General features: G+C 35.2%; 11 protein-coding genes and 1 pseudogene across 16 annotated transcripts; 4 read left to right on the top strand and 8 right to left on the bottom strand.

Annotated features, from left to right (window-relative positions):
- Positions 1-4,824: 4,824 nt before the first annotated feature.
- On the top strand, positions 4,825-6,314 carry LOC132172148 (protein FD). Its single transcript, XM_059583599.1, has 3 exons — positions 4,825-5,496; positions 5,580-5,657; positions 6,080-6,314. The coding sequence occupies exons 1-3, from the start codon at positions 4,864-4,866 to the stop codon at positions 6,149-6,151; spliced, it is 783 nt and encodes a 260-aa protein (XP_059439582.1). The 5' UTR covers positions 4,825-4,863; the 3' UTR covers positions 6,152-6,314.
- Positions 6,315-8,463: 2,149 nt separating this feature from the next.
- LOC132172561 (uncharacterized) lies at positions 8,464-9,504 on the bottom strand. Its single transcript, XM_059584083.1, has one exon. The coding sequence runs from the start codon at positions 9,255-9,257 to the stop codon at positions 8,829-8,831; it is 429 nt and encodes a 142-aa protein (XP_059440066.1). The 5' UTR covers positions 9,258-9,504; the 3' UTR covers positions 8,464-8,828.
- Positions 9,505-9,966: 462 nt separating this feature from the next.
- On the bottom strand, positions 9,967-12,353 carry LOC132171357 (uncharacterized). Of its 2 annotated transcripts, XR_009439025.1 has the most exons (4): positions 12,156-12,353; positions 11,999-12,053; positions 11,272-11,441; positions 9,967-10,282 (listed from the first exon to the last, which is right to left on the bottom strand). XR_009439025.1 is itself a non-coding variant. In XM_059582653.1 (3 exons), exons 1-3 carry the CDS (start codon positions 12,254-12,256, stop codon positions 11,334-11,336), a joined length of 264 nt encoding a protein of 87 aa, XP_059438636.1. In that variant the 5' UTR covers positions 12,257-12,353; the 3' UTR covers positions 11,107-11,333. The 2 variants fall into 2 exon arrangements, 1 of the variants encoding a protein (XP_059438636.1); XM_059582653.1 differs by lacking the exon at positions 9,967-10,282 and having other exon boundaries at positions 11,107-11,441.
- A 787-nt stretch (positions 12,354-13,140) lies between these two features.
- Positions 13,141-15,841, top strand: LOC132168588 (pentatricopeptide repeat-containing protein At3g51320). Its single transcript, XM_059579583.1, has one exon. The coding sequence runs from the start codon at positions 13,416-13,418 to the stop codon at positions 15,204-15,206; it is 1,791 nt and encodes a 596-aa protein (XP_059435566.1). The 5' UTR covers positions 13,141-13,415; the 3' UTR covers positions 15,207-15,841.
- A 1,115-nt stretch (positions 15,842-16,956) lies between these two features.
- On the bottom strand, positions 16,957-17,902 carry LOC132168590 (SKP1-like protein 1A). The gene is made up of 2 exons (XM_059579584.1): positions 17,368-17,902; positions 16,957-17,243 (listed from the first exon to the last, which is right to left on the bottom strand). Exons 1-2 carry the CDS (start codon positions 17,656-17,658, stop codon positions 17,121-17,123), a joined length of 414 nt encoding a protein of 137 aa, XP_059435567.1. The 5' UTR covers positions 17,659-17,902; the 3' UTR covers positions 16,957-17,120.
- A 78-nt stretch (positions 17,903-17,980) lies between these two features.
- Positions 17,981-19,379, bottom strand: LOC132168591 (SKP1-like protein 1A; annotated as a pseudogene).
- A 1,486-nt stretch (positions 19,380-20,865) lies between these two features.
- LOC132168592 (SKP1-like protein 1B) lies at positions 20,866-22,615 on the bottom strand. The gene is made up of 2 exons (XM_059579585.1): positions 22,154-22,615; positions 20,866-21,257 (listed from the first exon to the last, which is right to left on the bottom strand). The coding sequence occupies exons 1-2, from the start codon at positions 22,445-22,447 to the stop codon at positions 21,084-21,086; spliced, it is 468 nt and encodes a 155-aa protein (XP_059435568.1). The 5' UTR covers positions 22,448-22,615; the 3' UTR covers positions 20,866-21,083.
- Positions 22,616-25,273: 2,658 nt separating this feature from the next.
- On the bottom strand, positions 25,274-32,485 carry LOC132170350 (protein MID1-COMPLEMENTING ACTIVITY 1). 3 transcript variants are annotated; one of them, XM_059581301.1, is made up of 10 exons: positions 32,201-32,484; positions 32,029-32,064; positions 31,545-31,757; positions 30,763-31,187; positions 29,343-29,758; positions 28,955-29,031; positions 28,028-28,099; positions 26,499-26,605; positions 26,023-26,116; positions 25,274-25,550 (listed from the first exon to the last, which is right to left on the bottom strand). In XM_059581301.1, the coding sequence occupies exons 4-10, from the start codon at positions 31,168-31,170 to the stop codon at positions 25,498-25,500; spliced, it is 1,227 nt and encodes a 408-aa protein (XP_059437284.1). In that variant the 5' UTR covers positions 31,171-31,187; positions 31,545-31,757; positions 32,029-32,064; positions 32,201-32,484; the 3' UTR covers positions 25,274-25,497. The 3 variants fall into 3 exon arrangements, with proteins under 3 accessions (XP_059437284.1, XP_059437283.1, XP_059437285.1); XM_059581300.1 differs by lacking the exon at positions 32,029-32,064; XM_059581302.1 differs by lacking the exons at positions 31,545-31,757; positions 32,029-32,064 and having other exon boundaries at positions 32,201-32,485.
- Positions 32,486-43,520: 11,035 nt separating this feature from the next.
- LOC132171525 (F-box protein At4g35930) lies at positions 43,521-46,565 on the top strand. The gene is made up of 6 exons (XM_059582859.1): positions 43,521-43,605; positions 43,769-43,817; positions 43,986-44,408; positions 45,495-45,569; positions 45,669-45,778; positions 45,896-46,565. Exons 3-6 carry the CDS (start codon positions 44,052-44,054, stop codon positions 46,155-46,157), a joined length of 804 nt encoding a protein of 267 aa, XP_059438842.1. The 5' UTR covers positions 43,521-43,605; positions 43,769-43,817; positions 43,986-44,051; the 3' UTR covers positions 46,158-46,565.
- Positions 46,566-47,365: 800 nt separating this feature from the next.
- LOC132172320 (GDSL esterase/lipase EXL3-like) lies at positions 47,366-49,257 on the bottom strand. Of its 2 annotated transcripts, none has more exons than XM_059583798.1 (5): positions 48,969-49,257; positions 48,747-48,877; positions 48,413-48,646; positions 47,745-48,000; positions 47,366-47,607 (listed from the first exon to the last, which is right to left on the bottom strand). In XM_059583798.1, exons 1-5 carry the CDS (start codon positions 49,249-49,251, stop codon positions 47,414-47,416), a joined length of 1,098 nt encoding a protein of 365 aa, XP_059439781.1. In that variant the 5' UTR covers positions 49,252-49,257; the 3' UTR covers positions 47,366-47,413. The 2 variants fall into 2 exon arrangements, with proteins under 2 accessions (XP_059439781.1, XP_059439780.1); XM_059583797.1 differs by having other exon boundaries at positions 48,413-48,673.
- Positions 49,258-60,035: 10,778 nt separating this feature from the next.
- Positions 60,036-63,812, top strand: LOC132172602 (uncharacterized). Its single transcript, XM_059584125.1, has 7 exons — positions 60,036-60,217; positions 61,047-61,121; positions 61,222-61,304; positions 61,579-61,735; positions 63,123-63,197; positions 63,301-63,407; positions 63,489-63,812. The coding sequence occupies exons 1-7, from the start codon at positions 60,134-60,136 to the stop codon at positions 63,580-63,582; spliced, it is 675 nt and encodes a 224-aa protein (XP_059440108.1). The 5' UTR covers positions 60,036-60,133; the 3' UTR covers positions 63,583-63,812.
- A 2,541-nt stretch (positions 63,813-66,353) lies between these two features.
- LOC132171515 (uncharacterized) lies at positions 66,354-67,951 on the bottom strand. 2 transcript variants are annotated; one of them, XM_059582845.1, is made up of 4 exons: positions 67,728-67,951; positions 67,543-67,634; positions 67,230-67,469; positions 66,354-66,857 (listed from the first exon to the last, which is right to left on the bottom strand). In XM_059582845.1, exons 1-4 carry the CDS (start codon positions 67,845-67,847, stop codon positions 66,626-66,628), a joined length of 684 nt encoding a protein of 227 aa, XP_059438828.1. In that variant the 5' UTR covers positions 67,848-67,951; the 3' UTR covers positions 66,354-66,625. The 2 variants fall into 2 exon arrangements, with proteins under 2 accessions (XP_059438828.1, XP_059438827.1); XM_059582844.1 differs by having other exon boundaries at positions 67,543-67,646.
- Between the last annotated feature and the right edge of the window lie 151 nt (positions 67,952-68,102).

Here is a 68,102-nt window from a genome sequence, read left to right on the forward strand (position 1 = left end):
GTCGGGCCTTATTGACTGCCGATCTATGACCCAACAAAATGAATAGTGTTTGGGAAGGGGAGTGTTGTGGGGGTGTTGTGGAACAAATATTACTCATTAAAAGTTTCATTTTTTTTTTCTTAATTTTTATCACACTATCCAAAATGGCATAACTATATGTCTTTCGACTAAAAGGATAGACATATTTATTTAATTTTGGCTAAATTAATAAATAATACTAATAAATATAAATTTAGAAAAAAGAAGAGCGGGCATAACTTTGTGTAGCCACTATAACGGTATAACCCACGTATGATCTACTATCAACAAGTTTAATACTAGGTTCTTTTTTTAAAAAAGAGTTAGAAATATGTTTGATAATAATTTTAAAAGTATATTTCTTATTGTGCACCAGGATCATGAGCAATTAATTGTCCATATTGTCGGCTTTTATTTTGAGAAGGGCAAGTCTTCAAACAATTCAAATAGGTATTGAGTAGAATAGGGCTAATTGGGTCTTTCATACATGTAATATAGAAAGTTCATTTAGGGTTAAATTTTTTTTAACATGACCCGTAAATGTGACACAAAATTTACATATTAGGGTTGAAGATTAAATGGGTCAGGTTAATTGCTACCTATCCAAATATGCCTAGTGCAACTTATAAAATGATGTTATCACAAATGCAGCAAGTCTCCAAAGGATTGCCAAAATAAGCACATGCATCTTGTTTAACCAAAAGAGAGTCATAAAAAGACATTCTTAGCAGCAACATCTCACGTTTGACTGTTTCAAAAAACATTCTCATATCTCACACTTTGTGTATGAGGAAGAGTGAGTTAACGTCAAAGGAACATTGCTGTCTGCGTCCACGTGTGCAGGCTAAAGTAGTAGTTGTTGCCAATGCCAATCACATCTCTCTAAATATTTCCTTCTCTCCCTACAAAGCTAACATATATATATATATATATTTCTCAAGCAGGCAAGATTGCTAGGCCCTCCAAAGAGGCTGCAAATCACCCCACATTGACACACATTCTTACCCAATTTGTTTGGTCTCGTTTTTGTGTCACTTTAAAGTCAACCAGGTTCCTGCAAAACCCAAGCATAAGATGAAACTGAAAGTGGCGTAGACGCCATGGTGAAAGAGCACATGGATTTGGCAAATAATAAAGAAGAGATAAAAAAAAAAAAGGAAAAAAGAAAAAGAAAAGACGTTTAGGGGGGGTTGCTCTATGCACTGTTGAGGGGATCCATGACCTCTACGCCCAATTGATTGCCTCAGAATTCGTGCTGTACTGCAGTTTGTTCTGTTAGGAATATCCAAAGGATATAAGGATACTTACACTCTTGTTACCAATGGATCATGTTACAAAAAACATAATAATTATGAAGAATCAGAATCCCAGTTCGCCTGGGAAGGCCGATGGGTCTCGATCAAATGACACCCACCGCCCAGAAGAGTGAGAATCTCGTCATTTATTTATGCAGTAGCCAGTAAGCCATCTTTGGCTCTGTTCATTCTTATTATTATTAAATTTTTAAAAGTTATTTATGTGGTACATGGGTACTGTATACACTATACAATAGCATTGAATTGATAGACAATTGTTTTGCAGATTATATTGAGGGTGTTTGTTTTGGGGAGGTTGAAGAATCAAAGGGGGCTAATAATAAGTGGCAGTAAACAGTGTGGTTCAGAGCTACTTTTTGGGAAGGTTTTTGGTAGAGACTAGAGAGGAGTTAAAGGTGGAAAGAGTGAGTGCATAAACAAAGAATAATAATAATAAGAACGAAGTGGAGGGGGGCCTGCAAAGAAGAAAGAAAGAAAGGGTGGTTTTTATTAATGGCTTTTAGGGGGGGTGTAGCAGAAGAGGGTACAGGAAATTGGAAAAGATGTGAAGAGAGTTTGGGGCAGAGCAATACAGAGCTGACAGCTGTCTATAAATTCAAGACTAGACTCTGTGATCTCTGATCACTCTCACTCAAATCTCAATCTTTCATCTCTTGACCAACTTTGCATTGCCAATGACTTGGTTGGATTTTGGTACTATTTGGTTAGATCTTCTACTTTCTACAAGAGTGCTTCCACAACCCCCTTTATTTTCTTTTTTTTTTAAAAAAAAAAATTCACTATTAGTACTATTTTCAGGGCACGTTTTATGATGATAGACTTGATAAAGATTCCAAAATTTTGCCACCGGATATCTCCAAGTCAATTTTGTTACTTAGATTTTTAGTAATTTAGGGAGTAAAAACGGGAACACAAAGCGGAAGGCTAGTCAACCGACCTTAAAGGAGAACAATAGACCTCTAATAACAAAAAAAGCCCTTAACAGTCACCGAAGGTCCCCAATGGCCTACTCAACTCAACTAATTGTTTGCCTACATCATACATCCTTTTCCAACAGACTCAGGAGAAAATTTCCATGCCATTTTACGGAAAATTTATTATAATCTCGTGTTAAATTATCATTTATTTCCATCTTCTCGTTATCAAATGCTGGCTTTCTTAACATAGTATTAAAAATTATTGTGATTGTTATTTATTATTTTATGTTTTCTCGTCAAAAGAGTAAAAAAAAAAAAACACACGAATTTTGACACGTCACACGTACCAGGTTTTAACTTTACTGACAGTTTTATTGTATGATGAATAACGTTAGGATGCCCATTGCCCCCACCCACCCACTTTGTTTTTTGGCTTTTTGTTCCGGTCGTTTCTTCCTTCTGTTGTTTTGTTGTGGTGTTCGTGTTCTATTTGCTCATGATAGAAAAGATAGGTGGAGAGCTTCATCCTTCATCCGCCGGCTCATCATTCATTTATGGTAGTGCAGTTGTAAACATTAATTTTTAATTTTTTATTTTTATTTTTGTTGAAATTGGCGTAAACTCCCATGCAAGTTGAAATCCTAACAGCAGCATTGAGCAGGGATAATTTTTTATTATTAATTTTTTTTTTATAAGAAAGATGAAGAAAAATTTGAATTAGTGACATGTGTTACATGAAACGTAATTTACAACCAATTGAATTATTCCTTAAAAATACGGATAATGTTTAGCTCCATTACAATTACAAATTTTATTTTTTCTTTTTTGTTGGGTTGAGTTAAAGTTATTATTAGTGTGTTTTATAAGAAAAACTATTTGTTAATATTTTAATTTTTTTGAATAGAAAGAAAAGAAAAAGAGTTACCAAACAAATCTATTCTTATACTGTTAATAACAAGGAATATAAGTTCAAGAAAATACTTGGGTACTCAAATTAAGTCTTTACCATAACTTTGTTAATTATAACGTGAACTGTCATATTAATTTATAAAAAAAAAATGAAAAATTATATTTTACTCCTAAAATAGTCCCACTTTGGCATTATTTTATATTTAGAGTTTAAAGAGTAACACTTGAACTCCACAAACTATATACTTAGAGCATTCTCAATGAAAGAGCCAAATGTTATTTTTATCTAAAATGGCTATTCAAATGTTTAAAAAACCTCCTACATTGGATTAGTTAAAAGAAAATGTAAAATAGATATTTGATTGGAAGAGCTAAAAAAAAAAACTAAATGTAGCAGCACTTTTCAAGGGAGCTATTTTATTTTTCATTGTTTCTCTCACATGTTTTCTCTTTTTCTCAAATCTTTTCCTACTTTTTCTCTGCATGTTTTTTTTTTTTTTTTCTCAAAATTTTTCCCATTTTTCCTCTCATATGTTCTCTTTTTCCCAAAACTTTTCTTACTTTTAATAATATTTTAATAGAATAGATAGAAATATAGTTAATTAGATGTAGAGACATTTAAAAATGGTTTAGCTAAACTAGAAAAAAGTGAGTTTTTAGAAGCTATTTTACATAAAAATATGACTCTTCCATTAAGAATGCTCTTAGAGCCTTTAATTAAGTTTTTCTATCTATTTGGACAAAAATTACATCATGTGCATCACACGAGATATCTTAGTCCCTAATTGCCCCAAAATGCCCTAGGCAGGGGCATAACTATAAACTTTAACTTGGGAGGCAGCAAAAAAAAGAATAGTGGACTATCCAATGGCTTGGGGGGTTTTAAGCCCCCCAAGCCATAGGGTGATTTCGCCCCCACCCTAAGAATTAGGTAAAGTGTATTTTTCTTAAAAACTTTGTGCATGGGGGGCGGGGGATGGTGCTAATTCAACTTAGTTTTTAGCCTAATAATAAATAAATAAAAATTTGGGAGTGGGGAAACGTCCCATACTAACACCTAGTTCCGTCCCAAAGTGTTATAAGTATAAAAAATTTCAATTAAATCTTGATTAGCCGCCTTAGATTGATAGTCTATATACTATATATATAACAAGTAATATAGTTGGTTGCCCCTCTTAGATTGATAGTCTATATAGAGCATTAAAACACCATAACTAGATACTTTACTAGGGCATTAAAGTAGTTTTCTTTATTTGTAGAGTACATAGAAGCACCCCTTTTGTTGTTTTTGTTCTAAAAAGAGACATCATCAGGCCTCAGGCACGGGTGGGACGCAACTGGAAACAGTAATATTTGATCTTAATAGATTGAAAATGTCTCGAATGCCCGAGAATAGTGAAGAAGTTGCCAAAGGGGAAGGGTAGGGTGGATCAAATCAAAAGGGTACGTACTGTTTTCCCTTACCCTAAAAAAAAACACAAAAAATCCTCCCCCAACTCATAAAAAACAAGCCTCACAGACACAGAGACAGACTACAGTCACAGTCGTAGGTACGTAGGACTCCCTCCCAAGCTTGATTGGCACGCGTGGCACAGACCACGCATATATGAGACATGACAATTCACACAAGCTGTGTCTCTCTCACTCCCTCCCTCCCCCCCAACTCTCTTGGACACCTCCAACCCATCTCATACACAGCATTCATGGTGCCATCAGCAGCGGCTGAAGAAGGCAGCAGCAGCTTAAACAAAACGGCCAGGTGCCTCAACCACAGAGGCTCACCATCTTCCTCCAAGTCAATCTCATCCACGTCATCATCCTCGTCAGCCTCCCCATTCTCAACCTCCTGCCTCGGCCACCGCACCTCAAGAACCACCAAAACCATGGAAGAGGTCTGGAAGGACATCAATCTTGCCTCCCTCCAAGACCAAGAAACCGCCTCCAACAACAACGTCATCCTTCAAGACTTTCTTGCTCGACCCTTCTCCAAAGACCCACCACCGGCCCGCATAGTTTCCACCACAGCCGCCGCAGCCGTCTACTGCCCGCCACCTGGCTCTTTGGCGCCGCCCCCAGCCACCGTCTTAAGCTTGAATTCCGGCTGCGAGTTCCATTTTCTTGATCAGTCTGACCCACTTCGGCCTAACTCGCATTTACAATCTAATGTCACTTCCTTCAGTAGCCCGTTTGAGGCTCTGGCTTCCTCCACCGGCTTGGCATCTTTTGGGAAGAAAAGGGTTCCAGAATCCGACGGTAGTTCCGGCGATCGGCGACATAAGCGTATGATCAAGAACAGAGAGTCCGCTGCACGATCGAGAGCTAGAAAGCAGGAATGTGTCTGTCTTTTTTGTTCTTCCAAGTTTAATAAAATATGGTTCCGTTAGATTTTGTTTCCTGAAAGCATTTTTCCTTCGTACAGGCATATACAAACGAATTGGAACTTGAAGTTGCTCACTTGATGGAAGAGAATGCAAGACTTCGAAAACAGCAAGAACAGGTTAGTGTTACTGTTACTCGAGATTTGTTTTGTTATTCCTCCCAAAGAAGCGCTACAAATTTCAAATTTTTTTTATCAAAAGTTGGTTTTCAAATTATACGTCACCGTCCTAAGATATATGGTCGAACTTTTGGAAAAAAACTTGATAGTTTTGACATTTCTTGTGACAACTTTTCGTTATTCAATTTTTTTCAAAATATATTATGTTATTCAAATAGAAGTTTATATTTACTATCACATTTAAAAACAACCTTTATAAAGATAGTATCAAAGTACAGTATTTTTAAGAAAACAAAAAAAGAAAAAAAAGTTGCTATATATTTCCATTTTGGCAATGACATCTGTAGGCTGTTTGGGATTCCTGGGGATGATGATATATAGTTTGATGTTGGTGTCCTTTTATTTATTTATTTTTTGGGCAGCTAAGATTGGCCGCAGCTGCTCAACTTCCCAAAAAGAACTCGCTCCACAGAACCTCAACGGCTCCATTTTGAGAATCATCATAGCCTTTTGAGGTTTCTATGTGTTTTTGTAGGTGGGTGTACCTCCATATTATAGTGGTTTCAGGAAAGAACAATGCATGTATGGGAACAAACAAAAAATGAGTTTAGTGTTTTTGCATTGCAGAAATTTAAGTTGATGGGTCTTTTTTGTATCCTTCCTTTGACTGCCTCTTTTCCTCTCTTTTGTTTTTCTCTTCCTTAAAAATGTTAAATGGAAAGAAGTTGGGGAGGAAAAGGAGCACTTCCCCACCACCAATGAGATTGCACAGTGAAATGGTCATCATTTCCCCTTATTGTTCCTTTCCTTTGCTGGCCATCGCTTTCAAGTTTTCAACATCTCTTTTTATCTCTTCTTTCATATTCCCCTTATCAGGCTCTCTCTTTTCTTTCCCCTTATTATTACTCTCATTGATGCCCTCTTTTGTTGCGTTTCTGGTGGCGTTTTTAAGTGCATTAAGAAATTTTTCTTTTCCTTTATTGCTGTTCAACGCATTTGGTAAAATCTTGATTGAACCTCAATCCAATGGGAGAAGTGCTTCTTGTTTGCCACGCGAGTTGTGGGTCAAAACCCTTCCTTCTCTCCCTCTTGATGATAGATATTTCTACTTTCTGGCTACGGCTATTTTTGGGGACAGTCTTGTTGGTTAATGGCTTTTCTTCTTTTTCAAAGAGTGACGTGAAGTGTGTGCTTCGTCCCATTGCTCGAGAAAAGACTCTTTTTCGTCGGCATGACCCAAATAATTCAGAAGAAAAAAAAAAAAAGCGTGTGATCGTGAAGTATACTTTCAATTTCACAGGCATTGTACTTCAACAATAAGGGAAAAGGACATTTATTAATATTACCCATCTAACCAATGAGTAATTTGTAAATGTCCTTCAACTTTTATTTTTTTGCGCTGTTCTTCTGTTCATACTAGCATTGTTGTCGCCATGTCCCTTCTTTTTTTTTTTGAAAAAAAAAAAGGAAAAATTATCATTTTTCTCATAAACTAATGACCATTTTTCTTATCAATTATCAGCTTTACATTACGATCCTATCAAATTATTATTTTGTTATCAAAATCTTCATTCCATTAGTTAAGGCTATTAAGTCGGACGGTCAACTTTATTGTTTACGATACTGATCATGGTATAAGTACTATTTACAATATTGTTCACAGGATAACCGTCTGACCTAACGACGTTGACTGACTGAAGGAGGTTTTAGTAATGAAATGGTAGTTGGATGAGGTTGTAATTTATAGTTTTTAAAATGGTCATCATCACATGATAGTTCTTGGGAAAAAGGATAATTTTCTCAAAAAATTAAAAAAAAAAAACTAAAAGGAAAAAAAACATGTCTCCGGAATATTTTGTCTTTTGTTTTCATATTTTTTAAATTTTTTTAGGGGCAATTTAGTTATTTTTGTGCAAAAGGGGACATTGCAATGGTGCCAATGAATAATTAGAGTGAGATAAAAGTACTTTCCCCTAACAAAAATGTGTTTTCGTTTTATATTTGGGTCAAAGCACTCCCTCTGTAGAACCGTTAGGATACTTTTCTTTCCAAACGAAAAAACCGTTTCAACGCTCCCCCGATGCGTCGTGATTTTTCTTTTTGTACAAAAGGAGACCCGATGGAACATAATCAAGAACAAAATCAGACCCACCACCACCCTTTCCCCTTCGCTTGCCCTAAAGATAACGTGCATTGCTTTCGGGTCGCCTTTTGCTTTAGTCGTTTTCTTTAAGGCCAAAAGAAATAATTAAAGATTAGCGGTTTTGCTCTTTTTCTCCCACAGCTTATGCACATCGAGTAATGTTACAAGTTTTTCTTGTATCTCTAAGGATGATGTGACTCTTAAAATCATCATTGGTTTTATGATTAATCACTATTAGATTTTGATCAAATGATAATTTTAGAAGTTAATATCATTTTTGTAGATACACAAGAAGAACTTGTAGAATTACTTAACAAGGACAGCGGTTTTACTCTTTTATTTTATCTATAAATTCACTTGACTTTATGAAAATGAGTGCTAGATGGGCACCTACTAAAGTTGCTTAATAAATAGAAAGAGATAAATGTACTCTTTCTAGAGTTTTAAATAGAGAGATAAATAAATGTACTCTTTCTAGAGTTTTAAATATAGAGAGATAAATGTACTGTTTCTAGAGTTTTATTTTTTTTTGGGTTGTTGTTATGAGTTGGTGGACAATTCAATATTCATATTGGTATAGGGGGAATATTTGATAATTGGGTCATTGTAAGGGCCATAAAAAAAAAATTGGCCTAACTTCCCATACCAAACTTTTCCAATACAATCCAATAAAAAGTAGGTGGGACGACCTCCGATTGTAAACTCTCTACAAGCATGTTGTGTAGATGCATATCACCCCTATCGAAAAATACAAAAAAGTTGCATATATTACATGATATAGGGATCAAAATCAGCTGCAATTCTAGCAAAGAATTGCATTTTGCCTAATCCCTGCATACCCCAGACACGCGAGAGAGTTTTAATAGAGTTCACTTGTCTAGATAAATGCTTTGGGTGTCCAGGCAAGAATGTTTCATCGGAAGCATATGATGATTGATTGGTGGAACATCTCGGTCTTATACATTATACTTTAAAAAGAAAAAGAAATTGTATATGTTTCTTTTGCAAGATTGATTAGAATTTAAAGGTTAGAAACCAGCTGCATGAAAAGAAGAAAACCAGATCACCATCTCATCAGTGAGCACTTCCTGTTTACGACAATTGTCGTCTCCTCCGATGGAAAACCGGCACACTGGGCAGGTTTTCCGGCATGCATTGAACCACCTGTCGACGCAGACCCTGTGAAACTCATGCAGGCAAGGAAGAACACGTATATCCTGCCCCTTCTTTAATCTGGACAAGCACACACAGCAAAGTTCAACTTGATCAAGAAACTCACCTAAGCTGCAGGACCCTTGTGGTTGTGGAGCCATGGATGGACCTTCCTCGTCCTCCTGCTGCATTCCATCCCATCTGATCACATGGCAAGAAGATGATGGAGCTTCCTTGGATCTCAGCAGCTGCGCTCTTGGACCAATAAGATTATAGACGAAGGACACCAACTTCCTGAAAACCATTTGGTTTGACGAGAGTCATAACGTTTGTATTAGATCTTTAATAAGAGGAAGGTTTTGTTGAAGAAAAAGAGTTTGAAAGCAACGGCTCGTTTTGTTGCTCAGTTTTTTTTTATTTGCGTCGTTTGGAAGGCTTGTTAATTTAAGATAGGCAGGGAGGATTCAAGTGACCATCATAAAGCGGTTACACCTAAACAGAGTGTTACTCTTGACCTTTTTTGCTTCATTAATGGAAGATCATGGATAGGTAATAGTTTACAAAGCTAACACCTCCTCTAGTCAATTCATTTATTTCATTTGGTAGATTGGGTATAGTTTTACCCATCATAATATTCATAAAACCAATATATATCTACTCAGTCATGGACTCCGACTCTACGAGGATTAGAATCCTATTCATTTAAGAGTATGTTTGGCACTACAATTTTGCAGATCAAAAGTACAATTTTAAATTAAATCGCAGAAAATGCATCGTTTGAGAGGACATTTTTATAATTTCGCAATTTGAAAATGCACCAAAAGGCTTAGGATGTGTTTTTCAAAATACATAATTTTAAATGCTAATCTGTGATTTTAAATGTCAAACTACAATTGTACCAAATGCTTAATTGTGTTCTCGAAAGTCGTATGTTTTGAAATGGAGATGAACTATTTCATAGGCAAGATTAGATTTCACACATCTACTGTTGTATATGTAGCTGCGTGGTAAATATGTTGAAATGACATTTAAAATTTTAAATGAAGCGGCACTAGTTATATCGTTCGATACAACAAAATAAAACGCAAACCAAGAAATGTTTCTGGACTGTGAATAGTCATAACATTGGATGCCCCTGGCGCGGAAAGAAATATGTTGATAGAACACGACCACTAAGCAAAATAATAATTATTTTTTTGGTCTCACAGTGAACAGTAAACAACAAAGGAAGGAACATAAATAATGGTTGTATTCTCCCTCTTAATCAGTCTTGGAATTGGAGGCCTCACTTCTTAGCTTCCTGTAAAAGAATCGGCAGCGCAACTCCATGCTAGCAAATACCACAGTAAGGTTAAATGAGAAGAGATATATTGGGTAGCTGTTAAAGTATTAATTAAATCATTAAATTTACTATTTTTTATTAAAGTGAGCTATTGAGATATCCGGTGATTTAAAATTAGTCTCCACAACAACTCATACATCCTATGCTAAGTGTTAACAAGGAAAGCAAGGCAACAGACAACCTAAAGTGTGAGGCATTACCATGTTGGTAGGGAGTGATTTTTATTTTAATGCATATTATCTACTAATTGTGATCATATCAAATCATCCCCATACCAACTACAAGAGACATATGAAACCAATAGAACCTATTTCAACTGCTAATTGTGGCACATACATAAAACACAACCCTGGCCACTTCAACGCCTCAATCTTTATGTAAGAGCCACAAGGTTCAATCCCAAAGCAATTTTGTAGAAAGCTCAACCCAAGAGAAAGACAGATTTGAGAACGATGGATTAAAGAATTTGTGAATCAATTCATCATACAATGGCTACTAACAGACACAATAGTTGTTTTAGATCTAATCCCTCAGAAAACAAAAAACAAAAGAACAGCATTTGGAGATTTAAAAGATCAGACTTCAGCTAAAAGCGCTTATTTTCTTATTCCCAGACAAATTGCCCAACAAACTTCAATAGCTAAATTTGTTGGAGAGTTTCAGTAGTTCTCTAGAACTAAGCAATTGCAATCATTGCTGAAACTTTATCTACATCAAACATGTAATCTGCCATTTATGAATAAATCCACTAACTTGGCAAAAAACAGAAAAAATTGGAAAGAATAATTCCATTCACAAACATAGTTGCAGCGTGAAAAAAAGTCTTTCCTTTGATTTGAGAGAATTTCAGATGCAGAAGTAACAAACAAGACAAATCAACTGCTCAACGGTTTATCTTAACAAAAGAAACAAGATCATTTTAAGAATTGCTTGCATAAATACAAAGCTGTAGCTTAGATCTATAAGAAGGCATTCACCTAAGCCTGACAAAGGCAGTTCTATTGGGGAGGGGAGGCCAACTCCCACTACCTCCTCATTATTAATCATGTTTCGAAGACGAATCAGCCGCATCATCGGTTTTCGGCATGTCATCAGCTTCAATTATCTTGCCATCCTTTGGGACCAAGCAAGGAATCCCATCCTTTATCTAAACACATGAACAATGAAAAGAAATCATACCCATTCGAGTGCAAACATAAATTGGGGAGCAGTTAGGAAAACATTTACATCATGTGCTACTGCAAAGAAATTTACAAGAGAAACAAAAGGGTTATTTTTGCAATTCACAAAATGAATCAACGCTACCCCATACATATGTTACATAATAAATAGAAATTGCAGCAAAACCCTTTATCCAGGAACATGGACTCTTACTAGATAAGCAAATCTCAGAAAATTATCAGCAATGAAAAGTCATCCTCAGTTATTATTAGGCAATTCGATTAACATTCTATCATATGGTACTGCATAGCAATTCACAAGAGAAACAAAAGGGTTGTTTTGCAACTAAAAAACAAATCTTACTAAATAACTAGAAAATTGCAGCAAAACCCTTTAATATCCAGGAACATGGGCTATTACTAGATAAGCAAATCCCTGAAAAAATTTCACCAATGAACCATTTTGAGCAGAATTACTCACTAAGAACAGGTATTCTTTACAAAGCTGTGAAATTGAAATACAGGATCTAGAAGTAGAACTCACAGGAAAAGAAACGCCAATGGCTTCACTGATTAGAGAATTCGTTTCCTCACAATATCTACAAGGAAACCCACAAGCAGTTAAACTTAACAAGCACGACCACCGTTCCAAGAACCCACAAACAAAAATGTGTAAATAAATAAAAGAAAACAAAGATCACCTCAAGGGTAGCTTGGAGAGTGGGCAGACCAGTATCTCCGAGAGAGTCTTGGAGACCCCATTCCCTGCATCTTTGAGAAGCCCTATGCTTGCCCTCACCATTTCCCTACAGTTTTGATCCTGTGGTGGCGGAGCGACGTTATGACCACTGAGCCACGTCGCTCACACCGATCTCCAACACTGTTTTATGTCCCTCGGTCAAAAGAGCTTAAAAATATGAACCATTAAAAAGAAAAAAGAAAAGATTTGAAATTTAATTTCACAAAAATTTATTGATAATGTTGAAGTTATCCATTGGCTTTGTCAAGTTAATTAATTTTATAATAACTGTTTTGTTTATATCTTTTATTGGAGTAATTTTAAAAGTTTCTCTTGTGAAATTCTTACGTTCTTACAATATATATATATATGAAGCTAACTGTTAAAATCTCTTGTCCATCTCCCTAAAAAAAAAAGGCAAATCCATAATTTAATCTATGAAATCCAATGTGAATTCTATATATTGAAGAGTAGATTCACTAATCCATTTGCTAAGATTTTTTATTAATTTAGACAACAAACACATCAAAATTCCATTATAAATTTATAACCCTTATGAAATGTGTGAAAATATAATTATGTTCTTAGATTAAAAAAACTATATATATTGGTTACCTAATTTTTTTTTTTTTTTTTGACATGTCTACACAAGAGGGGGGAGGGGAATTCGAACTAGTGACCTCCACTTCATTGAATGTGATCCCAGCCGATTGAGCTACCTCTTGGGGACGACTATCTAATTTTTAAAGTCACATAGAAGGAACTTTTAAAATTATGAATTTATTATTATTATTATTATTATTTTATCAAAAAGAGTTTTTTATTTTTATTTTTTATTTTTATCGCATCTCACTTTCCACTAATGAAAATCCATAATGGTACTCCTCTTTGATCAAACACAGTTAAAAAGAAAAGGAGGGAGAGAGAGAGAGAGAAACGAATAAAGGAGAGGGAAAAAAAAAATGATAAAAGACTTTTGTATTCATGGAGCGAATGCAGATGAATTTTAAGGATTTGATTAAGCATTTTTACTTTTAAATCCAAAATGCATAAACAATTGTGATGCTCTTACAAGTTACACCCTCTCTATCTAATATCTATTCGACTGTTTCCATCAAAATCTGAAGCCGAAATAGAGCGAGCGATCAAGACCGGAATATGCGTTAATGGCGAGAGCCCAGTCTGGCACCACGAGAGTGAATCAAAACCATATTCCCAATGAATGGCAAGAGTTTCCATGCGAGAACTTATTCGATTCAGAAACTCCGTTCTCGTACAACCCACTTCCAAAACCAACCTCTCCTCGTCCCCATTTTCCTCTTCTTGTGCTCCCGCAGAAAGAACTGCAACCTCGGTTTGTCAGCGAAGATTTGTACTTGAAACATGTAAGAATGCGAGGCAGTTGTTCCAGATCCAAGCCCATTTGATAACTTTTGGTCTCTTCCACAACCCCTTTTGGGCAGGAAGAGTTCTGCAGTACTCTTCAAATTTCAGCGATATAGATTACACTGTTTTGATATTCCGATACACAGCATGGCCAGATAGGTTATGTATTAATACTGTCATCAAGGCCTACTCTAATAGTCATGTTCCGTTCCAGGCTGTGGTGTTCTATTTTGAATGGCTGAGAAATGGGTTTTTGCCTAATAGCTATACTTTTGTACCGCTTGTTGGGTCTTGTGCGAAGATGGGTTGTGTCAAATCTGGGCAGAAGTGCCACGGGCAAGCTGTTAAGAATGGAGTTGATTGTGTGTTGCCAGTGCAGAACTCTTTGATCCATATGTACGGGTGTTGTGGGGAAGTTGACCTTGCTAGTAAGGTATTTGTCAAAATGTCTAAGCGGGATTTGGTTTCATGGAATTCAATCATCGATGGTTATGCTAGACTTGGTAATTTGGGTCTCGCTCATAATTTGTTTGACGTAATGCCTGAAAGAAATGTGGTTTCTTGGAATATTATGATCAATGGGTATTTGAAAGGCGGGAATCCTGGGTGTGGGTTGAAGTTATTCAGGGAAATGGTTAAATTGGGATTGAGAAGTAGTGATACGACTGTGGTTAGCATGCTCACCGCATGTGGTCGGTCAGCTAGATTGAAGGAAGGAAGGTCAGTTCATGGTTTTCTTATTAGGATGTTCTTGAGATCAAATATAGTCATTGATACCGCTCTGATAGATATGTATAGCAGGTGCAAGAGGGTGGACAAAGCATGCAGAGTGTTTGAAAGAATGGCAAATAGGAATTTAGTTTGCTGGAATGCAATGATCTTGGGGCATTGCCTTCATGGGAATCCAGAAGACGGGCTTACCCTATTTGGTGAAATGTTGGGTACGACAAAGTCAAAACATGGAGAAACCAACCTTGGTAAGAGTTTGAGGCCAGATGAGGGGCAAGAAAGAATCATCCCAGATGAAATAACCTTCGTTGGTGTTCTATGTGCCTGTGCTCGCTCTGGATTTTTAACAGAGGGCAGAAATTACTTCACCCAAATGATAAATGTATTTTGTCTAAAGCCCAATTTTGCACATTATTGGTGCATGGCTAATCTCTATGCAGCTGTGGGGTTCATCCAACAGGCAGAGGAAATCTTAAGGAATATGCCAGAAGATGATGACTATAAGACATCGCAATCCATGTTTTGGGCTAATTTGCTCGGTTCATGTCGTTTCCTGGGAGACGTGTCTTTAGGAGAACAAATTGCCAAATCTCTAATTGACATGGAACCTCAAAAGCCCTCATACTATCAACTATTGTTGAATGTCTATGCTGTGGGAGGTCGATGGGAGGATGTTGCTAGGGTAAAAGAGATGATGAAGGATCGAAAGGTGGGGAGAATTCCAGGATGTAATCTTATAGATTTGAAAGAAATAGTTCACAAGTTAAAAGTGGGAGATAATTTGCGAGAAGGTATGGAGGAGATCAGCACGCTGATGGGTGAACTCGCACAAAAGTTGAGCTTTTCAAGTAACCCTTCAAAACAGCCATCTCCAAACAACACAGAAACTAGGATTTAGCATCAAAATCAAGTGAAGACTACAGAAACTGGTTTTCTTACCTGACTGGAGAATTTCGTTTGTCCACATTTCATATGAGAGTTGGTTTCAAGTAGAAGGGATTAGGGCACCAGCATAGTCCTTCCCAAAATGTCAAGGATAATGCTTGCCTGATGAGAGTAGTTTGGTGTCATTGAATTGCGTGTAGACTTTTTATGACTTCAGCCAAGAATGCACGTATTCTTGTAAGAAGCTAGATACCAAATAACAGCTGACTTTACTCAGAGGGTCAGCATTTCAGTACTTGTCAGAGAGGTGATCTCCAACAGCCATTGCTACCAACAGATTATGACAGTTTCTTTGACACTAATCTCTCTGCAGTAGCTTTCTAGTCTGCAGGTCATGATCGTCCAGTTTTGCCTTTACCAGATCCAACATTTGATGAGATAGTATTATTTTTGCTGATTCCACTTCCATGTGAATCTGCAAGCTATGTTCTTGATTGTTTCAAGCATCACAAGCAATTGTCTTTTGTTCTAACCATATCAGAATAAGTTGCAATCATACATGGAAGTGCTATTTGCCATTCCAACTTCAGTGCTGACTGATTTCCCAGTATGGTATTGGAATTTGTAAGTTGATTGCAATGGTAATCACTTGCTGCTTCTTAATTGTTTTTTTAGCAAGTTATCACCCAACTTTTAGTTGATGTTTTGAAGTTAAAGATAACCAAAGCAAATCGTGCTCTTAGAGTACCAAGAATCGTTGCTTCAGCAGGATGATGCTGGCAACCAACACCGGCAAAAACCTAATCCCATTAACCCGAATTATTGACTGCCACTAATAGAAGGATCTTATCCCCATTACAAAAAGAAAAACCTTTTGTACCAATCAACAACGGAATATAATTGATAGGATGATTTATTTTACGATCAAGATTTTATTTTGTTACATCTAACGGTATATATGGTACTATATCATTTAAAATTTTAAATGATATGCAACATATACATCACTAGTTCTGTAAAATTTATTATAGATCACAAAATAGATCTTTTCTATTTCAAATGAAAAGGATGTATGATTATCAAGCGTGCAAAATTATATAGCACACCCGAGAATGTATGATTCAACAACTTCAATTAGTAGTAGCAAGAAAGTTTTAGAGGATGTAAGGCCATGAAATGACAGCAGATATGAAAATGAGGAACCTGAATCCTAACATAGAGTTCATATCCTCAAGTAAATGTCACCCTCAAGCTTTGAGTGTATTAGAATATATTCCATATTTAATAAATAGAGACTTTTGTAGTATAGAATGTAGATAAACAAGTCAATGAACACAATGTAGTTGTAAGAGTTATTTTGAGTAGTGGACATAAATGTTTAACACTAAAGCATATATAATTCGTTACATGTTAAGCGGGTTAGAATAGGGAAAAGTAAGCATATATATATATATATATATATATATATGGTTAAACAACTTGAATTAGTAGTAAAGTTTTAGAGGATATAAGGCAAATGAAGTCTTCAAGGATTTTTTCAATTATTATTATTATTATTTTCTATTCGAAAGTCCAAGGATTTGACTTTTTTGTTAATTATTTTTAAAGAGGAAAAAATGTTTTGTGTAGTTTGTTTATGTTTTTATTTTTTGAAAATAGAAAACAAATTAAGTCCTAGTTTTCACACACAACGACAACGTACGTATGAAAAGCAGAAGCTGATCAATGCTATCAATGGCGACAATCATATATGAATGCTGCAATCAGATGGTTACAAAGCTTTGAATCAAGCTAGCTCACAGGTGTATGACCCAAAACCAGGAAATCACAACAAAGAAGGGATTCAGGTGTATGACACAAATATCAAACTTTTTTGAGAAAGAGAACGCTTGAAACAGAGAAATTAAGATAAAATTAGAATAACTATCTACGCCTCATATAATAAACCCAAACAAACTATGCAACTTAAAACTTCACATTCTGCCGCCGGTGTCATCTCCTTGATCATGGTCATGTCTGCTACAGTTTGGCGTATCAGATCCACAAGGCTCTGCAACAATATTAATTACAACAATTATTCCTTTTCAAATCAAAGATCAAACACCAAAATACCAATTAAGATTCATAAATAACTCAACAATCAACGAACAACCCGTATGTGACGGGCACTATACCTGAATGAGACAGAATAGAGTGTCCGTGTCAAGCTGGACGAGCTCGGCGTCCCAGGCCTTGAGATCGTCATCGGAGGTGCGGTTGTCGGGGTTCGTCGCCTGAGCCTTGACGTGCTTCTTGCAGTACTCGATGACCTTGGCCAAGATCTTGCTTGTCACGTCCGGGAGGGGGATTACGTTTTCGGCGCAATCGTCCTTGATCGTCGGCGACTCGAGCGCCACCGCCTCGTCGACCTCGAAGGCTTCGCCGTCCGAGCTCTTCAGGGTGATCTTCTTCGACGACGACGACATGATGCTTTCGAAAAGACGGCGTTTGTGAGATGGATGGATGATTGTGCTTCTGCGTTAATTGGGCACACGAGAGGGAATAAAAATATATATATTGGACGGACGTAGGAACTAGGAACTATGAAAGTGTTTTAGGCTTCAATGCCTAAATACACGTGATCCTGTTTATTATATAGAGAATATATATGAAGTAGAATTAGAACTCTTCTATTCTACAAATTATAGATTGAAAGTAATGTAAATACAATGTAAACTTTATCTGAAAGCTGGCCATGGACAGTCCTTCGGATGATGAATCACTAAAAGCTTGTCACGAAGTCAGCAAAACCGGGCTGCCGTGAGAGGTTTGGTAAAAACATCGGCTAGTTGATCATGTGTGGAGATGAGCTTGACGATAAAATCCTTGTTCACCACTTTTTCACAAATAAAGTGATAGTCAACCTCGATATGTTTGCGAGCATGATAGACCGGAATTAGACGGAAGAGCAAGAGCGCCTAAAATTGTCACACCACAATGTAGGAGTTGTAAATAGGGAAATATGAAAACCTTTGAGCAACATTCGAAGCCAATAGATTTCTGCAGTGGTAAACGCCATCACAAATTAAAGATACCACATTCTTGTTTAAAACTTCCAACTCCACATCATTCAAATGCCCACGGGTTCTCCCGACGGACTTCCTCCTCTTCCTCCGGCGTGAAGTCCTTGATGTTCTTAAAGGTCCTGCGGATCTCCTCCGGTGTCTTCCCCTTGATCATGTCTGCTACAGTCTGACATGTCAGATCCAGAAGGCTCTTGATTTTCAAAAGCTATGTTTGGGGAGAGCAGGTCCGGCACTGTAGCTGGAACGGTACTGTTCCAGCTACAGTGCCAACTGACACGTGGCGCCAGAAAATAATTTTTTATCTTTTTTTTTAAATCAAAATATTAAAAAAAAATAATAATAAAATAAGCGAACGCCGGCAGAAACCTACCTGCACTGTTGTAATGGGGAAAGTCCCAATTATTCTCAATAAAAGGGTGGCTGACCACCTCTTATTAAGGCTACGCCGGCTCAACCCAATTCCCGGCCAAGTTTCCTCTTCAAACATAGCTAAAGAGTCTGCCGCCTACAACAATATTAATTACAACAACTATATATTCCTTTTCAAATTACAGTCAACTTCAAATATCAAATCACTAACAAATACTCTTAACAATATATATTGCTGACAAAATACCAATTGAGATCGATAATAATTCAATAATCAACGAACAACCCGTATTTGTCCAGCACCATACCCGAATGAGATCGAATAGAGTGTCCGTGTCAAGCTGGACCGCCTGGACGAACTCGGCGTCCCAGGCCTTGAGGTGGCATTTGGAGGTGCGGTCGTCGGGGTTCGTCGCCTGAGCCTCGACGTGCTTCTTGCAGTACTCGATGACCTTGGCCAAGATCTTGCTTGTCACGTCCGGGAGGGGGATTCCGTTTTCGGTGCAATCGTCCTCGATCATCTTCTTGATCGTCGGGACTCGAGCGCCACCGCCTCGTCGACCTCGAAGGCCTCGCCGTCCGAGCTCTTCAGGGTGATCTTCTTCTTCTTCTCCGACGACGACGACATGATGATGCTCTCGAAAAGACGGCGTTTGTGAGATGGATGGATGGATTGTGCTTAATTCTGCGTTTATTGGGCACACAAGAGGGAATAAAAATACTGGACGGATGTACGAACCAATGTTGCGTTGGAATCAAGCAAAGTTTTCTTCCCTGTTCAAATCGCACTGCATACTTTTTATCTTTTGAGATTCCTTTCTTCTTCTTCTTCTTCTTTATGATTTTTTTTTTTTTTTTCCTTATGTTTTGGTGACTGTAATTTGGTCATCCTTTTTTTTTTTTTTAAAGCTAAGTTTGGCTATTAGGCTTATTTTTTCTTATTATAGCAGTCCTCGTAAAATAGAACTTTCCTCAACAATTGCTACAATAAATTTTTATATTTAAAAATTTTCTTAACAATTTTTAAATAATATTTTATTATATATATATATATATATATATATTTTTTTTATTTTAATCTTTTCTCTCCTTTTGTTAGGGAAGAAGAGGAAATGATAAAAAATAATAAAATAATACTAAAAATAATATTTAATTAAAGTTAATAGTTAAAATAAATGTTTAGTAAAAAATTAATAGCTAAAATAAAATAAAATAAAAATTATATTTTAAATAATTAAAATAAGAACTGTTGCGGTAGATGTTATGAGAACAAGTGATTTCTAAAAAGAAACCCCCAAGCTTTAAACCTCTGTTTTTTTTTTACTGTGATGGAGCGTTGCTGCATGTAGTCCCAGTAGGAGATACGTACGTGGCCTCTTGTACCCTTTGTCATGTTGTACTTATCTGATCCGGTTTGAATAGCTTGGATTAGATAGCCTGAAATCTGATATCATCTTGGCATACCTTTGTCACATTTGCGTTATAATTTTTAAGAGAATAAATTAATTTAAAGTTTTCTTATAATGTTAAGTTTCAAATACTAGCATTCACATTGAACTCTTCAAAATTTTCCTAAATTTAACTTTAAAAATCTATTGTTGATTTAGTTAGTCACTTTTTAAAACAATTAAACATCAAACTCTTTAAATATTTATATATTTTAACTAAGCATTTTATTTTATTAGTTTAAACCAATCTTTTGACGCTGGGTGGCTGAACCACCCTTGGGGCCCAAGGAGGTGGTTCGGCCACCCCCAGGCCTGGGGGTGGTTGGCCTAAGGAGATGGCCAAACCACCCCTAGGCCACCCACCCCCTATGGGAAGGTTCGACCACCCCAGCGTTCTTTTTAAAAATTTTACTAAACCACCCTTAGGCCACCCACCCCCTATGGGAAGGTTCGACCACCCCAGTGTTCTTTTTAAAAATTTTAGTAAAATCTTGACGGAGATACAAGTGAATTTATTAACTTATCACAAGTATTATTTACGATATTTTAAAAATCTCAGGTAACTATTTGATTTTGGCGCAAACCACAAATACCAAAATAGTATTTAACCCTTATTTTTATATGGTTTTATTGTTTTGTATTTTAAGTTATTTGTTAATATTTGCATTTAAAACAGAAAATTAGAAGAAAGAAAAAATGTCATCACAAATCTCCACGCCGCAATCAGATTGCACAAACCGTTCAAGCCCACGTGTGTTGTGTGCATGACTAGAAAATCACAACAAAGAAGGAAAGAAAGAAAGGATTGAAGGCGTTGAAATGATAGAAGGAGCAACACCTGTGCCCCCATCAGAATCCAAATATTATTTACATTCAAAGAGCTCAAACTTTTTGAGAAAGAGAATGTGCTTGAAACAGAGAATGATAACATTAGAATAACTATGCCTAATATAAACCCACAAAATATACCACATAAACCACATTCAACCTCCATTATCGCCCAATACATCATTCAAATGCCCACTGGTTCTCCCGACGAACCTCTTCCTCTTCTTCAGGGGTGAAGTCATTCTTGATGTTAAAGGTCTTGCGGATCTCCTCCGGCGTCTTCCCCTTGATCATGTCTGCTACAGTCTGGCATGTCAGATCCAGAAGGCTCTTGATGTTCAAATAGTTCGCAGCCTGGAAAATGCAACAATATTAGAACAGCAATTGAACAACTATTCATTTTCAAATATCAGGCAACTTCAAAGATCAATGTAAACAATATAGTAATTATCCGAGTTACCACGATGATCACATATCTTTCCTCTTCTGGAAATAGCATACACATAAGAACATCATAACCAGCACATACCCAGAAGAAAGAGAGAAGAAAATTCACGAATCTTAACCATTGTGTTGATAAACAAACCATAAGCCTCTCGCATGCTTAAATAATGACTTCAATACTGGGTGTAAAATCAAAGTTATTCTCAACCTTCAGAGGACTCTAAACAAATCTTGCTAAAAAATTACTCACAGATTTAAAAATAATAATAAAAACAAAATACTCTTCTCATTCAAGAAAGTAAAACTCACACAAAGCCAGTACTTTGTCCACAAACAAAGCAATTCGCACATTACATTTCGGCATAAAAAAACATAGCAACAAATTCAGGAAAACAACAATAACCCACTAACCCGCCAACCATTCCAAAGACTATTAACATAAATACACAACAAAAGTAAAACGAAAGTTCGACCCAAATATCCAATTTCGAAACCCTAGATCACATATTCACAGATAATTTTGACTAGGAAAAGTAATCGAAACCCTAGTATCACATAGCAAAAGCGGATCGAAATCCTAATCCAGAAGCCCTAACCTACAAAATCATCAATAACAAGTACTAGCACCACCAAACACCATTCAGATCCAAGTTCCAGAACCCTAGCACCGACAAATTCAAAGCCCCAAAGAACAAGTATTAACACCACCAACAAACATTCAGATCCAGATCTCAGAACTCCTGCATGACAAATTCAAAACCCTAGGAAACAAAACAATCAATCAGAGACTTCGAAAGAGGACCTACCAGAATGAGATCGAATAGAGTTGCCTGGTCAACCTTGACAAACTCCGCATCCCAGGCCTTGAGATCTTCGTCTGATGTGCGTTCCTCGGGGTTCGCCGCCTCAACGTGCTTCTTGCAGTATTCGATGACCTTGGCCAAGATCTTGCTCGTCACGTTCGGGAGAGGGATTCCGTTGTCAGCGCAATCGTCCTCAATCATGTGCTTGATTGTCTGAGACTCGAGCGCCACGGCCTCGTCGACCTCGAAGGCCTCGCCGTCGGAGCTCTTCAGGGTGATCTTCTTCGACGACGACATGGTGATCTAGCAAAGACGGCGTTTCGTTCGGAGCGTTCCTGCAAAAGAAAGAACAAACAGAAGCGCAAATGGGGAAAAAATAACCCTAGAAGCCGAGCGCTTGCCTTTCTGGACTCTTCCTTTTGCTAAGCGAAAAATCGAAATTGAGACGTTTGGGGGCCTGGGCTCGAGGCCGCTATTTATAGAGTTCTGGCGAGGTGTGTTCCTATGGGCTAAGGTTTCTTAGGCAAGAAGAGTCGTTAAAAAAGTAGGGGTTTAAACCTGGCCAATTATAAGTGGCCACCAGCCCGTAACAGCCCTATCACTTTTAAAAGCTGTTGAAAATAATTGGTAACAGGCCGATTTTTATATTTTAAGACACCCAATTATAATCGGTAATCAGGTATATATATATTTTTGTAGAGTCCTGTTATGCGGCTGCCCCCCTAATGTATGACATATATTAAAAAAATAATAACAAAGAAAATTTGTCAATTTTTTTTTTGGTTAGTTAAATTTTTATGAGTTAATATTTAATTTTTAATGCCTCAAAACTTATTTTGGGATTCAAAACTAAAATTTATAAGTGAAAAATTAACCCTTTAGAGATTGTATCACTCAAAAGGGATTTGATCATCCTAAATTTGGTGATAATGCCTCAAATTTAGATTTCTCTTTAATATCTATCTTTTTCAATTAAAAAAAAAATTGGTCATATCAGACTTTGGCAAACGCTGGGATGACCCCAGGTTGCCGAAAATTTCTACTCATATTTGTAACTTGTATGGGGTATCCTTTTGGTGGTTGATTTGTTTAAATATTTGTTGTTATTGTTTTCTAAACTTTCTTTAGGTTTGTAGTTGTTGTAACTTGTAAGGAGGTATATCTTTTGTTGTTGTTTTATTTACATACTTGTTTTTATTGTTTTCTTTGGGTTTGTAGTAGTAAATATTTAGTGTTTAACCTCATAATAATAAGATTTGTAGTTGATATATATGTAGCTGTAGTTGTTTAATCTCATGTATTATGAAAGCTTTTAAAATAAATTTTTAGGACACTTTTAAAATGTATTATGAAAGCTTTTGAATAACTGCAACAAAACCTAGCTTATTGGGCCAAGAAAACCTAATTGTTTTTTTTTTTTTTTTTTTTTTTTAATGGCTAAATTAAGCCCAAAAAGTTGGCTCAATACTCAAAGTAAGCCCAACATGCCCAAATTTTTGAAAACCCGATTACCGGTCTAGAAAACTAGGTACCAACCGATAACTGATGAGGTCATTACATAACTGGGTAACCGGCCGGTTACCCAGTTTCGGTTTTCTAAATTCAATAACCTGGTACCCTGGTTCCGGTTAGCGATATTAGCCAATAATTAATAATTGAAACCGAGTTGACACCCTTATTAAAAATTATTATTTGATCTGATTATAATTTGTCTATTAGGATTCCCTATTCTCAAATTACTTAATTTAGATTGTTTTAAAACGCTACTTATTAAAAAAGTGGCATATTATCGATATAATCAAAAGAGTTTTTCTCTCAAAAGGCTTACTCTTCACTTTTGTAAATACATTTTTTCTTCATAAAATTAAAAGACAACATTTTGCTCAAAGTTATTTCACAACATAAAGAGGAATAACATGATGAAAAATACTAAATTTTTAACTGTAACATTCCACGTTTTTAATGTGGCATTTTTCAAATGTTTCAATACCTAAAAATAACCAATATTGCATAATTAGATAATTTAATATTTCTTTAAAATTGCAAGGAATCTTAATCCTTAAAATTTGTCCTTTTTTTTAAAAAAAAAAATTAAGTTTAAAAGTTGTCGATTTACTTCCCTAAAGATTCAAATAGTTTTTTTTTTTTTTTTTTGACATGTCCACACAAGAGGGGGAGGGGGATTCGAACTAGTGACCACCGCTTCATTAGACGTGGTCCTAGCCGATTGAACTACCTCTTGGAGACGATTCAAATAGTTATTAAATATATTATTTCGTCTATCTTTAGTTAACTTTCTAACTTCGTTGTCACATGTTATCCAATCAAAAGATGTAATGTGTTACATTTAATAAAAAATGCAAAAACATAAAAAAGGTAAATACATCAAATACAATTGGTCAAAAACATACCCCCAAAAGTTTGGGATAATTTAGTCACCTCTAGGTGGACCATTATGCTATTTTCTTGTAGTTTTTTTAGTTGAAAAAATATTTTGACATTGAAAAAAAAAAAAAAAAAGTGAAATATTTTTTGTATTTTTAGCAGTTTTTTGTGTTTTAAGTTAATTGTTAATGTATTTGTTGAGGGGAAAAAAAAAATACAAACAAAACACAATAGTTGGTGTTTCATAAAAGATTATTCTGATTAAACCCATTAGCCCTTACTCAACCTTGCAACTTTTTGATCAATTGACTTAACAATCTCATATTTAGAAGAAGATTAAATAATGATGAGTTGAAAATTTTCAATGTCAATAATTGATAGTGTATATGTATAAGAATTAATTTAAGTTAATCTCTTTTCTTTTTTCTTGACTTTTCTTCTTTCTTTACCGCCGCTTCCTTGCACCCATTTCCTCACGCCACCATTGAAGATGAGATAGATCATTAAAATAGTTTTATAAACCATTGGGGTAAAAAAGTGAAAATAAGTGTAGCATTACAATTTCCCCACCTCCGTTGCACCTCTCCATCCTGACAATGAAAAGAATCCCCATCATCCCCTAATTGTTTTTTATTCTCTTTTTCGTTTACCAAGCACTCTTACTTACCGAAACAAAAACACTTAAGGTAACACACAAAAAATTGATCACCTCAACCCTTGAGGCAATGGATGGAGACATAATCTTAAAAAACCAATTAAACATAAACAACACTAAAAATTTGTCTATGATATACCATGTGCTGAATTTAATAGACACAGACCGCTACATTACATATGGGTAAGGTAATTACACATATAGCCATACAAGTTCCTGTGACACTGCCAACTGACTTATACCCCTATATATGTCTGCCAAAGTATATAAATTTCAAAACCACTAAACAATGCTTCCATTCTGTCATTTAGGATTCCATGTACTGTGACGTTGGGGGGCTTGTTTTTGTCTTATCAGGACCTGCAAATTGGTTTTATATCAAATGTTTGCTGTGAGGATGAAGTTTTCCTTCAATCTTCCAGCCCAGTCTATTAAATTGGCATTTTTCCTTTGAGCTTGTAATTCTCACATGCATTTGAGAATCACATGTTCTAAGGACAAATATCAATTTAATATACTGAATTGGATGAAAACTTTGTTCAAGTTTTAATCAGCCAAAAGCCTGCTAATAGGAGTCCAAGAAAGCCCAACCAGAAAGAACATCATTATGACATAAAAACCCAATTTACCATAGTAAATTTTGTTTAAAGAAATTTTCTGAGGCATGCAACACAGTTGGGCATTCTCAAACTCTTTTAACAGGAGTCACCTAGGTCCTTGAAACTTTTTTTTTTTGTGTGTGTTCAGAGGTTCTAACACAGATATGTAAATTAGAGGACTAAGATGTTCCACAAGATTAAGCAAAGATAGCTCAATGCAGAGGAGGATGTACCATAAACCCCACGGATCTCCACTTCTCGCCATTCTTGGACAAGGGCACAGCAGCAACACATCAAATGTGAGAGGAAATCATCAATAAACCCTCCCTATCAAAGGAAGAGATAATAAGGAGCACAATTCAGAGAAACCATAATACAATTGAAGAAGAAGACTAGTTAACATTATGTATCCCGTATAGACCTCAACTATGCATGAAAATGTTATCTAACAAAGGAACCTGCACTTACCCCCTCAAACAACTACACAATTTGCAATGCACCCCACAAACCCCCTTTAGCACTAAAAAGGCACATGTTCATGAAAGTGATCTATCCTTAGCAATTTGCAACCAAGGTAATAGCATAAGAACCTTATTCTTATACAAGATGCAGGAGAATAGGAGGTGAGAGTTATCAAAGTGGGTTAATGCGTCTAATCATGGTGTAGCCACAAGAAAAGATACTGATCATGTAGTGGAAGAGAAAGTACCGTGATGTTCAACGTCTTGCGAAGCTTTCTTCTGACATTACAAGTATAGCAACAGCATGACAACACCAATGAATATGCCATCAATTCGTTACATGCCTCTGATGAAGCTGATGATCATAAAACCAAAAAATTTATGTATAAGCTTTCAAACAAAACAAAAACCACAATTATTTCTATTTTATTTTTTTTTATCTTTTTTTCTATCATTGTACCAAATATATTGGTATTTTCGAGCACAGAGTGATTTTACATTATAATATAATGTCCTTTACTTTATTACTATCATTTTGTTCACCTTAATTTGAACTCATTAAATTCGGTAGTAGCTTTATTCACATAATGTCTCGCATAGAATCTCAACAATGTAGCATTCTAGCCAAACATATATATGAGGAAATGAGGAAAATATTTGAAACATTGAGCAGTCATAGCCGAACATATATATTCAGCTACTGAAATGATAGAATCGTTTCTTGTGTCTGTAACTCCACAAGGCCCATTATGCGTGTGTGTGAGTGTGAGAGAGAGAGTGCATGGGTGTGTGCTTATGCCCGTATAAGCTTCCAATAAAGCATATCAAGACATAATAGCTCGAAACACTAGCCTAACTGCTGCTAGTTTCATTAAACTAGTGGTTAACATCATGATATAACACAGTAAAATACCGTAAGGCCTTGTTCATTGCTACTAAACAAGGCTCAGGCAACATCAAAATCCGAACTAAACAACCTGTTTTATAAACAATTAATATTAACTCACAGCTGGAAAAAGTGAAGAAATTCGTGGGCCTAACTCATCATAGAACCGGTTTTATAAGAGAAGGTTGTCCATTCCTTATAAATATGCCCAAGATCTTGTCCACATGTAATGTGAGACTATTTCTCAACACCCTCCCTCACGTGCAGGCATGTATTTTTGGTCCTTGTCACGGGGTAAGTAGTGTGGATCCCCATTCGTCCTGTAGGCTCTGATACCATGAAGAAATTTGTGGGCCTAACTCATCTCATAAAACCAGCTCTATAAGAGAGGGTTGCCCATTCCTTATAAATATACCCAAGATTTTGTCCACAGGCAATGTGAGACTATTCCTCAACAAAAAGTTCACCCAGTTGTTCCTTCCCAAATGATCTTGAGTTCTGAAAGAGAGGAAAACTATACCCTCTGCAGAGCGTTCAAAATATCAAATGTGATGCAAAGTTTCTTGCAGGGTCACAGTAATGGCAAAATTATGGTTTCATAACCCACCAACAGATCAACGCTAGAGAAAGAAAAAGGTTCTTTTTTAGTACCACAAGACTTAAAAGTATACCCAATAATATATGTAGCCAATCTGGCTACTTTTTAAAATGACACGAGTGAAAAATAAACCCTATATATTTCCACCTTGTTAAGACCTTGATAACTCGAATTAGCTTAAAATTTACACTATTGAAGTTTAAGAATTGACAGATACATGTACGCATGGATGCAGAAGCATTCCAAACTAGCCAATAATTCTAAGAAAATTTGATAAGTCAGAGTTAACTTACACATATGCCTGTCAGTTGCTACAGTTGCAATCTTTGAAAATGTCCCACAAGGAAATAAAAAGGTTTTTATACCTGCAAAGCAAATAAACCGCTTACAATACAAAGCAAAATTTTGGCAGGTACAGGTTAGTGCAGAGGCACATAAAAATTTAGTAGTATGAGAAAGCGTTATTAGATCAGATAATGTTGAACAACACCAAACCGAAACAGAAGACCACTTATGACACAACTCTATCTCACTCTAAGTATCAACCGAAGAAGAAGACTACTCTTGATAGAACTCTAGACTCTATCATGTATCAATCATGATACAACTCTACTTCTCATTTATCTTGTATTAGACAATTGTATACTAATAGGTTTCTATTAGGTGTTCTTGTAAACATAACTATCTTTATCATTATAAATACAACACACTGCCATACGGTTGGAGAAGGCAGAATTACATAGAAATCATTCTATCTTATAAGCGTTACCATTTCCGGAGTGAATGAGATAGTGTTATCATTCTACTAAAGGGTGTCTACGGATGCATTGGTTAGGTCAACCTCTCCATGACCATATTATTCTCTCTTATCATTTGAAGAATAAGGAAAAAGAAACTCAGGTATAATAACTGTCACCCTCTAATTCATTTTAAAACTTTGGAAAATATAACATTTTTTTAAAGTACTCAAATAGTTTCATCTAACAAGCTCATTTTATGAGCCATTATGGCAAAGGAAAAGTGGAAATCACTCTACTACAAAATATGCTAGAGCAAAGGAGAAAGGGGAATTTACCACAGATCATCCATATCATAAGTGCATGGATTGATAAACACAACTCGACTCAAGTAAGCCTTAATCCCAATTAAATTTGAGTCAGGTTAAGGACTTGGATTGATAAAACACAAATTTATAATTTTGACATTGTGAGAGAACTTACACAGACAAGGTTCTGAACAACAACCGAGTAGATCAGTATGCCATTCTTCATGCTGGTGTGAACCTCTAGTCGTTTTTCTGTGCAGGTAAATACAGCAGCATACATGATATAAGTATGTAAAAGGTCCTTTTGGAAAGTCTGTTCTAGATAGAAAACATAATATTATAAGATATTGAAAAAGCAGAATTGTTTGCATAGTGTTTGTCGCTCTGTGACAAAATCTGGTCGGGGGGAGTCTTTCAGTGTTCCTGGATCTGACAAGTGTGTAGCTTGAGATTTGCATAGGTATTGAAATCTTTAGTCAGACTTATACAGCATTGGAACTTATAATTTCAATGATGTCGACTGTATTCAACTTCATATACTTAAAAATCAGAAGAAAATTAACCTTGAAGTTGTACGAGTGTCAATCTTCTGATGATAGCCTTCATCAGCTGAATGCTCTTTGTCACTGTTGGCATCTGAATAACTCCGTTCCAATTTTTTGTGACCTTTTTCGGGCAAACTTTTCTCTGGAAGGACATTTGCAGCAGCTTCGGTTACATCTAACAAACGTTGAATTACTTCACATTGACTCACGTCCAAGTGAGCTTGTGAACGTTGTAGTTCAAATTGAAGCTTTTCATTTTCCTTGTGCAGTGCTTCACAAAAAGGCAAGTTCGGGTAGGAACAAGAAAGAGTTTTCTTCAACACCATAGCATCATTACTTGAGGGGTCTGGTTTCAGGATCACATCCTGCACCTGTCTGTCCTCTTCATCCAATGTGTATTCTCGTTGATCCATTTCAATAACTTCCAGTCTTTCCTATGGATTTCAGAAAACTATGTATAAATCTAAAGCAAGCTAAATTATTATATTAGCACAAGCACTAAGGATATTAACTGAATTTGTCAAACTCCACACAAAGATAGAACAGCATGCAGGTTCTGATCCAGTTGCAGGCAAAGTAAGAATAAACAGAGCTGCATGTAGTTACCAATTAAAATGCATGGGGCATTAGTCCGCCATATAGTCAGAGAATGTAACATGGCATAGGGGGACCAGAAAAAGTGGTCAGCTCAACCATATTGAACCGCATAACTCACTGAAGTTATCTATTACTCCAGTTATTTATCCACTGGCCACTGCTTCAGTTTCATTTCTATAGCTAGATTTTCATGGCAATACAAAACAACAAAGACTAAACCTTCAGAGACAGGATGCCAGGCCATTTACTATTTCACACATGGAGTTTGCTACCCATTCCTACTTGGTGTATCACCTAATACCCAGCCACATGATGCAGCTGCCTTCACCCAGCTCTTACAACTCATCAGCAATCTCGAGCAAGGAACCATTGACTAAGTTTTCTGTATGCCAGCCTTTTAAACTTCAATTAAAAGCACAAATGCAGGACTCCAATATTTCCACCACTAGCAATCAAGGTTTAGTGGCCAATCTGGAAAATTTATGCACATGATCAGCAAGCACAATATCACAAACTTCAGAGAATCTACCCCAACAACTAGTCCTTCCATTAGGAATGATTAAATGCAACGCATTCGCCCACGTTTAACCAGTCTTTGTTACTTCAAAAATTGACACTCTAACTAAAACACCAAGTATGAGACTTCTAAAAAAAGCATTTGAGAATAAACTTCTAATACAACAACCCTTTTTAGAAAGAGTTAAAGATTTCGACAAATTCCGAGCTCTCCTCTTTTGTTTTACTTCTTCTAGCAAATTTTACTCCTATCAACCATAACATTAATAGAAGAGGATAAAAAATTACAAAAAAAAAAAAAGAAACAAGCACAAGAGTAGATTACCCTGACTCTCGCATTGTCCACAAGAGTAATCAATGGGACAAGCCGCAAGTATCTGTCGATCTCATTCTGGGCCTTACGGAATTGGTACACAATGTTCCACCCCATTGCCAATAGATACAGGTAACTCCGGTCCTGGCAGCTATTGACTAGAATGTAGGACCTTCTCAGCGCGTCCTCAAGCTGCTCCAAAGGCTCCCGGGTCTCCGGATACTTCTTGAGCTCCGAGATCTTGAGCTGCTCCAGCAAGTTCCCGATCAGCTTCAAGTGCTGGGCAAATTGCCTGCAATTCCTCTTGTGCATTCGCGCAGTGTTTGCCGCCTTCGCAATCATCCCAATCAGCTTCACCGCATCGAGCCCCGTGAGCTGGGCCACCGTTGCAAGCTCCCCAATATTGTCCCACGAGGACATCTTCACCTCTCACCAACCTGTAAGCCATTTCTATATCTCACAACAGGCATTTTCCAGTAATTTCATAAAATACAAGCTAAAAGAATTCCAACAATGTCAAAATTTTGGTGAAATTCACAGATTTTTAGCTTTTATATAGTGAATTTTTTAAGCCAGTGGCTTAAACTTTAATATAACGTTTTCTAAGCCATCTTCACTCTCAAGTCTAAACCAACCTAAAAATCACTCATATTATCTCCACAGCCCATAACTCCAATGCAATTTTCAATAGTTTCATAAAATTCTAGATAAACCAAAAACAAAATAAAAAACAAAAACAAAAATATTCATTTTTCGCTGATATTCAGAGATTTTTAGTGTTTCCTTTTCTTTACCGTTCTTTTCAGCCAATGGCTTAGACTTTGATAGAACTTTAAGATTTTAGCATTGCTGAACTGAAGGCACAGCAAAGCTGATTTTGTCGATGAATTGAATAGCAATTTGCTTTGTTTCAAGCTGGATCAAGAGCTCCTCGGCAGGATCTTCTCAAAAACGGCATTGTTGTTCAAGATCTTCAATCGTGAACAGACTAGAAGAGTCAGTTTCAACTGCCAACAAAATATTCAGCAGAACGAGATTAACGAAAAACCTGAAGATTGTCCATTACACTTCTTGACTCACTTTTCAACGCGACAGCCAAAAGCAAAAAAATAATCAAAAAGCAAAAATAAAAACAAAAAAGAAGAAATAGAAGAAAAAAAATGTTTTCCTTAATCTCTTTTTTTGATGAGTAAATTGTTTGTTTATCTCTTAAACACTAAGAAACGAGAAAATAAATAACAATGAAATTAGAAAAAATAAATGAATATCGGAGCTCACCTTTCTTCGCCGGACCGTGAGAGTTTAACCGCTCTTCTAGCGAAAATAATAATAATAATAATAATAATCAAACAAAATCGGTTGGAATTCAGAAGAAAGCTTCAGAATCACAATGCAGAAATGAGAAATTTACTACCAAAAAAGCTATGCTCATGAATTCTCTCTCACACACCTTGCTGCGCAGAACTTCCACCAATTCCAGAGCTCGCTTTTTCTTTTCTCCAGTGCGCGAGTGCTTCAGAGTTTAATATTTTAATTCACGAAAAAAAACGTCAAAATCCGTGAGGAAGCAGAGCATCGAATTCTGTGATTAGCAGGCATTGCTTTGCGCACACGACCTTCATCTTCTTCCTCCTCCTCCTCCCTCTCTCTCTCTCTCTCCCCTTATCGTCCACAGATTCGGCGTTATGTCCCTGCTGGCTTTGTTAGCAACTCTGTGTCTCTCTCTCACCCTCACACACACACACAGAGACCACACCAGACAAGGAAGGATTTAGTGCGGGCCAGAGCGCAAGCACTGAAAGGTCCCTACTGTGATAGTGAAATTACGAAGATGCCCTCGTTATTCACGGAGGATAATTGGATAAAGGCACAGTTCGGGAATTAGCTCTACAGGGTTGACTCACTCACTCGAAATTATTTAAGAGCGCCAGCTGGCAGGTGGTGTAATTGAAGCAGGTCAGCTTTCATAAAAGGTGAAAGGCACATGCATATCACATGCGGTCAATTGCCTTCCTTTTTCTTTTTTTTCTTTTTTTCTGGGTTATGCGGTCAATTGCTTTCACAACATTCCTAGTATTTGAAGCAACTAAACTAGCCGGGATCGACGGCTGTTCTCTTTGCAGTTCTAGAGACAACATTTTTTAAATTAAAAACAAAACAAAAAATACGTTCAAAATACATTAACTAATAGACTCCTAGTATTCTAGTAGACTCTTTAATAGTTATGTCAGTTTTTTTTCTATATTGTTGTTAAAATATTAATTTAAATAATTAAATATATAATTTTTGTTTATATAATGAGATAAGTGATAATTTAATATGATTCGAAAGTAAAAGTTGATGAGGAGAATATTAGGAATTTTTTTTAGTGAGAGTTTGGATATTAATTTAAAAGATTATGTGACACTCAAGACTCAACATAAATAAACACAAATTGTGTACAATAAGGCTCGTAGGCATTTGATGAAAGGGTAAATGAAAACAGCACGCGGCATGCGTGGCACGCCGTGTGCAAAAAAATTTTATTTTATTTTTTTAAAAAAAAATTTGCACGCCCACGTGCTGCCAATCACTGCCCTTGATGAAAAACAGGGGAAAATCTTAAGTTAGAGTTTATAATTTTTGAAGTCTAAAATGTTGTGTTCGGATGTAATTGGATCGCGTTCGAATGGGAAAGAATCTCCTTGTGGTACTTAAACGGAATGACCACGATTGAATTTGCTAAGTGTGTCGTTTGAGCAATATGGCATTTGCACGTGTCATTACGCGCATAAGTGATAAGTGAAGATCAACGACCCACATCTTTCACACATGCAAGTTATGTGATATTTAACACACATTTAATGTGGCCTAGCGTATAGCGTTCGAACGGACTAACTTTTTCAATCATGAATTGGTATTTTAGAACTTATATATTTTCTTCCATTTAAAAGAAATGAAGCCAGAGAGAAGGCTTGGAGAAGAGTACAAAGAGGATTAGACCTTGAAGGAATGAGTTTCAAAGAGATAAATGAAATTAGGGTTCATCTCCAAAAAGTATGCTGAAAACAATTGTTACATACCAAGCAACAAGGCATTCAACACGTTACATTGTTTGGACCCAACTATAATGTATTAACTATTCACACCTGTGACAAATTTATAATGTGAAATTCAATATTTTCATACTCCCTCGTATATATTCAGTAATTGCATCATCATGTGTGAGTCAATAATCACACTGTTACAATCCCAATCAAATGATTTATTATTATTATTATTATTAATCTTATAGGCGGTCTCCATTATTATTTGTGTGCTATGTGGGCTTACTTCCACCATGCACCTTTAGAGGGTAAAATGATCCTCTCCATTTTAAAATCTCTCAATTTTCTTAATTTAGTGTATTTTGAATGGTAGTATTGTCCAAAAATTTTAATAATGGTATCGTTTGTGCTCTTAATGATTCTCATTAATACCCGCATTCGCACATTTATTCCTATTCTAAGGACTCTTATTTGTGGAACAAGATCATTTTCATTTCAAATGAACTAGATAATATCCAGTTAATTATATTAAATGAGTATTTTTGTCTTTTCACTTTTTGAGAAGACAAAAATACGCATCCACTATAACTAAGTGCCAGTTCATTTGGAATAGAGAGATACTAATTTCTTATCCGTGCTTGTGTCATGAACCTTGGTCTCTTATTTTAAGGACCCTTGTCCATCTTGCACCTTTGTATATACTCTATGGATCACTGTATGTGCCTAACCCATTATGTCGTACCACATTCCATACTAATTATGAAAATTAACATATTGAAGAATTTTTTTAGTGAGACTGTAATATAATATATCAAGACATCACTCAACCTATAACTAAAGCCTATAAATTTAAACGAAATTATTTTATATTAATCACTTAAACTTGTTATATATTTTCAATATGACACTCAATATTTTCATGGTCTCGGGTGTATGCTCAACATGTAATGAATGTTATAATTGATAGGTGGTTACGGAATATAATTATGATAATTTTTTAATAAAACCCATAACTCAACGAGTTAGGAATCATGAAATTAAATAGGGACTGAGAAAAGTGGTGGTTGTCTCTAAAGGTAAGAGGTTAATAGCGTCATTTAGAAACCAACTACAAACAGGCGCACGAATATTCTAGTTCAACATCCCTTCCCCGGCAACTACCACGTGGGCCCCACAAAGTACGACGATGTCAGAGACTCACATGCTGTCCTAGACACGTGTCATCGACCTTTATGCAGCAGTGCCCGTCGGTCGCTCTCTCTCTAATTTCATATTTCCACGATATCCAATACCCTCATTATATTGAAAGATAAATGCAATGGGTTAATAAATTGCTCGTATTTATAAGTTTAGAATTAATTTATATAAGATTGTTGTAAGTTTATAAATCTAATTATTAATTTGTAAAATAAAATTTATTAAATATAAAAAAAATATAAACTCCCAACATTTCTCATCTTACCAATAAAGAGTTTAAAAGCATTTCCTTTGTTACATCTTTTATTGATTATTTGATTGTATATAAGACTCTATTTATAAAGAAAAAGTATGAACATTACAAGTTTTTTATACTTTTACATTAATAACAATAAATTTATTCTATCGTTTGTAACTTTGGTCTCTTAAATTTTTGTAACTCTTCAGTTATTGTAACTATTGTCGCAATATTGCTACTCCAATCAATTTTGTTGGTTTTGCCTTACTCAAAACATTAAAAATAAGTAAAATAAATCTAAAAACCATCAGCAAACAGAACTTAAAACACATCTGATAATTTAAAACGTAAAATACTCACAAAAATTTAAAATTATTTTTACTAAGGGTTTTTTTTTTTTTTTTCAAACACAAACAAACAAAAGTCACCGTATGAAGTTTAAAGGAACGGAGGCACGGAGCAGATAAGTCATATGCTAACCTAACATTCTTTCGCATCGTTTTTTTTTTTTCTTTTGCTTTTTGACGAAGGCGTCGAAATGTACATACGTGTGATGACTTTCACCCCTATCATAGTTTGGTTTTTTCTTCTTCTTCTTCTCATTTCTGAATTTAGAAGCGACTCAAGACATTGGATGTTGTGTGTAAAGTGTTGTATTTCATGATATCAAATAAGACCTTTTTAAAAATAAAATTAAAAAATCCAAAATTAGTTAATATCCATTTTGTATGTTTGATCTTTCTTTTTCGGATCTAATGATTTTACAGTGTTTTTTCTTTAACAGCTTCCTTTATGCAGTTGTTGATGCTACCTTGCATAAGTTTGGGTAAGGTTGAATAATATTTCCATGGGTCATACCCTTATATGCGTTCATTTTGAAGATGCTAGTAGGAATAAAAGGTTTCGATACAGTCATGCCCCTTCTTGTATTTTTTATTTTGGTGCTTAAATTGCTTTTTACAGTCCTTATCGATAGAATAAGGTCATTTTATGACAAGTTTCCTACTTATCTCTTTTTTCAGTGTTTTAGTCAATGTATCAATTTATTTATTTGCTTAGAAAAAAAAAAAAAAAAAAAAGCCGTCATTGAATTTTCAAAAATAATAAAATTAGTCTCTAGGCCTTTTGGTTGTGTAAAATCACTCATTTGGTCCACCATCGTCAATAAACCATTGCCACGTATATCAAAAAAACCATTTGGTCTAATCAATTTATGCGACATGAACATATCTCCACATAAGCCTTGCTATATCAACACACTTTGTCAAATAAGCATTCCATCAGATTAGTGAGTCTACATCCACTACTACAACAATATTCCTTCAATTTAGGAAAAAAATGGTTGGCAAAGAGGAAATCCTCTTCGCGGATGGTGGTAGAGTTCTTCAATAATATAGAGCTTAAACAATATAGACAGCTCTTGCAACCACTTATGGGAAGAAGAGGAAGAAGATTTCCTGTGACCTATCTTTCCCATGATTGCCGGGTAGGGCTGAGTTGTCAAAGAACCGCACCACTACCTATTGAAGGAATTTCCCCATCATCACCTTTTTTTAAGAGATATACTGATATAGCGTAGCATGACTCACTAAATTGATAGAGCGCTAATTTGGCATAGTATGGTGATCTAACATGACTTACATGAAAATATGTATACGTTGGACTAGCTAAATTTTTGATACATGTGGCAATTAGAGTAGACAGAATGAGTGATTTTACAAAACCAAAAGGCTCAAGAACTAATTTTATTATTTTTTAAAACCTAATGACTAATTTGATAAACATTAACAAAAAAAAAAAAACGATCAATTTTGAATTTTACCCTCCCCCCAGATGGTTTGAGATTGCATAGCAGTAGCCTCGTACTCGTCATCAACGGTCAATGTTCTAATACTAACAGACAAACAGCAAAAATGTCAAGCTCATTATTGATGTAAATGTACGCTCGAGGCGAAACTGGAAACAAAACTTACCAAAAAATTGTGGAAAAAGCGTAACAAATGCAAGTGTCAGGTTAGGTGTTGAACATAAGATTGGACAGAAATAGCTTGATTTTATTATTATTTCTTTATTTTTTATTTTTGATAAAAGTCCTTGCAAACCCATATCTTATGGGACATAAAATTTCTTCAAATTAATATGAATAAAACATCTTTTAACCTATATAAAATAGTGTCAAGTATTTAATGAAAAATTCAAAAATTAGCACACTTAATAAAAACATAAATCACTTTAGTGGTGACTATTAAGGATAGTAGTTCAATGAGCCAAAAAAATTCTTTCAATCTTCGCAATAGAAAATTTTCACGTATATTTAATTAGTATTAGCCACATTAAATTTTCATTGATGCCCTGAGTTAGGTTATAGCTCAGTCTGACTAAAATAGACACAATTAGTCTTTCTAACCTTCCCTTTTTGCTAAAAAAAAAAAAAAAAAGTCACTTTAGTGGTGTTATTTACCACATATTCTAAATATTTTTTAAAAATAAAGTTTTGTTTCAAGATGGTCCGTGACAATCCAGCTATAGTCTGAAAATTGATGGACAAACTTTAAGATGCTGTGCAGAGTCCCGTAGAGTGGACGAAACCCCAAGAAGTTGACCCATCGATTTATGATGTGAACCCATCCCTTGTGAAACCAAAGAGATAAACAATATTAATAAAAATAAAAAATAAAAAATAAAAAAATAATTTATTATAATTATTATTAATTGAGTTTTGTCGTTACGGTCGTTTTCTACTAAAAAGAACGAAAACATGAAGAAAGATTCTTTGTGGTTTGGTGTTGTAGTTAACATTAAGGCAAGCAAAGTTGGGTTGGCGACTAACATTAAGGCAAGCAAAGTTGGGTTGGTCGTTTGTCAGTCGCCAACATTATTTGAATGTCCCTTTCATTTATATTCCGTGCTAATATAAACTTTTTGTCCTTTAATTCACGGGTGTCATACTTCACTAGTCCGTTATACATAACAATTCCATACATATAACATTTCAGACAGGGACAGAATTAGAATCTGGGGACTGGGGTCAGGAGCCCATTGCTCCCGGTTTTAATTTAATTTAATTTTTATAAAATATTTATTTATATTATATCTAAATCAAATACAAAATTATGATTAATCTATATACTCTTATACTCATACATCGACATGATTCAAATCAGACACGTTACATAATTTTGCAAAATGTCTTATGTTATTTGTTAATATTTTTAACTTGATTACAGAAAAACAAACATGACCAGGTCCCATCCCGTCCCTAATTCAGAGATAGCATACTCTTATGGTGGAGGTGGGATTCTTTGGAAAGCGGTAGCTCTATTGTTAATTATAACACCAAACTAATGTTCCAAAACCTTAACACTTTTTTAATTATTTTTAAAGGCATGGAAAATGACAAACTCTTGAGCCTGTCTTACAGATATATTATGTATAATTTATTTGCACTCACGCCGTAATGCAATCCATGTGATTTGGTGGATGATTAGCTTTAGATAAGCCCAAAAGTAGCATACGAGAAGTTGGTCAATTAGAATCAGCTTAATTAAATCTAATTATTTAAGCAAGAGTGGGCGGGTTATGGCTGTAGTTGCTCATTAGAAAACAAGTTTGAGTGATGGGCATGGAGATTTTATGGGAAGAGCATTACTTTAATCCAGGGCGGCTGAAACTTTAGGAGCTTAAGCACTGTCTATAATCCAGGCCGGCTCAAATTGTAGGCACTTAATGCCACTGACTAAGGCTTCTTAAATAAATAAAAAGGTAACTTTATTGAAGATCTTTGAACTTTTATTTGATTTGACAAACTCTCTCATAAACTTCAAAATCTTTCAATTTAGTCTATTGAACTTTCAATTGCAATCAATTTGGATCACTCCTTTAGATTTTAAACGTTAAATAACCTTTATATCCCTAACTTTTTTTTATAAAATTTCAATTTTACCCTTAATTTCCAAATGTTTTTTTATTTAAAAAAGAAATAAAGGAAAATCAGGGATATTTTGGTATTTTTTGATATTTCTAATGGCTAAATTTGACGGAGGGATTTAAATTGAGAGCAATTGAAAGTTCATAATACTAAATTGAGAGATTTTGAAGTTTGGGGAGAGGTTTGTCAAATCGAGTGGAAGTTCAGAGGCCTTCGGTGAAGTTATCCCATAAATAAAAGTTCGGCTTTGTCCAATAAAATTTGTTTTGTTTTGTTTTTTAATTTTTTTTCAAAACAAAAACACTAATAAATAACATAAAACACTCAAAATTAGACTAATTAATCACGTTTTTATATAACATAGAACATTTTTCGAGACATACAAATAAACAAAAATAGAAATGAATATAGAAGACATGAGCATCCCCAGCAAGGCCTTCAAACAGGTGTTATAAGTTAAATTTAACTATTATGTGTTTTTTTTTTCATCCTCCACAGACCTTTTAAAATGAAATTTTTGTAACAATTTGGTACGGTGAACTTTCAAATATTAAAGTCCATTGTAGTAACTTGTTGGATTTTTTTATTATTTTATCTTCCCTCTTTCTCTTTCTCTTTATTTAAAAAAATATTATTAATGAAAATAGCTTGTCAATTACTAGAATTTGTATTAAAAAATAAGTAAGTAAAATAAAAGAATAATTTTTAAGCAGCTAAAATAACTCTTATCGATAGAGATGGGAACAATCTATGCGTAGATAAAGGGTTTTTGACTAAATAAATACAGCTAGAGCCTACTAGCCTAGAGGTCCCAATAATATTTAAAAAATAAAAAATAAAATATTTATTCCTTTTGAGAGTATAAATTTCTGTGACCATGTAAAAGTTTAGATCCTTTTTCAGAGTTGTTTTTAAATAATGTTTAGACCATTAACAATCGGTGTCAAAGCAATGAAGCATGCACTAATATACCATGTTAGGTTTCTGTTGAATTAAACAAATTTAAAAATATGAAATCATATTATAAATTTATAATGGCCATAGGCCGTCCCACGCACCAAGCAGTGAAGCTTGGTTTTCCTGCGCTGGACCACACTACACTCACAAAGTTTCAACTGGTTGCCACTACCTCAACTATCACAAAGAGCACTCGCAGCACTCACAACTTAACAAAGCCTTCACTATCTACCTATTCAGTTTGAGTGATTTTTTTTTTAAAAAAAAATTCAATATATATATAATACAGAAAAATGTTGCAATTATCAAATTATTTTTTTAAAACTTAATTCTCAAATGTTATATTACAATTTCATAAGATTTATTATTTTAAAAAATGTATCACATTCTCATGGAACTTGAAAGAACTATTGGTATTTGTTTATAAAATAACCAACTCATGTTCAATAGTGACAACTGGCAAAAGATGTTAATGCTCTAATCCACCCCCGTCTAGTTGTGGTCCCGGACAACCCCTTGCCTATCTTGTAGCTATCTTGTAGATGTTCCTCCAACGACAGGCAGCTCTACACTAAAAAGTTTATCACCTTATTGATATCTACTTTTTTAAGAACATTCAGGCTTAGTAATTTTTATTTATTTATTTATTTTTTTACGTTAAAAAATCACACTTTTAATAAAATATATACATTTTAAAATCTTGTGAACATCTTATTAACAAAACAAAATATTATTTTATTTTCATTTGTCAAAACAAAATATTAACAAAACAATTATAAAATTTTCTTTCACCTTTGTCCATTACTGTATTACCAACCAACAAAAGAAACTGATTATTGGTGAGCCTATATGGATGGAGTACGTGTCCCTCTGTGGCTGTGTAAAACAGTAAAAGGCATCTTCACCGCGATAGGGGCAGAAATTGAAGGGTAATTTATTTCAAGGCCGGAACTGGGAGGTCATCATTGACATTTGACACGTTGTATCTATATATTAACATCATTACTAACCATCATCCCTCCGCACCTCCAAGCAATCAATTACATGTTGAAAACCCACAGCTATCCATAATGTGATTTGATTTAATGATTTATGGTCCTCCCAGACCTTAAAGGAAAAAAAAAAGTATTAGCTATCATAATTGAGGAAAAGGATCTTCTATATTTTAAATTTCTTCAATTTTTTTTATTTAGTGTATTTTAAAAGGTAATGTTGTTCAAAATTTTTAATAATGGTAGTGCATTAAATACAATAACCTTTAAAATGTACTAAATGAAGAAAATGAAGGGGAATTAAAATTGAGAGGATCGTCTCCAAGAGGTAGCTCAATCGGTTGAAACTATGCATAATGAAACGCATGTCACTAATTCGAATTTCCTTCCCCCTATTGTATGGACATATTAAAAAAAAAAAAAAAAAAAAAAAAAGATAGGATCCTTTTCTCATAATTGAATCCTCTACAAATTTTGTAACATTTTATATTTTATAGGTGTAAATTATTACCTGACAATTTTATATTTTAATAACTAACATGCATAAACTAATACGTTAGTTTATAATAAAGGCTACGCCAATTTATAGAAAACTTATAATAAAAAGTAATAATATTCATAGCAGCACTAAAAACTTTATGACACTCGGATTTATGGTTCAATCCAATTCAGACCATTTTCCTATGCATTATGGTATTAGAGAACGTGCCCACAACTTAGCCCAGTGGGCTGTAATGGGTCAGGCCTTTCTCCTCAATTTCTTTGTTTTGGGTGAGGTAAACAAGCATTACGCGCTTATAGCAAACATGTAACTTAGCCCAACAGGAGAAGTACTCTAAAACCATTAGGGCCCATGCTTGGTGCGATTATCACTGTCCTATAAAATGGGACAAACTATAAGGGAAGCCCCAATGGGAACTTATACTCAAAGGCTCACTTTGTGTAATGACCAAAGGAAATAATAATAATAATAATAATGGTTAATAAGAATTGATCACTTAATTAGAAAGACAAAAAACAAAAAATTACAGTTTCTGTAACATCCCACCCGATAAATGCAAATTGTAAGAATTATTACCAGAGCATTACGAATATCCTTCTTTTTAACTCACTTAACTTTTCTGTTACCATTCTATTTTACATCAATTATTAAATTAAGGAGATTTTTTCTCATAACTGAGCACCAAATCAACATCACATGTTATTTTCCACATGACAAAACACTAGACCAATGCTACCAGTAATTTTCCACGTGACCGAGTACCAAACCGACATTATGGGAAATCGACTACCACATGACCGAGCACTAGACCAATGCCACATGTGATCCCCTATAATTACAAACCGTAATCGAACACTAGATTGACACAAGAAGTAATTTTAATATGATTAAGCATTATACCAATGCCATGTATAACTCAGTAAAAAAAAAGCAAAAAGCAGTTAAAAAATAGGAGAGGATGAGGAAAACCAGACGAAATCTCCTTGTCAAGTAGATGGCCAAGTTGCTTTAAGGGAGAGAGAAAATAACGTTTTTTCTAGTATTATGATTTTTTTTAGGTGGCGCCTAATAATAGCATGCAGTAATCTATTAAACTTTCATATGTATAATTAAAATCGGATTGGAAAAAGAAACTTGAAAATTTGCTGCTCTTATTACCGAATTAAGATCCCTACAATCCCCATCGAATGACTCAAAATGAGCCATGTCATAGAAACTAGAAAGAAGAAGAAAAAAAAGCAACAAAGTTAAAGCTATCCATTTCATATTTCTAATTTTGTTTTTCTTTTCTTGTTTTTTTTTTTTTTTTTTTGTTTTTTTTTTTAATAAAAAAACTCCTATATTTTTCTATTATTTGATTACGCTGACGTTACAATTTTTCCTTGGATTCCCTTTTGTTATAAGAAAAAAAAAAAAAAAATCAAAATGCCACATCATCGTAGCAGAACAAATAGTACGAGCATAGCCTGAGCATTATTAAACATGCATGGACTGCACGCGTGATTAGTGGCGCATCAAGGGTTCAATCTGTACTTTCTCGCATTGAATCAGTCATGAAAAATTCCTGAAAAGGGCTCCCCGCTCAGCTGCTAATAAATCAAGATGCCAAAACCCAGGGTACTTTAGTCATTTCATTATTCCGATTTCCCTCTCAAATCTATCGCTATTTTGATTTCCCTCTCCTTTTAAAAATTAAAAGTAGGAAAATAAGGAAAACTACTATTTTCTATATCTGGCGAAGCAATCTGCACCGTCGGATGTGGCGCACTGAAGTTAGCATTAAAGGCATGGACTGGTCCACCCCGACCCTGGCCAATGCGAGAGGGACACGTGCAAAATAATACATATCTACTCCCCACGGTTTTTGTTTCTTTTCATAAACTGTTGCTGGAAATTTTGGCGGGCAAATCTGTGAAATTCAAATAAAGCGCACAAAACCCTAGCGGGCCCTATCACTTCATTCTCTCTCTCTGCGAATTTCTAGTGTTTCGCAATGAAGTCTCTGCGGCTCTGAGGTTCGTGCTTTCTCTGGTTGTCTTAGATCGATCGGAGCTAGGGGTTTATTTTCTCTGTTCTGTTCCGATCTCCGACGAGCTTTGAGTTTTATTATCTGACTTTCTATTTTTTGGGTTTGATTCCTGATCCTTTCTTGGGGTTTTGGTGTAATTTTGATTTCAGAGAAATCAATTGAAGATCTCCGAGGAGGTTTCTAGTTTCTAATTATTATGTAAGTACCTTTAATTTTCAAGATTTTTCTTTCTCTGAGCAATATTAGGGTTTTGGATGCTTATGATGTTTATGCCATGTTTTCTTTAATTTCTTGCCTTTCGAGTGCATAAACAATTGAATTTTATTTGTACGCTGAAGGAATTTTTTTTGAAATCTGATGTTTCAGGTTTGATTAAATTAAAAATTGGTCATTTTTGGAGGAAATAAAGAACAAAATAATTTTGGGGAAAAAATGGGTAAAGCGTCTCCAAAAGATAGGGAATCGAGGAATTCCAAGCGGAAAAAGCGAATACGGAGTTCGAGCAACAAGTATCTGAAGCCAGGTACGCTTGCTCAGCTTCGGTACAACAAGGCCTCGGCTGCAAGGTCCTGTACTGATCTTGGGAGGAAAAGGGTCGCGGTGTTGGAAGCCAAGAAGTCAGAGAGTGATCTGGCGCTTGAAGATAATAAGTCCGTTGATAGAAGCCCTTTGATGTTGTCGCCGGTGAATTTGGTTAAGCAGAACTATTTCCTGGGAACACCAAAGACACCTCGAGTTGAAGATTGTGAGTCTGAGTCCCGGCTTGAGTTGCTTCCAATGGATTTGCTGGTATACTTTATACATCTGTTGTAGTTAGAACTTGCTTGTTTATCTGTAATCATGTAATCTTGAATATATTTTTCTTTCATTTTATGTTTAGAAATTAGGATTTTGAGATTTTGTTGATGCGGAGGGCCATCAAAGGACAGTGGCTGATTTGTGAGCTGAGAAACCCACAAAAGGGGATGGGATAGCGTACAACCCTTTCCTTCCATCTTTTGGTGGGCTATCTAAGCAGTGTAGTTGCCATGTTAAAGATTCCAACTTTTTATTATTCTTCTTGAGCATGGATTGGTTATTACCATATAAAGCGCTGTTTATTGGGGCAATAGTTAATACATAGTCTATCACATGGTTGAGAATTATGAAATTGTGAAATTAAACCGAAGAAGGGAGGTATATAGATGTCATGCAAGTAGAATGATGAAAGGTGGAGCCGTGGAGGTTTAATATCTGGGTCTTTTTCTTAGAATTTGTTTCAAGGTTGAGAGTTATGCATGATCATTTTAGCTTTACCAGTATCATGTGGTATTACATACACTTTCTTAGGAAGTTGAGTAAGCTGACTTCCTGTGGTTTGCTTGATGCATTCTTTTACTCGTTTCATGTGTTTTCCTCACTGCCACTGAATGTATGCTTTAGTCACATAAGGTCTTAAATATGGATAGTTGGGCAATTTTTGCTCGTGAATTGGTGTGAAGATTTGATTTGAGCTTGTTAGAATATTGGAAATTACTTAAACCAGATACTCCTTTAAGTGTTTTGCTTTATAGTTTTGTAACAGAATCCAGTTTTAGCAGTAATGTACTTCTGAATATAAATTATTCCATTGTGCTTCTTACTTAAATAGCCATATAACCATATTTTTTCTTTTTATTCTTTCCAAAACATAAGACTGGACCTTTAATCCCATGTCCATAAATTATAAACAGGCACATGACACTTGCACAAATCTTTGTGTTATATGTTAGTTGGGGTATGTGTATCTATTTTTGAATGCATGCTGCCATAATGCATATCTAGTTTCTGTTTGCTATATGCATTTTTTTGTGTTTGTTTTGAGTCACTAATTCCTGTTTGTTTCATGTATTCGAGGTTAAAATACTTTGCCACTTGCACCACGACCAACTGAGGGCTGTTTTTCATGTTTCTCAAAGAATTAGAAAAGCTGTAAGTTAATCCCTCTCTCTCTCTGGAATGTGTTTATATGTGGGTCAATTGTGATTTTGTGTTGAAGATGGATGTTTCTATTTATACTATTGTGGGCAGGTTGTGCTTGCAAGGCAATTCCACTTTAATTATACTACTCCTGATCGCTCTCGACAAGAGATGTTAAGAGCAATGACCCCACGGCCAACAGAACACTGGCCTTTTCTTAGGTAGTTATCTCAAACTTAAAGTTGTATCCTTGTTTTCTGTTTGGTATCCAATTTCTACTTTTAATGCTTCTATATTTTCCCCCCCTTATATTTACCATTCGAAATTATCCTTTGCAGCAGGGGAGATGGAAAGGGTATTTGGTTACCTAGCCCACATACCCCAAAAGCACCAAGGCATGGTCCTCGGCCACCTTCTCGTCTCAAATTCTCTGAGGTGCGGCAAGTTGCAGCTGTTCTATTCCCAGAATCAGCTTTTCCTTCGAGATGTATGGTTCCATCCGCTTTACCAAAGCCCCTGTGCAAATCCTTGGCTTCTAATCGAGTTCTATTCTATGAGGATGAGTTATGCCATGCTGTTGCTCAGAATAAACTTCGATGATTTCTTTTTCCTTGTTTCTTATCGCCTTATGTTCCTCTGTGTATAGTTTGTTTCCAGTCTCTATAGGTGGTCATAGTCAGGGTAGGGAGTGTGCAATTTTGTAGATTTTCTGGGGCAATTTTAGGTGATATGAAACTTAAGATTTTGTGTTAGGGTTGAAAGATTTAGGTGATGGTTTTGGGAATAACATATTTCAAGCTGGTTACTTGTATATTTCCTATATATGTTTGAAAGAATGGCTTGTTCTTTCTCCTTAGCAGGACAATTGGTACTATTGCTTGTATGAAGTATCAACTGTTCCCTAGTATTTATTTATTTATTTTTGGTCAAAGCAGTATGATTTTGGAGGATCTGTTCTTATCAAATCTTGCTGGTGTTGCATGTTCCCATTTATATTCCCCTTGCAGAAAAGAAAAAGAAGCAAGATTTGAACTTAATTTTGTAATTGTTTCATCAACTTTTAATTAAATTTAGTTTTATGCAAACTTTTACCAATGCATCTGGTTATTTCAATGAGCAGAAGTTAAGATGTTGGCATCAATGGAACTTGGTTCTTGTCAGATGTTGATTGCACTTTCTTGAGAGTTGTTATTAGTCATTATCTATGGCTATCTTTATGTTTATTTGGAAATGTATTATTTAAGTGACCTCCCAACTGTATTTTGGGTTTCCTATCTTAGAGGGCGTCGTCACTTCAGTTGTATGTCCTTTTACACTAAAGAAAGTGGAAGGAAATCTTGCCTGACAAATGCTACTGCCACATACAGCCAAAGCACATGACAGGAGCATAACATAACAAAAATTTATAGTAAACAATTATCCTCATGTATAAAATCCGTTGACATGTACTAGAGAGATACTGCCGAGTTTGTGGATATATAATAGTTCTAATTTGAGTACAATAATAACCTACTGAACTTGCACCAAATTAACAATTAAGTTTCATTGTTCCTTTCAATATTTCTATCGGAACGAGACAGTCTGGATGAAGATATTTCGGCATATTGTTTTAGGGTTACACAGTTAGGGCTGAACGGATATGTAAACTCGTCACAAACTTAATATGAAATTAGCAGATTAAGGTTGAGGAATATGACACATTTAATTAAATAAGTTGAGTGTTTCAGCACAACTTGAATCTAACACGCGAATATATATATATATATAATCATTTGTTATATAATACAATAGATTCATGACATCTTGAAATGAAGCACATCATTATTACATAACCAAAAGAGAACTAGGAACGGCCCTCAGAAGAATTCATTTATGTGCTTATTTATGATTAGAGGGGTGAGGATCTTATAAGCTTGCTCTGAGGGGTGGTAACTGTCCCAAAAGATATATTTAGAGGCATCAGAACATGTATTTGGTGAAAAGTGGTTGCATAGAATGCTGACTTCTATGTTCCCTGTGCCACAGCATCCTTTGTTCGCCACTTCAAATCCTGAATCATAAAACCAAGGATCAAGAAAAGATGTAAAAACCTACCTATATTTACAATTGATTGATTTAATCATTCAGTTAGTACTTTCATATTTTAACACTCTTCAAACATCATGTTAAGGTGGTGATGATGATTACCATATTGGGCAGGGTTTTGGATAAGGGCAAGCAAGGGGTTATAGACATCAAGGTAGACAAGCCTAGCGTCTGGAAGCCTTCGATTGAGGGAATCCATTTGGGAGGAGAGCTTTGAATTGAAAAGAATTGCTGCTTGGTTGGCAGACTCAAAACACCCTCTCTCTATGCCTCCATCCAGTGTTCTCTGTGATGGCACACACCCTATTGATGGTATGCTTAGTACTCCTATCCTTCTTGCTCCCAGTCCATAAAGTTCCTGCCAATTTTATTTTATTTTTTAATCCCTAATAAACATCAAGAAAGTACTCATCAAAAAAAAAAAAAAAAAAAAAAAAGGTATAAAAGCCACTCACAACTTTAAGAAGAAAAATTCTTTAACTTCATATTTTTAAAATTGTTTGTTTAGATGTCATATTCCATAAAGTTTCAACATGGATCTAATTAATCAGCAAAAAACTTGTCAATCTTTTTGTTTAAAACTTATACATCCGAGACATTTCCGCCGGCCCATACCGGCAAACTCATTTGCTTATTTTTCTCCTCTTTTATAGTCTTGTAGGCGCTTTCGATTGGTATTCCGGCATGAGAAAATCTGTTCTAACAAACAAGTTTGTCAAATGATCAAATATCAGTAATGCAATCATTTGTGTGTTTAATTAGAAACATACTTGAAAGAAACTTGCTGCTGATGTAACCATTAGATCAATATATCCAGGGATATCATAATGTGCACTCCTGGACGGTGTGGAGAAATAAGTATTGGCAATGTCGTCGCTCCCTGTGCACACTATGAATATACCTTTTGACAACAGAGTTGCTGTTCTGTCTTCTCCTACTGCTGTCTTTATCTTCTTTATGTAATCTTTGAACATTTCTACTTGATCCGATAGTGAAAGGACAGACTGATTATTGAAATGAATCAAAAGTAACTATTAAAATATTTAAGAGATTAGAATTTAAAAGAGAAAAAAAAAAAAAGGAGGGTTATAATTAGTTAATTACCACTATTTTAGCAGTAAGGGGATCATATCCTGCACCTCCAGAAGCAAAACTTACACCAGTAAGGAGGTCTTGAAGCTGCAGATTCGGATCAAGATAAGCCGGCAACAACTTCTTTACACCAAATAATTCAGCTGAAAATTTGTTTAATTTAATCAGTGTAATCGTTTTTTTTTAATATATATATATGATTAGCAGCAGCAAATGCAAATGTTCAAACACTACCTATGAGGTCTGAGGGGACCCTTCCATCGCTAAACCTTCCAGTTGGTTGGCCTCCTATGAAATCCCTTCCATATGGTGGGAAATTGCATTTGATGAGGCTGTCAATGTTGTTGTTATTGCCCGGATCCACTATTGAATCTCCAAAGACTATTACTGCAGGAACTGGTTCATTCTTAGGCATTGTTGCAGCACTGCCTGCAGTGTTAAGGGAAATGATGAAAATGGTGATGGAGAAAACAATGTTTGAGGAAGAAGAAAGAGGTTTTTGAGAGGAAGACTTCATGGTATTATGAGTATATTTTATGGAGCTTATTTGGGGGAAGAAGAGGAAGCAAGGCTTTCTGTGTTCAATGCAATGCATGGCTATGGAGCAACCTATTTATTGGATCTAGTGAGATGGTATTGAAAGAGAAAGATAGCTAGGTTACAATTAATGCCACTTTCAAAGTAGAAAGTAGATGATTTTGATTCCAAACATTTCTCAAGAATTTTTTTTTTATTTTTTATTTATTGTTTATTGAGAGGAATGACAATGCTAGAAATTAAAAAGTGTTTTGTTTTTCCATTTTGTAAATGAACAAGGTAACAACTGACCAAATATTTCTTCAAATAACTGAGTTGGATACAATTTAATTTGCTCCCATTTTAACATTCTGACTCGCTAAAACAACATTTGGCGAGCTTTTTTTTTTTTTTTTTTTTTTTTTTTACATGTCCATACAAGAGAAGGGAGAGGTGGGATTCGAACTAGTAACTTCTGCTTCATTAGGCGTAGTTCACAGTCGATTGAGCTATCCCTTAAGGACACATTTGGCTAACTAGATGAAAATGAAAGGTCAATTGGTTTAGCCTTATTGATTTTCCTACTTAATCTATGTATTATTAATGGAATCAAGAATGGAAAGGACTCCTCACTTTCCTTTAATTCCTATTTCTTTACATAAACAGATATTTATGGAAAGTAATTAAAATAGGACGAGATTTCTTGAAATTTTTTGCTCGAATTCTTTTCAGAAAATTGGGATCCATTAAAATAAACACACGCCCAAAAAGAATTTTAATATCAACACACGAATCGAATACCTGTAAAAATTTCGAGAAGATGAAAAATCTCATGGCATACATCCAGATTTACTGTTTCTCCAAGTGAAACTTGGTTGGGCAATTTCCCATCATTGAGTCCCATAACTTACCACGTGGCTTTTAGACAACAAAATTAAGGTTAGCATTAAACGAGGCTAACCACCCTAATCAAAGGAAGATATCTCATCTCATGTCTTAATTGTCCCCGAATCATCGACAGAGAGATATCACAGTCATAATGGTCGTCTCATGATCAACCACCTACAAAACAGGAAGCTACCAAGCTGCTTTGATTTGTCGCGATCAAAACATAACACTGCAGTTTCTTGGAGGCTGTTAACCGTCATTTTCTTAGGACATGTCTCCATCTCTGTATTAATAAGAGAACGTGGATCCTCAACTGCATCTTCTAGGTACTTTTCCTACGTCTAGGTACTTGGTTGGGATTTTCTAATTTTTTTTAAAAAAATTTTAACCATTTAAATTATTTAAATGTCTAAAATAAATGATGTTTTAACATTTAATGAAAAAATTAACTTCAATTAATTTAATAAGCCATGTTTATTCATTAAATATTGAAATATGACTTATTTTATACGCTTAAATAAAATAAATTGCTAAAATTTATGAATTTAAAAATCACAAATTAAAATTTTTTTTTTAGGAAATCTCACTCCCTTCTCCTACAAGTTATGATAGATATGGTTTCTTCTAATTAACAGATAATTAAGCATGATCAATGCTGGACATTTTTTTTTTAACCATAATTGGGGCTTTAATTAAAAAGCATTGACTAATGTTACGTGCTTTAATTAAAATAAATTTTAACACATCCATCCGCTCATCCCACTCTGACTCAGCCTTTGCTGCCATTGGCACCAACTCTGATGGGTCTGCCACATTGGGTCCCTCTTGTGACCCAACTGGCAAAATTAACGCCAGCTTATTCTCCTCGAGGGAGACTACTCATTATTTATCCTCCAAAAATCTCATCTCATCAATAATAATTGAAGAAAGAATTACCCCATTATTTTCATACTTGGCCTCCTCAGCTCTTTTGACAGCTGGACTGTCACCAGGATTGATAAGAGCGCGAACCTCCGTACTCACCACATAGCTTATTAACTACTACTAGTTTGATCGATAGTTTTCCCACGTGGTAAAGACACCGCATGGTAACATTTTTTGTGGCCTCATCTATTGAAAAATAAATTAAATAAAAGGCCCAACTTGTAGTTCACAGCCCCAAACCCTTCTTAGGAAGCCCTCCTCCTCCCTCTCCCTAATAGTATAAGCTCCGTGGAAGCAAAGCCTCCCCAGCCTAAAGGTCTGCCAAAGCAGGCCTATTTAAATTTATGTGCCCTATAAATTGATCGAAACCAGCCAGCCCTAGATGAACACAGAGATCATATCTGACGGCCGTTATCACTTAGATTGTTAATATCCCTTATGTTTGGAGGCTAAACAACATTTGTATAACAAAAGGGGGACACATAATCCATGAACCCTCCTTCCTATCCAACGAGACAAAGGGAAAACCAAGTTCAAACCCGAATAGAAAATCGATTTATAATCGTATTCAAACGAGGCCTTGTTATGAAGCCCTCAGTTAATAAAGCTTTGATCGGCTAGTGACTGAACACCTCAAGTTCTTGTAAGATGTAGTACCTCGGTCGATAAGAATCAATTGATCCAATAGCCAAAGCTCTCGGGCAGTCACCTTGGTGGAATGGGAATTGACTGACCTTTAACTGAGGTTCTCGGGAACAATTTTTGTAATTATCTTGATTGCCCCTTTTTACCCGATAATTGTTGGAATTAAAAAATATTTGTGAAATATAAATATTTAACACTTTAAATAAGCTTTCCAACGCTATTAAAATTGTCTTCATCTCATATTAAAATCTTAACATATGGGCTTTTTATTATGACCGATCAGTTCCAAAACTAGCATAGGCCACTAATACAGTGAGAGTCGAGAGAGGAAAATATAATATGATTGCACTAAATCCCACCCCCACTATATTTACCAACCCACGTGATTGTCGGATATGGCGCCCTCTCCATAACCAAAGGACTTTCCAAATAGAGAAACTGTTTCTGGTGTTCCAACTGTTGAGGGTGACATGAACCCATCCATTTGCTAGTGGGCCCGTGAGGTGGCTTCTCCTAGTTGGCTTTGTAGTCGGAGTATTGTTTCACCGACTCTTTGTCTAAGTCCTCCTAGGTGTAGGAGTTTGAGATTGACTTGGAGAAGGTTTTAGTCCACCTTGCTTTTGGATTTCCTTTGACCGACTTTGAGCCTTAAAAAAGGCATACTTCAGCTTGGTTTTAGTGTGTGCCAAACGTGAATATCTGTGAGTATCGAAGGGTAGAGAAAAAGGAGAGAATTTGAGAGAGTGGGTACAAGGGCTGTTGCAGCGATTTTTCTTCTTTGTAATTTTTGGAGAAGCCAAAAACAAGTGATTAGAAAAAAAAATATGCTGCAGTGAGAGAAAAAAATAGAGATTAGTCGCCATCTGTTCCAGTAAAAGAAAAGTTTGTACATCTGTCTTTTGTATTCGATTTTGGGAATAATCTCTCTTGTATGATAGTAAGATTTGTGTATATTGGGGCTTTGAAATATGAGTGATTTTCTCTCTACTATTTTGTACTCCATATTTTGATAGTGAATTTTTTTTTTCGGGTCGTCTCCACCAGTGAATGAGGCTTATTAAAGTTGAACTACTTAAATCTTTGTGCCGTGTGTGATTGCTTATCTTTGTTATTCCGCATTCTTTGTATTTTTCGCATCTCATGAGTCTTGGAAAATATGATTAATTTTCTAACACCAACAATGTTGCGACTCCAAAGAGACCTGCAGTTCAAGGCTACGTGTCGGACTCACGCCTCGAATCGCTTCCAATGGATTTGTTGGTATTTTCTTGTTTATCTGTTATCATTGAAATCTATTGGATATATATGTTTTTCTTTAATTTCCTCTATTTTTAGAAACTTTCGTAATTTTTAGATTATGGGTACCATGTTAAAGAGTGAAAACCATTTATTTTTGTCGATTTAGCTATCTTCAGTTGAGATACCAGATTGGGAAAATACTTATTAATTAATATATAAATTTGACAACTTGAACTTAAAGACACAGGTCTTTCTAAGTTTACTTAAAAATTACATTTTTTATCCTACGCCTATAAACTCTTTATTTTTTCTTTAATAGTTCATGATCCAAAGGCTCCAAAAACTGATTGACATTAGCAATTTAGCATGTTAGTAGAGTGAGATAAAATTAGATAAAAATGTGATTTTTAACATTATTCATACTAATTTAGTAAATCTGATTTCCTGTGGTTATTTTTTTAATGCATTATTTGACTCGTTTTATGTACGATAGGTGTTTGCTTTATTTAGTTACATAAGAGTTCTCTACTCTGGAAATTAAAGGTGGGCAATTTTTGCTTGTGGAAAGCTGTGAAGATTTGTTTTGAGCTTTTAGATAATATTAGAAGTGACAAAAGAGATTGTCCTAAACTTCTTTGCTTTATTAGTTTCATAATATATAACACATTTTTACTAGTAACTTTTTCTGAGGATAATTTATTCTATTATGCTTCTTTATTTGTATGTTTTGAGCTTCTAATTAATTCCTTTTTTGTTTCATGAATTTGAGGTTAAAATAATTTGCAACTTGCACCACGACCAACTGAGGGCTGTTCTTCATGTTTCTAAAACAATTAGCAATGCTGTAAGCTCACCTCTCTCTCTCTCTCTCTCTCTCTCTGTGGATCAATTATGCTTTTGCGTAGATGATGGTGATGGATGGTTTAGTTTATATGCTACTGTGGCCAGGCAATCCCACTTTAATTATACAAACTCCGAATCGCTCTCATGTGGCCACACTGCCGGCAGATCACTTGTGTCTTCATAGGTACTTAATCTTTTTTTCTTCTTCATTTATCCTTTTAAATCATCATTTATTTTAAAAGTTTAACAAAAGAAATCGATAAATTTAATCAACACTACCACCACTTATATATAATATTTTAATTAAATGGGGTGCAATGAATTGATGGAGTAATGTTTCTAATACTATTTTAAATCACTATTTGTCCCAAATTTAATCATTTAATCAAATCATCTTATTCTGCAGCATGCATGGGAGATGGAAAGGGAATTTTGAAGGCATGCCCACATACCCCACCACCACCAAGGAAAGGTAGTCGGCTATACATTCTCGTCTCAATTTCTCTGATCAAGCTCTATCCTATGAAGATGAGTTAGCTCGGAATAAACTTAGTTGATTTCCTTTTCTGGTTTCTAAGTGCCGCATGTTCGTCCCTGTCAGTGTATGTATTTTTTTGTTTTTAGTCTGTATATATAGGTGATCATACGTAGTAATTAGTAAGAGGGGGGGGGGGCGGGTATAGGGAGTATCTATGCAATTTCGTTGGGGTTACATATTTTAGGAGATTTGTGTTAGGTTTGAAAGATTCAGATGATATAATTAACATGTATATGTTTGAAAGAACGGCTAGTTCTTTCAAGTACTCATTTATTTTATTGTACATAATTCTCAAGAGTTTCTGGTCGATGTTTTGGTCGAAGGTCGTTCGACCGAAGTTGTTCTATAATGTGTTGTAGTTGTGGCACGGCAGCAGAGATGAATTTACTATTTAGAAGAGACTGGTAGTGGCCCTGGTCCCCCCAAATTACAAGAAAAAAAAAATTAAGGCAAAAAAAAAATATAATAATTTAAGGTAAAAAAAAAATAATTTAAGGTATTTTTTGCCAGTTGGTCCCTTCCCAAATTTTTTTTACCTTGGGTCCTCCTAAATTTAAAGTTGGCTCCATCCCTACACAGCAATTTTGTAATTTGCAACCTTACTTCTATTTAAGCTCAGTAAAAACATGTTGGTATTTTGTAAGCTCAATATATAAGGTGATCATATGATCTTAATATTTGTGTTAGATTTGAAAGATTCAGATGATGGTTTCAAACTGGTAAATTGTACTATATATATATATATTTCCTGTATATGTTTGAAAGACGGGATAATCCTTTCAATATAGTACGAATCAAAAGAATGGCCAGTTGTTTCTCCTTGTCGTACGTGCCACCTCTTTTGCCCCTGACCACACGTGTGAGAATAATGGCAGCAAGGTAGCAGCAGCCAGCAGGCCAAAACCCTCGAGGCTCACGTATACGGCAGTTGGATATCATATCCAGCCGACTCCTGCTATGCGGCTGCAAAATTGCATCGGACATATATTTAAAAAATAAGAAAAACATAAGTAAAGCCCTCAAACTTTTAGTCGATTTGACAAATACTTTTTGAATTATCAAAATTTTTATTTAGGCCTCCTAAACTTTAGTTTGCTCTCACTTTAAACCATTCTGTTAGTTTTCAACATTAAAGTCAAATAATTTGACTTTTTATGCCCATTTTACCCTCACCCAAAAACTACACTGTTTTGTGCCCAAAAACTACAACACCTACCCAGTCCAAAACGACATTGTTTTATGCATTAATTTTTTTTTAAAAAAAAAGAAAAGCAAAATTTAAGAAAAAAAAAAGAAAAAGAAAAGACCAAATCGGGGTGGCTTCAGCCAAAATGGGGTGGCTGGACCACCCCATTTTTGGCCAAGGGGGTGGCGCCCTGGCCGATCTGGGGGTGGTCGAGCCACCCCCATGGCCAAGGGGGTGGTCCGGCCACCCCCAAAAGGCCAAAAAAAGAAGAAGAAGAAGGGGATCGGTGTTGCTTTGGTGGCCTCTTATGAGGGGTACCCCCCCCACCACCAGAAGTGGTCAAACCAGCCACCCCGGGCACTTTCCCCCAAAAAAGCAACTCATCCCCACCCTTTTTTTTGGCCTTTTAAGGGTGGCCGAACCACCCCCAGACCGGCCAGGGGGTGGCTGGAGCCACCCCGATTTGGTGGTCTTTATTTTTATTTTTTTATATTTTGCTCAAAACAACATCTTTGTGGGTTGGGTGGTGATGTAGTTTTGAAGCTCAAAATGATGTAGTTTTGGAGCCCAAAATGACGTAGTTTTGGTTTAGGGTAAAATGGACATAAAAAGTCAAATTGTTTGACTTTAACATTAAAAACTAATAGAAGGGTCCAAAGTGTCATTCAAACCAAAGTTCAGGGGGCCTAAGTGAGAGTTTTGGTAATTCAGGGGGTGCTTGTTAAATCGGCTGGAAGTTCGAGGGCGCTTACTGAAGTTTATCAAAAATAATAATAATAATAATAATTTTTTTGGTTTTGTTAGTTAAATTTCTATGAATTAATGTTTAGTTTTTAATGCCTCAAAACTTGTTTTTAGATTTAAAACTAAAATTTATGGGTGGAAGGTTAACCCTTTTAGGGATGGTATCACCCAAAAGCAATTTGATCATCCTAAATTTGGTACTAATACCTTAAATTTAATGCTAATACATTAAATTTGGTGCTAATACCTCAAATTTAAATTTCCATTTAACATCTCTCTTCTTCAATTAAAAAAAAAAACAAAACAAAAAAAGTAAAATATTCGACCCTTGAGGCAGCCGGCTATCCAGCCAGTCGTCGTTCAACGAACTTAATCAGCCAATGGGAAGTGCCCACGATAGTCGTCATAGACATCATCATTCTTTTTCCTTCTTTTAGAGTTTAACCCAAAGGTAACTAAAGTTAGCCAGACAGCAGTCAATCGTGCGCACTAAATTGTGAAAGTGAGCCCCTTTTAACAAAGCTTTCATATAATATATATAGTAGAAAGGATCCTACCTACGGTTTTGTTAGTTTCCCTTTTCTTTCCTTTTACCGGAAAGAAGAAGAAAAAAGGCCTAGAGAATTTACTCCTTTTTGTGTAAACAACTAACATTAATTTACTTATATATATATAAAAAAAAAAAACTAACATTAATTTAGCCTTTTTTGTATAAATTACTAATATGGTGGTGGCTGCCCAACCACCCTGCCGGCCATGGGTGGCCAGCGAGCCACCCCTAGACGTTACTACCTCTTTTTTTTTTTTTTTTTCAAAACAACCTTGTTTTACTGACTAACGTAGTGGTCAAATTGCATTGATTGATAGTTTGGATGATTATTTTATCATTTTTTGAACATTATGTAGTTAAAATAAAAATAGCTGGTAGTTTAGATAACTAAATTATATTTTTCCATTTCATATATAGTAGAAAGGATCCTACCTACAGTTTTGTTAGTTTCCATTTTTCTTTCCTTTTACTGGATAGAAGAGGAAAAAAGAGATTAGGATCTCCTCCCATTATTGGGAGAATTGGAGATTCTCCAATTTTCAATCTTGACTGTCCTTTTTTATCCAATAGTCCATATGACGCCATGTGTCCTACTTAAATTAAATAAAAAAATATTAATTAATTTTTAAAAAGAAAATTAAAAAAAAAAAAATTAAAATCAAATAAAAAAAAAAAAACTAGGTTAGCTGGCCAATTGAGTCTCGAAGCCACCCCATGGCCCTTGGGGGTGGTCCTGCCATCCCAAGGGCCAAAAAAATTTCAATTTCTTTTTCTTTTTATTTGGCAACTGCCCCTTGGGGGTGGCCGGACCACCCTCAAGGGCCAAATAAAAAAAAAAAAAAAAGTGAAGGGAGTGTGACCACCAAAGGCATAAGTCCAGGTGGGGTTGCCAGCCCCACTCCACAGGGGGGAAATTCAGCCCGTTTTTTTATTTGATTTTAATTTTAGTTTTTTTTTTTTTTTTAATTTTTAAAGATAAATTAATATTTTATTATTTAATTTAAGTGGGACACGTGGCGTTGTATGGGCTATTGGATAAAAATGGACTGCCAAGATTGAAAATTGGAAAATCTCAAATTCTTCCAATAATAAGAGGGGATCCTGATCCCGAAAAAAAGCCTAGAGAATTTACTCCTTTTTGTGTAAACAACTTACATTAATTTAGCCTTTTGTTTTTGTTTTTTTTTTTTTGTATAAATTACTAATAATTTACTTGTCGTATGACCTGTTGGTGGAGACCAAACAAATGCTTAATAAAAGATGGGGTTTAATAAGGAGAGAGATCATTGGATACGAATTTACTTTGTTTGCATTCAATATTTGGTTTAGGATATTCATGTAAAATTGATCATGGAGTTATAATGATTTGCAATAATTTCTGTGTAAAAAAAGAATGTAATTATAGCTATAAGAAGAAGAAGAAGAGGAGAGCACAAACAAGCAATAAACAGTGGAAACCCTGAAAACGAAATCATCTAGCTAGGTTCCAAAACAAACAAGTAATAAAAGTCGCACTCTCACGTCAGATAGCCTTGCCCTTCTGTCAATAGAAAGGACAAGAACATGTTTGAACACAAAGATTTGGCAGAAATATTTTGTAACCACTTTCTCTCTCTCTCACACCACCTAGTCATGTCTTTTCTTTACAATTAATTATTATTATTATTATTTTTTTTTTTCTATGAACCAGATAGATTTGGCAGAGATATTTTGTAATCTCTTTCTCTTTCTCTCTCACACCACCGAGTCGTGCCTTCTTCTTTGCAATTAATTTTTTTTTTCCTAAGCAAAAACGCTAACTTGATTTCAGCAACTTCATTTTATATATATAATCTCTCTCTCTCACCACCTTTTTGTCCTTTGCAACACTTAGATTCTGAAACATGCTCTATATATATATATATATATATATATATATAAATGAAATTTATGAAAGGGGAAAGTGACAATGGCATAAAAAATAATTAATTCATGTGAATTATTTAATGTTTTTTTTGGTTGCAAAAACTTGATTCCATTTTTTTTTTTATATTGCCCTTTTGTTTGATGGACATGAATATTATTTATGTAAATATGATTTTTTTCATTCTATCAATTGATCAATTTAAACAAATTTTTAATTGTTAATAGTGTTTAACACACTTTTTATTTATAATTTTATCAGATTATTTATTGTGTGACAAAATGAGTAAAAAATGTCAAAGCAACGTTGCTGCTACGGCAGATACTCATATAAAGAAAGTAATTTGGACTGAAAAAATGCTAGAAGATTATCTTGACATATGTATTACCAAATACTGACATATGTAATGTATTACTGAGATTCATTACCAACCTTAGGCCTTTATTGAAAAACATATAATGATTTTACGTAAAATGACATATATTTGGTGTCACATAATGATTTTTTTTTTCTCGGCCTATATTAAAAAAAGAAAAAAGAAAAAAAGAATCATTGCATGTCCTTTATTGTCATTTTTTCAACTAAAAGCATTTTTTTTTTTTTTTTGTTACCAAACATCAGTAACATAAAAAAAGCACTTAAGACATGCGATTACCAAACATGTAAATAGCTTTTCAGTAATAGCACTTTTGACAAAAGGTCACAGGTAAAAGCTCTATATTCAAAAGTTCTATTTTTCACTGCAATTTCAAACAGGCTTTTAAAGCAACAAGGGAAGCTAGGAAGCTTTCTATAAAGCTTCCCTACGAAGCTTCCCCCATGTACACATATGAGAAGATTAATTAATGTTTTGATGTTATATTTTAATGAGTAAAGTTCACTTAACCCTCTTAAACTACCACTCTAATGATAATTTACCCTCAAAACTACCAAAATAATGACAATGTACCCCTAGTTTTAACAAAATGACGAAATTATCCTTACTCAAATAAAAACAAAAATACTAAAATTTATTTATTTATTTTTTCAAAATTTTATGGGTATTTTTGTCTTATTAAAAATTATATAAGGGTAATTTTGTCACTTTACTAGTATTGTGGGGTACATTGTCATTGTTTTGGTAGTTTGAAGGGTAAATTGTCGCAGATAATTTGTGGAGTAGATTGTTATTGAGGTCGTAATTTAAGAGGGTTAAATGGATTTTACCTTATTTTTATTAATAATGTTTAAGTGGTACTCTTAATTAATTATTAATTCTTTTATTTAACATAAATTAAAGAAAGGGCAAAGAGACTGCCAAACACAACAATGATTGGACTAAATACCCCCCACTAGACACCCGCTGGATTTTGGATCTGGTGCCTGCTCAGGCTCTGGAATCAAAGGACTTTCCCAACAGAGAAGCTGTTCCGATATTCGTAAAATGTCGTTGACTCCGAGTAGAACTCCAGTTCAAAACTGTGAGTCGGAGTACTCATGGCTTGAGTCGCTTCCACCGGAGTTGCTGGTATTTGCTTGTTTACCTGAACTCTTTTTTTTTTTTGTTTATCTGTAATCATTGAAATCTTGGATATGTTTATTCATTTCCTTTATTTTTAGAAACTTGGCTGATTTTGAGATTGTGGTTTTCATGTCAAAGAGTGAAACCTTCTGATTTCCCTGTGCTTGTTAATTTCTTTAACGCATTCTTTGACTCGTTTAGACTTTTAGTCAACTCTTCAAATCTGGATCGGTGGGCAATTTATGCTTGTGGAAAGCTGTGAATATTTGTTTTCAGCTTTTAGATAATATTTAGAACTTACAAAACAGATAGTCCTAAAGATCTTTGCTTTTATGAAACTTTTACTCCTTAAGTTAAATCATTCTATTATGCTTATTGAAATTTTGATGGCCTTATTTGGAACCATAGTTTTGCTGTTGAGTCTTTATTAAAACATAAGACTGCATTGTTCAAAAAGAGAGAAGAAGAAGACTGCAGGACCTTTAATTTCATGTCTATATATAATAAAACAAAAAAAACAAAAAAAAATGTACGTAGTACTACAGTTTTTACTATAATTTTCTTGTTAGTTCATAATTTTTGAAATAATTAAGAATTATATTTTTTACTTAATTATTTCACTAATTATAGAATACCACAAAAATTTATAAAAAGATTTGTAATTAATAAAGGCAGTAATGGCAGCACTCTAATTAGAAAGACCCGCGTAACACTTGCATGCACCCATGCATGCATATCTAATTTTTGGTTGCTGTATGCGTTTTTTTGTTTCTTTGGTGTGTTGTTTATTTGTATGTTTTGAGTTTCTAATTCGTTTTTGTTTCATGAATTCGAGGATGAAATACTTTGCCACTTGCGTCACAGCCAACTGAGTGATGTTTCTCATATTTCTGAAAGAATTACAAATGCCGTAAGTTCACCTCTCTCTCTATCTCTCTCTAGAGCAATTGTGATTTTGCGTTGATGATGATGGATGGTTGTGTTTATATGCCATGCACTCATGTGGCTAGGTTGAGATTGCAAAGCGTTCCCACTTTAATTATACAACTCCCACTCGTTCTCCTGTGGCCACAGCGTCGGCAGAACATTTAAGGTAGTTAATTTTTGTTAAAGTGTTGATTAAGTAATTAAATTTACCTCTTCCTATACGCTTAAGTTTTGGGGATAATTTGTGATGTGTTGGGCCTCACCTATTAAAAGGGCGTTTGAGTACATATGTGAGGAAGAGTGCTAAAGTATTGATTAAGTAATTAAATTTACCTCTTCCAATAAGCTTTAAGCTTTAAGCACAAATGGTATATGCTTTGAAATCGTCTTATTTTCTCCTTCAATTATCTTAATTTGAAATGATGATCTTCTGCATGCAGCCCAAGTACCCCACCAGCACCAAATAGGGGTGGTCGTCCTCCAGGTTCTCGTCTTGATTTGTCTGAGCTGTCCCCAGCCAAACCCTTTGCTCTTTATCAAACAATATCGGAGACACAGTCAGAGGCATGGCTCGAGTCGCTTCCAATGGATTTGCTGGTATTTGCTTGTTTATCTCTTGGATATATATATATATATATATATATATATATATATATGCGCGTGTGTGTGTGTGTTTTCCTTTCCTTTATTTTTAGAAACTTTGGTGGTAATTTTTGAGATTATCGATAGGTACGACCATGTCAATTGTCAAAGAGTGAACGTACCCTTCTATTCTTGTCGGTTGGGTAAATACTAATTAATACATAATTTTCTTTTTGGATGAATAAACTTTTTTTATAAAAACACAAAAGGTACAAAATCCCTCCGGCAAGAACCTGCTGGAACTCAAATTGCTTCAAGTGTGTGTGTGTGTTTTCCTTTCCTTTATTTTTAGAAACTTTGGTGGTAATTTTTGAGATTATCGATAGGTACGACCATGTCAATTGTCAAAGAGTGAACGTACCCTTCTATTCTTGTCGGTTGGGTAAATACTAATTAATACATAATTTTCTTTTTGGATGAATAAACTTTTTTTAGAAAAACACAAAAGGTACAAAATCCCTCCGGCAGAACCTGCTGGAACTCAAATTGCTTCAAAGAAATTTGCACCAACATGCAACCACCAAAACAAACCTAAATAAATACAACAAATCTCAATCTTCTGGGATAGATACCCACAATGAATTGAAATATGCTAGAATTATTAAGTCCTTTCAACAAACCACAAATTCTCAATATATATGTAATAGTACTATATATATATATATAAATGGAAGACTACTACAACTAGACTTGGAAGATAAATGTGGCCATGGATAGAAGGACTTCCATGGCCAGTACTATTGCTAGAATTCCACTGCTGCACGTCTCTTTAAGCTGGACTTCTCCTCGAAGAGTTCTTCTTCTACTGCAACGTTGGAGACTTCTTCAGTCGTTATACTTCCTTAGATTTGATTTGTGGTCCTACATGCAGTTCTAAGGTCTACGTGGAACTCGATCTATCACTCTGAGATTTATCCTAAAGCAACCTCCTATATGTACATAAGATAAATGATTGATTGTTGAGTATATCTGTGAGTGTAAAAAGAATATAATAATTCACATTGATAATACATAAGAAGTGTATGTAGTTAATATAGTATTGTTGGGTCCAAACTCATGAGTTTAAGTTTTTGAGTTGTGTAGTGTCTCAACATGTTATATTATGACGCTCCAAAGGTATTAATCACCTAACAGTGTCAATAATTTGCATAAGTCCACAAATTTGTAATAACAGCACTCTAATTAGAAACACCCGCGCGCACAACACTTGCATGCGTGTCTAATTTGTGGTTGCTATATGCATTTTTATTTTTATTTTTATATTTTTATATTTTTGTCTTTTTGGTGTGCTGTTTATTGAATGTTTTGAGTTTCTAATTCCTTTTTGTTTCATGAATTTGAGGTCGAAATATTTTGCCACTTGCACCACGACCAACTGAGTGATGTTTCTCATGTTTCTGAAAAAACTAAAAAAGCTGTAAGTTCACCTCTGTGTGTGTGTGTGTGTGTGGAGCAATTGTGATTTTGCATTGATGATGGACGGTTATATATGTTTATATGCCACTCGATCATGTGGCCAGGTTGAGATTGCAAGGGAACACCACTTTAATTACACAACTCCGCGTCGCTCTGATCGTGTGAGCACATGTACACCGCCGGCAGAAGAACACTTGGCTCTTCAAAGGAAGTAATTAATTAATCTCTAACTTTGAAATCATCTTCTTTTCTCCATCATTTACCTTAATTTGAAATCATCTTTCTTCTGCAGCCCAATTACCCCACCAGCACCCATTAGGCTTCGTCTTCCTCCAGGTTCTCGTCTCGATTTCTCTGGTAATCGTGGTGGAGGGCCCAACGGCTAGTCATCAAATTCTGCATTGACCACTTGCGGATGGCGTGAGTTGGTACAAGGAGCTAGAACATCAGTACTTGGATGTGGATTGTCTTATCTCGAGAAGCACATCCATAGAGCTAAAACTTTATCACCAATGCTACTATATATTATTATATGCTGATCGAGAGTCTATAATTAAGATGTTAAAAAAGAAAATATGCAGTAAGAAATCCCCTCCTTTGAAAGTGTTTCCATAGAAATGGGACTTCTCATGAAGTTTTTTTTGCTATATTTATCAGGCAGGGACGGAGTCAGAAACTATTATGGATAAGGGACAATTAAGAGTCAAACAAATTTACTGCTAGGAGTCCATTGGCTGATTTTTATTTATTTTTACCTTAAAATTTTGTTGTTGTTAATTAGGAATTGGAGGGGGGCATGGCCAATACCAATCGCCCCCTCCCTCCGTCCCTGATATCGGGTTGGGCTGCATCACAGCTCCTAGGTGAATCCTTGCCTCTTGATCGAGCCCTATCATATGAGGATGAGTTAAGCCAATCTATTGCGATTAGATTGAACTTGGTTGATTTTTTCATCCAGTTATTCTCTTATTCTTCTACTTTTTAAAATCAATATTAAATTCATAGGTTCCACAAATCCAATAATAATTTTAAAAAGTGAAAAAATAGGAGAAAAACCAAAAGAAAAAAATGAAACAAAATTAATTCAAGTGCGAGCTTCCATGCTAGAGTTGGTAGTTTTTAAGGTTGGGACCTTACTTGTATTTAAGTTCAATAAAGACATCTTGACAGCCTAGAGTTGGTATTTTTTAAGCTCAATAAGGTGATATGAAACTTAATATTTGTGCTAGGTTTGAAAGATTCAGATGATAGTTTCAAACTGGTAAATTGTACTATATATTTCCTGCATAGGATAATTCTTTCTATATATAGAAGATAGTACGAATTGAAAGACTGGCTATCGTACTATCTTCTATAGAAAGTATCAATTATTCCCCATTAATATTCTTTTGTCAAAGCAGTATATTTTGGAGGTTCTTATCAAATCATGCAGCATTGCTGCTCCTTAAATAAATTGCCCACATTTTTGCATGTTCCCATTTATTCATTAAAATTTTGAATAGGCCGCCAGAAGCAGTGATGGAAATTGGAAATAGCCATTAATTAATTCTTTCAATTCGCACTATCCCTACATGTAATTCATAGCATTTTTCAACACAAAATAGTAAAAACTATTCTCATTTTTCCGTGACATTAAAATAATTTTGTCACTCCAAAAATAAAACCTACTCCAAAACCAATCTATATATATGCTTGTGATCAATCTTTAATTTGGGTTTTGGGCCACGTACAAGTTGCATTGATAATGAACGAAAGTCGTATTTGGCTGCTGTGAAACATCTATGCTAATCCGAGTCATCCGACATTGTTGTTTTCTGATTATTTGACTTTTGTGACATGGCAACAAGCTGATCAGCTGGCCGGCGTCAATGGTGGTGTAAAAGAGCAATGATACAGCCTAACTTGGGTCAACTCTCCTCCTCGAGGCTCACACGGCAGTATGTATATCGTCTTTCAACGAACTTAATCAGCCAATGAGAGGTGGCCCATGCACGTTCTCATGAAATGCCAGAGAGCAGAGATTTTCGGCTGTCAAAATTGTTAGCCTTTATTTTTATTTTTATTTTTTGAAGAAGAAAGATGTTATAAGGAGAATTTAAATTTGAGGTATTAGCACCAAAATTGAAGCATTAGCACTAAATTTAGAATGATCGAATCCCTTTTAGGTGATACCATCCCTAAAGAGCTAACCTTTCACCCTTAAGTTTTAGTTTTGAATCCAAAAACAAGTTTTAACGCATTAGAACCTAAATATTAACTCATAGAGATTTGGCTAAAAAAACATATATAACAGATTTTTTATTATTATTAATTTTTAATTTTTTGCGAACGCTAGGGTGCCTTAATTTGGCAGCCGCATAGCACTACTCAATGCCAGAAGATGATCAATGTTTCCTTCCAGGCCTTCTTTAAAGTTTAACCGACAGTTAACTAAAGTAAGCCAGACAGCAAAAAAACGTGCGCACTTAGTTGTGGAAAGGAGTCGCTTTTAACAAAGTTTTCATAATAGAAAGGATTCAACTGTACGTTTTGTCAGTTTCCCTTTTCTTTCCCTTGTTCTACTGGATAGAAGAAGAAGAAAAAAGGCATAGAGAGAGAGATAAATTATTATTATTAATTAATTTACTCCTCTTTTGGGTAAACGATTACTAACATTGGTAATTTAGCCTTTTTTGTACAAATTACTAATAATTTACTTGTCTGACCCCAGTTGGTGGAGACCAAAAAAATGCTTGATAAAAGATGGGGGTTGAATAAGGAGAGAGATCATTGGATAAGAATTTACTTTTTTTGCATTCAATATTTGGATCAGGATATTCATGATCATTGATCATGGAGTTGGTCCATGGCACGGTCATGGAGGTATTTTTTATTTTTTATTTTTTAAAAAATTACTATTTCAATAAAAAAAAATGTAAAATTAATCTATATATATATAATTACACCTGTTTGCAATAAGTTATTTGTAATATATATAAAAACATCCAACTTACATTTACTTTTTATTTTATTTTATAGAAATTAAATGTGTCATATTCGCGGTACTAATCATATTATGACCTGTATCACAATAAAATAAAAAACTTACAAATATATAAATATATAAAACCTGTAGATATGTAAAATTGAAAGCTTAAATATTATTACATACTTTCATCCGTGACTATACCACACAGAGACCACAAACAAGCATAATAGAAAAGACCCACCTCCCCTCCCCCATTGATTATAAAAAAGAAAAATGACCCACCTTCTAACTCCCATTTTGTCCTTTTCTCTGTTATCGAATAAAAGAGAAGAAGAAAAAGAAGCTAGAGATTACAAACAAGCTATGGAAAAACAGAAAACGAAATTATCTAGTTAGGTTTATTCTAGTAAGCCTCCCCCAAATACTTTTTTTTTTTTTTTTTTTTTTTCCCTATGAATCTTTTAAAATTCTCCGCCCTTGTGTAACTCACGCTGATGGATAGATCGAGCTCGATTGGAATTCGAGGATTCGCATGGGGACTCTGGTAAAGCAGGCTCTTGGAATAGAGATCTGGGTTGCATCACCATGTCAGCCTCAGGGTTATTGAGCAGACGACTACGAGAGCGATGGCTCTTCCTTGGTGCCTCTTGGGGATGTGTGCTTGGCGCCTTGATAGCCTTCCCATCGCTTGTGCTGCAGAAGATCAACTCAAAGGCTTTAATCAAGGAGAAAATAATGCAAGCATGCATATGCATTGAAGTTTAAAAATAGACGCCAAATAGGAAGCAATTACACAACTTTAACCTTGAGATAATGTAACAGTATAAAATCTCCGAATTAACTAGTTATTTTGAAATGAAGAGGTTCACAATATAGCTAGCGTTTTTTCCACGCAGCACTTTTTTTCTCTAAATTAAAGGGGAGGAGATTGTAAGAGTACTATAGCAACAATACTCCTCCCTAAAATATAAGGAAAACTCATAAAAAGCCCATGAAAATCTAAGGGAATTTAGGATAGTACTTTGTTTATTTAAATTAAAGAAAAATATAACAGAAATTGAGTACCTATCAAGAGGCCTGTATTCCGTTGCTGGTATGGTCATGGGTCCTCTTGACATCTTCTGATGAGACAGATCTGGAGTTTTATATTTAGAGGAGGATTCGCATGGGGACTCTGCCTCTGGTCCTGGGAATAGAGCTTTACGTGGCAGCTCCTTCTCACAAATGGACTGGCGGCGAGTAAGTGGCCCATGATCACGCAATGATGCTACTGGGGTTTTTGGAGTAAAACTCCCACTTCTCTTGCTGCACAAGATCATCATTTCAAAGGAGAAAACGAAAAGAGGACACAAGTTTAAGTTTTGAGACAAGAAAATACCTGTCAAGAGGCGAGTTGTCCGTTGCCGGCGTGTTCTGTCGAGAGCGATCCAGCGTTTTAAAATCTGAGGGGGATTTCTTTGCAGGCTCATCCTGTCCACACACCTGAAAAATGAAACCCATAATCCGAAAATCTATCCAAGATTTCATGTAATTGCAGAGATAGAGAGGGTAGTTAATGAATACCTGCTGCATGTCCCTGGGAACCGACTTACGCCGTGACTTCAACTGAGAATCCTCATCTTGAGGTGTCTTTGGTGTTCCGGGAACCCTTTTCTTCTTTTCTGAACTCACGGGGGACGACATTCTCAGCTTCAGATGCGTTTGGAATGTTGTTCTTGATTAAAGCTAGCTGGAGATCTAGGTCGGAGATCGGAGAGTGGTGGGTATTTAATTATTTATGTACGCCAGAGCCATGGAGTGGTAGTTGGGCTCTTTAGCATTTCTTCATAAATAATTGTTATTTTATTTAAAATATATTATTATTTTTGTTGCATACACGTACCTAAAATCAGGATTAGCACCGGCCAGATTTTTGTTGATTTTAAGAGTACGGGAATG

The sequence above is a fragment of the Corylus avellana genome, chromosome ca2, assembly GCF_901000735.1.
Source record: "Corylus avellana chromosome ca2, CavTom2PMs-1.0".
Lineage (NCBI taxonomy): Eukaryota > Viridiplantae > Streptophyta > Magnoliopsida > Fagales > Betulaceae > Corylus > Corylus avellana.

Excerpts from the sequence above, each read along its gene's own strand:
- LOC132172148 (XM_059583599.1), top strand. The coding sequence starts at position 4,864 with ATGGTGCCATCAGCAGCGGCTGAAGAAGGCAGCAGCAGCTTAAACAAA. Across the intron at positions 5,497-5,579 it reads GAGCTAGAAAGCAGGAATGT|GCATATACAAACGAATTGGA; the intron begins GTCTGTCTTTTT and ends TCCTTCGTACAG. Across the intron at positions 5,658-6,079 it reads TTCGAAAACAGCAAGAACAG|CTAAGATTGGCCGCAGCTGC; the intron begins GTTAGTGTTACT and ends TTTTTTGGGCAG.
- LOC132172561 (XM_059584083.1), bottom strand. The coding sequence starts at position 9,257 with ATGGTTTTCAGGAAGTTGGTGTCCTTCGTCTATAATCTTATTGGTCCA.
- LOC132171357 (XM_059582653.1), bottom strand. The coding sequence starts at position 12,256 with ATGGTGAGGGCAAGCATAGGGCTTCTCAAAGATGCAGGGAATGGGGTC. Across the intron at positions 12,054-12,155 it reads CTCTCCAAGCTACCCTTGAG|ATATTGTGAGGAAACGAATT; the intron begins GTGATCTTTGTT and ends GTTTCCTTGTAG. Across the intron at positions 11,442-11,998 it reads CCATTGGCGTTTCTTTTCCT|ATAAAGGATGGGATTCCTTG; the intron begins GTGAGTTCTACT and ends TCATGTGTTTAG.
- LOC132168588 (XM_059579583.1), top strand. The coding sequence starts at position 13,416 with ATGGCAAGAGTTTCCATGCGAGAACTTATTCGATTCAGAAACTCCGTT.
- LOC132168590 (XM_059579584.1), bottom strand. The coding sequence starts at position 17,658 with ATGTCGTCGTCGTCGAAGAAGATCACCCTGAAGAGCTCGGACGGCGAA. Across the intron at positions 17,244-17,367 it reads CTCTATTCTGTCTCATTCAG|AGCCTTGTGGATCTGATACG; the intron begins GTATAGTGCCCG and ends ATATTGTTGCAG.
- LOC132168592 (XM_059579585.1), bottom strand. The coding sequence starts at position 22,447 with ATGTCGTCGTCGAAGAAGATCACCCTGAAGAGCTCCGACGGCGAGGCC. Across the intron at positions 21,258-22,153 it reads CTCTATTCGATCTCATTCTG|GCTGCGAACTATTTGAACAT; the intron begins GTAGGTCCTCTT and ends TGCATTTTCCAG.
- LOC132170350 (XM_059581302.1), bottom strand. The coding sequence starts at position 31,170 with ATGTCCTCGTGGGACAATATTGGGGAGCTTGCAACGGTGGCCCAGCTC. Across the intron at positions 29,759-30,762 it reads TGGACAATGCGAGAGTCAGG|GAAAGACTGGAAGTTATTGA; the intron begins GTAATCTACTCT and ends TGAAATCCATAG. Across the intron at positions 28,100-28,954 it reads TTGTTCAGAACCTTGTCTGT|GTATAAAAACCTTTTTATTT; the intron begins GTAAGTTCTCTC and ends TTTGCTTTGCAG.
- LOC132171525 (XM_059582859.1), top strand. The coding sequence starts at position 44,052 with ATGGGTAAAGCGTCTCCAAAAGATAGGGAATCGAGGAATTCCAAGCGG. Across the intron at positions 44,409-45,494 it reads TGCTTCCAATGGATTTGCTG|GTTAAAATACTTTGCCACTT; the intron begins GTATACTTTATA and ends CATGTATTCGAG. Across the intron at positions 45,779-45,895 it reads GAACACTGGCCTTTTCTTAG|CAGGGGAGATGGAAAGGGTA; the intron begins GTAGTTATCTCA and ends TATCCTTTGCAG.
- LOC132172320 (XM_059583797.1), bottom strand. The coding sequence starts at position 49,251 with ATGAAGTCTTCCTCTCAAAAACCTCTTTCTTCTTCCTCAAACATTGTT. Across the intron at positions 48,878-48,968 it reads GGTCCCCTCAGACCTCATAG|CTGAATTATTTGGTGTAAAG; the intron begins GTAGTGTTTGAA and ends ACAAATTTTCAG. Across the intron at positions 48,674-48,746 it reads CCCTTACTGCTAAAATAGTG|TTACTTTTGATTCATTTCAA; the intron begins GTAATTAACTAA and ends ATATTTTAATAG.
- LOC132172602 (XM_059584125.1), top strand. The coding sequence starts at position 60,134 with ATGTCGTTGACTCCGAGTAGAACTCCAGTTCAAAACTGTGAGTCGGAG. Across the intron at positions 61,305-61,578 it reads GCGTCGGCAGAACATTTAAG|CCCAAGTACCCCACCAGCAC; the intron begins GTAGTTAATTTT and ends TTCTGCATGCAG. Across the intron at positions 61,736-63,122 it reads CGCTTCCAATGGATTTGCTG|GTCGAAATATTTTGCCACTT; the intron begins GTATTTGCTTGT and ends CATGAATTTGAG.
- LOC132171515 (XM_059582844.1), bottom strand. The coding sequence starts at position 67,847 with ATGTCGTCCCCCGTGAGTTCAGAAAAGAAGAAAAGGGTTCCCGGAACA. Across the intron at positions 67,470-67,542 it reads GACAACTCGCCTCTTGACAG|CAAGAGAAGTGGGAGTTTTA; the intron begins GTATTTTCTTGT and ends GATCTTGTGCAG. Across the intron at positions 66,858-67,229 it reads GAATACAGGCCTCTTGATAG|CACAAGCGATGGGAAGGCTA; the intron begins GTACTCAATTTC and ends GATCTTCTGCAG.